The sequence below is a fragment of the Boleophthalmus pectinirostris genome, unplaced genomic scaffold, assembly GCF_026225935.1.
Source record: "Boleophthalmus pectinirostris isolate CB_2022bp ecotype Guang Dong unplaced genomic scaffold, ASM2622593v1 HiC_scaffold_23, whole genome shotgun sequence".
In the NCBI taxonomy this organism is placed as follows: domain Eukaryota; kingdom Metazoa; phylum Chordata; class Actinopteri; order Gobiiformes; family Gobiidae; genus Boleophthalmus; species Boleophthalmus pectinirostris.
The window spans coordinates 15,417,608-15,489,696 of NW_026571207.1; the positions used below are offsets into that span (position 1 = coordinate 15,417,608).

The window sequence follows — 72,089 nt, forward strand, 5'->3', positions numbered from 1 at the left end:
TACTTTTCAAGTTAGCAACTCCCTTTTATCTTTAGTTCAGTAGAGATGGGCGATTCCAGGGCTGTAATTATCCAAATGATTTGAGAGAACTAAATATGCAGAATCTGTGTGATAAACATGAAACAAAATGCAACTCCAGGTTTTGCGTAATTTAAGATGCTGTGATGTGGTGGTATTAAGTATGCAGCTACTTTTACTTGGCATACATATAAAAAGGTTGTCATTCAATAAATGTAGTTTGGGAGTAAGTGTGCAGGCTTTGACTCACTTTCTGTGTACATATGTTGTCCCAGTAGCTTACCATAACAATAAAACCAAACTGATATGTAAAGAGGACAGATCAGGAGTTCAGGCTGGCTTCCTCACACCTCCTCCTGTGTCTGTACTCTCTCCTAAGCCCACCTTCCTCATTACCTTTAACACAAAGTCTGCTGCACCCTGATTGGCCAAGAGCACATTAAGGTGTCGAGTGGGACCAGCCCTGTTGTGTCTGTGTGCTGCTGGGCCTTTCTGTTAGACCACTGACTGCTATGCATCTACTGTAGACCTGCTCCATTTCTCTGTATGGTCCCAGAGCAGCAGAACTCACCATGAACAGCAAGAAGAACGCAGAAGAAACACCACGGTCATCGTCACCAGATTCACTGAGGGTAAGTTCTACTTAACAACTATTAGAACATATGCACTTTTAAAGCAAAGAAATATAGATAGAAAATAAAGAAATGCATCTAGCAAATTTAAACTTTGATAGGTATTTGGGAGTTGTGAAAAAGATAATCAAATAGTTTCTTAATAGTAGTAGTAGCAAATAGTAATGCTTTCACAAAAGAAAATGATTGCATGTACTTTATTCATTAACATCCTATGTTCCTGCTGCGGAATCACTGCTTTCTTCTGTTAGAATAAATCACAGTGTAGGCCTGTGTACACATGTGTGCACATTTAATGTTTGACCACAAAGCGGAGGCTCTATGATTTGCCATGCATGTCCTGTTACACATTTATAACAGTCAGTCACTCAGATATTCTCTGTCATATTTAGTAGCACTCTCACATGTCAGGAGGTGAACCATTAGAAAACCACTGTTCCTGACAGACTGTTAAATGTATTTTAATGAAACACTTATTATGAGTCTCACCATCCAATGCCTTTTGACATCGGTGTCATTAGTAGTGAATGATCCCTGTGTGATGATCCTGTCTGGTTGTGATGGTCTTCTTATGAGACCCCAGCTCTGACTCACATTAATGTTTGACAGTTTGTGGTTTGTGCTCTTGAAATGACCTCAGATCATAACTTTATTAATGCTGCATGTTGTATGAGTTTGGGTGTGATTCAGTTATGCAGTGGTCACTGGTTAACATATTATGATAGAATTGCCTAACATTCCATTGAATATTCTAGCATTGAGGCAATATTATTTATTGTTTATTGTTAATTGGATAAATATAATCCCTTTAAAGAGGCACAAAGTAAGTTTGTATGGTCTGAAACCTTGTTTTTCCTGTATTGTCCCACAAGATGGCATAAACTTTGGATTCTCTATGGAGTGTTTTTTGGCAACAATGTCTGGAACTGAATAAATGCCATAACATGGAACACTGTACATAGGGCAATAATAGTTTCATGAAACAAGCAGGTGATCGCCTCTCCACCAAAAATCTTCATGGTGCACCTTTAACGGTCTGTGTACGGTGCTCTGCTGCCACCTGCTGGAAGACTGCTGAAAAGGGAATAACTTAGTGAGACAACAGGCCAGACAAAGATTAGCTAGTTTGTTGCATTGGTAACTAGCACACATAAACACTGCAGTCTGGAGCTCCTCCACCCACCATCAAACCCCACGTTGTCCCTCACATAAAAGTGACCGGGCTCCCAAGGTGCACTCTCTCATTTATATACACACTGACTTTAATGTCAATTAAGGGAAGCTTGTAAAGTTTTACAAGCTTGTAACATGTAGAATAGTAAAAGCTCAGACATAAAATTGTAATTACATCCTGTGAAAGAATTCAGGTGAAATCTACACTGTCTTAAACAGAGATTCAAGTCAGAACACTTTCCTTTGTCTAGCGCCTTTTTCAACACTTTTCTCCAAGTCATTTCAGCATTTTATATTCCTCATGATGGTGATGCGCTGGTCACAGGTGGAACCAAGACTGTCTGCTTAGAAGACAAGCACTCTGTCACTTAAGTCACTGCGATCCCTATTCTGCTTTGAAGTAAACATTTGAATGCAATTACTCACAACCAAAACATCTGCAGGTTTCACTCAAGATTATGGAGCTTTTCTTTATAATGCCACGACAGTTCATTATTGAGAATCTGTTGTAAAGATTAAACCAATGAAGCTGCTTAAATAAATCATAAGCAGAAGTAATTTCACTTATTCATTTCTGTGACCTGCAGTGATAGCTTGAGTGTAGCTTGTAGCACATAAAACACCAGTACAGGAGCTTCACGCTGTTTATGTAAACACGTGTGAAGAGCTGCTGTGACAGACATGTCCCAAATATAGATCAGAAATACTGCCGACCTTTGCTCCCATGAGCACGCAGAGCACTCTCAATATACTTGTAGTAAAATATTTTACAGTAATTGGTACAATAATACAACATGTGCAACTATTTTAGGACTACAATATGTGTACAGCTAGCCTGACTGAATGTTGGTAACACTATTGTTTTGATTTTCAAATAAACAAGTCACATCTGTAACAGATTTATATACAGATATTGCTTTAGTTGACTGCATAACGCACATTCTGTTCTAAGTCTCCCACTGAATATGAGACTTTAAATGATAAACTTCATATATTTTTTTCATGCTGAATGCCAGTACTTTGGAAACCTGACAGCCAAAAAGCTCTGACAATATTTTTATTTATTTTTTTGGCAAAATGCAGGATACATTTTATATGCTTTCCACAGTTTATATAATTTGAAATTGCAACAAACTTGAGCACAGTCCTATTTCGGTGGAGACAAGATCTGTGATGTAACATCTTAGTGCCCTCTTTGCATTAAAGTGTTCAAATAAAACCAATATCAGCCAACTTCCCCATGTCCTCTTCAAATCAGAAACTCAGACTCACGACAGTTTTGCAAAAACAGTTAAAAAGTCACTTTCACATCACGTAAAATCCAATTATGTTTTTAAATAATTTTGTTTTTCTTGCCTATGTGAAGCGCTATAGTGCTATATAAAACTCATGTATTATTAAATACAACAATAACAAACATACTGCCAGTCAAAAGTTTGGACATACCCTCTCGTTCAATGTTTTTTTTTTTTCCTTCATGTTTACTAATTTCTACATTTTTATGAAAGACATCAGATATATGAAGCAAAGTTATATGAAATCATGTAGTAAAAAAGAAAAAGTGAAATAACTCTACTAAATAAAAAAAAAAAAAAAAAAAAAATATATATATATATATATATATATATATATATATATATATATATATATATATATATATATATATATATATATATATATATATATATTCTTCTATATAAAAAACAAAAGACACCAGACACCTCTTGATTTGTAAACAAACAGTGAATGAGATGTAACTGGTAGTGTATATTGCTCTGTTTCTGAAAAACAAAAACCTGCTGACTAAGGAAAAAAATTCTGTAATTTTTTAATATTTAAGATTAATCAAAGCCAGATTTAACGTAATGAATAATTTCAAAGTACAACTGCAATATGTTGGTTTATATCCTTTTAGCCTTTTTAAACTAGCTATGATACATTTGACTGAAGTTTACACACACATGGCATATCTGAAAAAAATTGTTCCTAGGCACAGGGACCCAGCAGACACAGCCCTCCTCCTTTGCCTCCCCTCCACCTCTCCAGAGCACATGTGCGGCTAGAGGAGGTGTTTTTACCTCTAAGTGTGAGTGTGTCCGATTACACGAGGCTCTGATCACTTCTCTGGGCATCTGTGAGGATGGGTTGATCTTTGGGAAGTGTCTCACCTAAAAATGGACGACATGGAAGTTAAGAAGGAGCTCCATTTTGTCCCATGTGGTGAGTTTCTCAGGGTTGGGTAGGTTATGGTGAAATGTTACAGGTGACTTTTAGGCCAAAGTTGTTTTTGTCTTGAAGTTGAAGCATTTGTAACCAGTTTGTAATAGAGATCTTTAAAGGTCCTATATTATGCAAAATGGATTCTTGTGAGGTTCTAGCCATGTTAGAATGTTGCTGTTCCACCTTGTGATGTCATATAATGGTCATTTTCAAGTTAACAGCTCCTTTTACCTCAAGGCTGAAATCATCCAAATGATTCCAGTGAAAGTGCATGGAGTTCAGAAACACAGTGGAACACTTCCTGTATTACCACATGACATCACAAGGTGCAACAGTGTTTTCTTGTCTCAGCCTAAATAAGCAGGTTTGTGTGTTAAACATTTGTGAATGAAACAAAACAAAACTCCATGTATGTTTTTGATGAGGAAACAACATTATAACATAAATCTGAAAATAGCGTAATATGGGCCCTTTAAAGCAAAAATCACATGCAAATCAGAAGTTGTGTTCCAAATATGTAAAAATATATAGATATACTACAAATGGTGGCAAGCTGTGCTATTGTTTTACAAAATTGCCTTTAGATTAATTTTCCCTGGTGGTTTTGCTATGGTTTTAATAGTGCATGATAGACCTTACCAACAACATTTACAGCTATGGGGCAAAACGGATTAAACAGACTTTGAAATTTGCAGGTCAAAGATTAAGGAGATTACTCACAAGAAAAATGTCCATTGTTTTAATCTGGTGCTGCAGTTAGTCTATTCTTTTGCTCAGTTAACTTTTCATGAAAATTAAACTTACAGAAAATAATGATGATACGATATACGCCCATGGCACAACTGAGAAGAAACAATGGCTATTAAAAGAGTAGTGTGCATGCTTGGTTACTGTTGGCCCACTGATTGTACATGGAAGGACAAACATGCAGTTTATCTTGAGTCTGAGGTGTTGAAGTGGAATGAGCTGCAGTTCCTATTCCTGCAGTTTGCTTTGTTTAAATATATCGGTGTGTAAATGGACATATAGAATACACACAGAACAGGTACAGTCCCTGCAGTGGGGGAGGGGTCTTCACAAAATTTGTAATGTGCATTTTAAAGGTCCCATATGACACTGTTTTCTATCTGTTTTGTTTCATTCACACATGTTTAACACACAAATCTTGCATATTTAAGGTGGGTTCTTCATGAGGTGTCATGTGGTAGTAGAGGAGGTGCTCCACTGTGTTTCTAAACTCCATACACTTTCACTAGAAATCATTTGGATAATTTCAGCACTGGTATTTTTAATCTCTACTGAACAAAAGGTAAATGGAAGTTAACTTTAAAACTCCTGCTTCTCAACCTCACAAGGTGGAATGGAGCATTCTGAACTTTGAAGACGGAGACAGACAAATAATAAAGGGTAACTCAAACATGTGTGAATTAAACAAAACAATGTAGGTATGGTTTTTCAGAAGGCTTAAACACCCAAAAGTCAGTTTTGTGAAATATTTAATAACAAGGTAATCATAAGGTTATATTCAGAGCATAACCTAGAATTTCAAGCTTCACCCCTGCACACATCAGTTAATAAATGTAGGTATCTGTTCTGTTAGTTTTTACATTGTTGTACTTCAGTTCTAAAAGTACATGCCTGTTTTGTCACGACTGCTGCATGACCTTTTAAGTAGAAAACTCTGCAGATAAAGAGTTGTGCTTTTGTCCAGACTCAACAAGGATTTTGGATGTACTTTCTACCAAGGACAAACTCTGAGATTGTCTGGTTAAGGACCTGTAAGAACAAGACAAACACAAAAGAGCATGCTATAGTAAAAATAAATGTTTTTCCTTTCAAGTCTGAATCTAACTGTAATGTTGACTGTCAAAAATGCATTGCGTATTCTACTCTTATTTCCTACTCTTACAAGCCACAACTGCCCTGGAGTCACCAAATAGAGGCTGACAATCTATCTGATCCATCAGCCTCTCCAGCTACCAATCAATAGCTCATAAACCACAGTCATACAGGGTAGGTGAAATTGCAATAATAATCCCAATAAGACAACATTAGAAAAAAAAAATCATGGCTGCACTATGAGAAAATCTGCAGATGCCTGACTTGACCGAATGTGTGTTTATTGATTTACTCTGCCAATCAGAATGCTCATGTTTTTGTTAATCTATTTGAGCAGACACCTAACAATTCATGCAAGATGGATGAAGTGGGTGAAGTTAGACACAACTTTCTCAAGCTGGAATCCATCCTGCACATTTAAGACACTGAAATATGGATTCCTATTCTCTCAACTCAACTCAACCTTATTTCCAGAGCCCTTTAAAAACAACACAGTTGAATAAAATGCTGTACACAAATTAGATAGATAGATAGATTAGGATACACAGCAAAGAGTGACAAATACAGTGACAGGTAAATAGTCAACCCTCAAACTGAGTTTAAAAGCCAAGGAGACAAAGTGAGGAGGGACTTAAAAACAGGCAGTGAGTTCAGCCTGATATGCAGAGGGGGCTGATTCCACAACCTTGGAGCAGCCACTGCAAAAGCACCTCCTCTCTGCTTACGCCTGGTTCTTGGGACCTTGAGTCCTTGAGAGCACGTGAGGGGGTGTGAGGTATAAGCTGGTCAGACAGATACTGAGGGACCATACCATGAAGCCATTTAAAAGCAAATAAAAGAATTTTAAAGTCAATGCAAAAGTGCAGAAGGAGCCAGTGAAGAGGCTGAAGGATGGAGGATATGTGGTCAAATTTACCAGTGTCCAGTGTGAAGTGAGTTACACTAATCTAAACGAGAGGAAATAAAAGCATGGATTAAAATTTTAAAAGTTGTGATGAGATAAAATCGGTTTCACTTTGGTCAGTTGCCTCAACTTAAAGAATCTGGTCTTCACCACAGAGTTCATTTGGGCATCATGTTTAAAACCACAGTCCATTTTCTTGCCTAAATTTTTCAATACTGGGCTCACAACCTGGGATAAGGAGCCCAACTCTGTTGGAGCAACCACAGCGGCGTCACTGGAAAAGAACAACACTACCTCTGTTTTTTTTTTTTAATTGAAGTGCAGGAAGTAAGAAGCCATCTGTGCCTTGACTTCATCCAAACACTCCACAAGAGAATTAGACTGGTTTAGTGGCATGTACAACTAGCAGTCATCTGCATAAAAATGAAATATTATCTTGTGTTTTTGGCGAATTGACCCAAGAGGCAGCAGATAAACTGAAAAAAGTAAAGGCCCGAGAACTGACCCTTTGGGCACTCTACAGGATAGAGGGGCCAGGGAGGACATGACACCACCAACTTAAACCGTGAAACTTCTGTTAGCCAAATAAGACCTGAACCAGGATAAGACCCTACCCCTAATGAGACAGTAAAATCTGGTGGTCCACCATATTGAAGGCCGCGGTTAGATCCAAAAACACCAGAGTGTTTCTAACATCCGAGGCCAGATGAATGTCACTAAAAACTCTTAAGAAACTTGACTGTGTACTGTGTCCACTTTTATAACCTGATTGGAAAATCTCTGTGACAGCATTTTCATTTAAACAAGAGGTCATTTGTATATACAGTTGTTTTTCCAGTACTTTTGACAGCAGAGGGAGCTTAGACATTGGCCGGTAGTTGGTGAACTTAGAGCAGTCGAGGTTGGGTTTCTATAACAAGGGTTGTACTACTGTATGTTTAAAACTTGAGGACACAACTCCACTGGTCAAGCTTCCATTTAATATAAAAAAAGACACGTGGTGCCAATGTGGGAAAAATGTAGTCTAATACAAGAATCACAGTCATTTCAGAATTTGTTTGTAGAACTGACCCATAATGTCAAGATTAAGAGATATTTTTGAAACCAGTACGAACATGACATCATGATAAAAAGGAAAAATGACCAAAAAAAGAGCTGGGAAGGCGTGGGAATGCAGTGTCTTATCTAACTAGAGATAGACCGGGCTGCCCAGGGCTATGATCCACTCGTGCTGGTACATGAGCGCTTAGCCAAACATCACACACAGCTGGACTTTTATTTATGTTGTAACAAAGTCAGCTTCTCAGTGTGTCAGGGGTCTTTGCTAATGCAGTTACATTTCAACCCTCATAACTGTGATTTATGAAGACAAGTCAGATGTAAGGGTTGGTTACGGAAGCCCTGAGAAAGAAATAAAAAAACAAAAACAAAACTGGCACATCATTTGGGCTGTACTTTTGAAGTTCAAAATATTTTTTGCTTGTAAGTCAAAAATAAATCACTTTTGCACATTTATTGATAAGTACAGCGTGACTACCAGGTTAATACTCAAGCTAGACCATCTGTATTTAAGACAACAAGGAAAGCATATTTTTTCTAAAAAGAATACAAAAAAAAAACAAAAAAAAAACTTTTTTTTTTTTTTTACCTTTAAGCTCAGACTAGAGAGAAAAAATATTAGACATAAGACAATAAAACTCAAATAATGTGTTATTGTTTTTTTTTTTTTTTTTTTTTTTTTTTCGGTTGTGGCTCAAGGCTTCTGTAGCAGGTTCTGTAGTGAGGCCATAGTGACAAAAAAAACCCCAAAAAAACAGTGCGACAACAGTGCAGAAATATCACTTTACATAATTTGTTTTGAAAGATTACTCTGCAAGTTTGTTCTTTCTGCAAATATATATTATCAAATTTTCACCTCTAGTCAGATGTAAATATGCACTAACAAATGCTGACATCCGAAACATATAAGTCAAAACCCATACAGTCATAAAGCTGTCAGCGTGTACAGGAGGAGCAGCTGCAGGTTCAGTGTGTGTCAGCATTTGGTTTGGGGGGCTACTGTTGCATAGAGCAAAGCATACAGGGTCAAACACATGGACTCTGCCTGGTGTCTTTGGTATATTCACATTTTACATGTTGTTTACTGTGCGAAACCTTTCCAAAAGCATTCAAAGATCCTAGTTCTAATCTTTCCAATTTAACAGCTTCTCTTCTTCTTCAAACCATTACAACTTTTTTCAACGCACACGATGTCAACCTAAAGATGCCATATTCAGGGGTGCTTAGAGGAAATGGTCAGGGGGGGCAAAAGCCTCTTCTGAAATCTGATTGACTGTTCCAGGGGTGCTCAGAGCGTATATTTGGGTTAAATAATTTCTTGTTTAATTATGCAGTAAATACTTGAGGTGCAATGCTGATAGTGGGAACCATCTCTGTCCAATGTGGCAAAGTCAACCCTAAAATTTTTCTCTTCTCTCTTCAGATAATCCATCTACTGGGAGGTCAAGGAATGGATATGTTTTTCAAGAAATGGGTGCAGCTCAAATCCATTATTTTACATAGTTTTACAATCCATACTTCTCAAACAATAAGAATAATACAACAAATTTCAACATGTGTTGATTCTATGTTGTTCTGTATGTCTGTATTTTTTAAAGATAATTAAATAGATAAATACGTTAATGGTTAATTTCCCACTGAGTTATATAGACCCCTACCTTCCATTTGATATTCTGCAACCTATTTTAGATCATCATAAACACCACTGACATGAAGCCGCTCTCATGTGGTTTATTTCTGCCGCCTGTGAGCACTGGCCATCCCTCTGCGGGTGTGTGGACAGGTTCATTAGCAGTGTAAATAATGAGGCGGATGATCTGTGAGTCAGTGAAGGCAGCGTGGGTAATCTCCACTCTGAGCTTTCACATGACGACTTCAGGTTCATTCTTCATTTCACGGTGCTCCTTCTGCGCTCATAAAAACCACAACACAGGCGCCATATTTATCTTCTATACAATGAAGGAATTTACAAGGGGGTGCTATTGTTATATTGCACATGTATATGAGGCTGCTGTGTTTTTATTTGCCCACAGTCTCCCTCTTCAACAGATGGTACAGGGTGGTTTTTAGTGCCCCTTTCTGGACATATTGTTCATGTGGTGACCGGGGCATGTTTTCCATCAGTACAGTACAGGTTGGCAGAGAGCAGTGACGCAGGTTGTTGGTACAGTAAGAACTATTAGAAATTTCCATAAATTTCCATTGAATTATTGACAGGAACTGGATTCTTGTGATATTTGTGAGTTTGCAGAAGCCAAAGCCCAAGCGTACAAATGAACCAAAACAAACATGGCAACAGCAACAACCTCTTTTAGAATCAATACGAACTATTTTGTTGGTGAAAAATGAGTAGAAGGTAAGCTCTTAGTGCTTTTGTGGACAGGGAAGATTTCTGTGCTTTTCTCTCAAATGGATGTAACAAAAGTAACATTTTTTGACTAGTTCCACTGTTCGGCAAATCAGATTGCCATGACACTCCATATTTTCCCATCACTTTCAGATTGATAAATGCGTAGAACTCAATTCAGAGTGTTACACATATCAATCTGATGTGAGGCAAGTTAAGCTGGAGCATGAAATGGGGAGAGAGAGGGTAGAGACATTCAGCAGACAGATATGGCAGGGAGATGAACCCGTGATGCAGACGTGCCCACAACCACAATTGTTCAACTCCTTAAAGCTGGGGTACTTAAGTTTTTAAGAGTGCATTTAAACAGTTATAGGTCCCACAAAGCTTTTGATATGTCACTATTCATATGCAAGAATTATTTAGCCACTATCACAGGTTTGGAACAGTTTTTCAGACAGAAGTTGAAGCACAATGGATGGTCATATATACTGACACACATGACAGGTCTGTAATAAATTCAAAATAAATAAATTAGGTGGTGACAGCATCTACCCATCTGATATTTGTCACAAGCATTTTCGGGGAGGAAAAATTATTCTCTTTAGTTTTAAACCACTACACCAACATGAGAAGAACTTTAAACCACTGATGGTTAAGAGTTAACCAGTAGGATAGTTTGAGGCAGCTAAGTGTATGAATTGTGACTGAATTTTAACATGAAAAAGTGACATTATCTTTGTTGCAAAATAGAATAGCCATATTTGAAAGACTAACTTTCTTATGTCCACAGAACTCAAGGATGGGGAGAAGGAAGAAACAAACATTTATGAAATCCCAGTTAGTACTACAGGTACATCTATGCAGATACAACTCACAACAATGTGTTCATCTGTGAAATCTGGTTAAAATTATACTCAACTATCTTGCTGTTTAAGTGTCCATATAAATGTGCTTTTACTTACAGCCACTGAAGGGCCCGGATTTGGACTTTTAAATACAACCAGAAAGGTAACACCTTTCCACAGCCATAGATATCTATTCACTAGCAGTCCTTTTTTCCTCCAAATAATCCTCCAAATTTTCTTCTTGTAACCCTCAGTATGTGAAGCCAATGAACTTCCAGGAGGAGGTACGAGCTCATAGAGACCTGGACAGCTTTCTGGCCCAGGCTAGCATCGTCTTGGATGAGAAGGCTGCCACTCTGGACGAGGTGCTGAGGAGAATGTTGACGAATCTGGTTCAAGAGGGACATGGGAGCTGTGACACTGAAGAGGTCATGAACACACTGTTCACAGACGCAGGGGGACAGGACTGTGATGGTAGGTTTCAAATCATATGTTTTGTAGGTGTCATTAGCTACTATGTCATCAACGAATCAGAAATCTCCATTTCCAAACCTCAAAAAATGACTTCGAGCATGGAGCTCAACGGTCCTGCTCTGGTTTCAGAACTAAATTCTATCTCTGAAATAAATTTTCCATAAATTTTTCTAATAGACTTTTTAGAAAATTCAAATATCAGGGTTCATAGACATTGTGGAGTGTAACCAGCTATGTCGTAACTGATATACATAACATAATTGCTTTAAGTCCAAAGTTTAAGTTTCAGAAACAGATTTGAAATACAATTATAGATCTTGTGACCATTAGTTAACACATAGCTGATTAAACCCGAGCAAGCTTTCAGACATTAAATATTGTTATCTGAAAGTCTATGGGGAATGAACAAAATGTAATGTGCACAATGATGGAGATATTGTTGCTACTAGGCACGTAGAAGTGTAAACAAAAAGGGAGGAAAACTAATAGGATTACTGATTGGATGATTCTTTTGTCCTTGCACTTGTTGGTGTTTCATTTAAGTGTACAGAAAGTCACTTTTCTGATGATGGGCTTTGCCTGGAATGATATAGGATGGCATTAAACATATCTATCTCCATGGAAACCACAGTGGAGCTCCATTATGCTATGATGCACAATTTATGAAATGTAATGTGCACAATGATGGAAATGTTGTTGCTTTGCCCTGCTCTGCCTTTTTGAGTTACAAAAACATCTGTAATTTCATAAATGCAAGATAGAGAATATTAACACCAACATTCCAGACAAAGTAATAACATCACCATGAGACAAGCAAGTTACACTTCACCAGAAAAGTTACATAGTGCAAGTTTTAAGAGTACTTTCATATAAAGTTAAGTTTATTCCTTGTTTTTTCAGTGCACCTTCTAACAGAGACCATTCAAGGAGTAACGGCTAATTCTACTGGGGTTCACTATCAGCAATCATGGCTTTGTATACTGTAAGTATATTTCCACCATTTACACAGTTTTCCATAAAAAGTACCTTGTGATTTATACTGGACACATGTCAGCTCTACAGTGAGGACTCTGCAGCGGCGCCATGTCTGTGTCACTCGTTTAGAGCGACCTCAGAACTGGGGAGTGAACTGCTGCGAGGCGCGATATGTCATACTAATCCTCGCTCCTCCCAGAACGGTAAGCAGAGGTGGATACAGTACTTAAAAAATACAGTACAGATACAGGATCAAAAACATGAATTAAGTAAAAGTTGTCTGCGTAATCCCTCAGTCGTCCAGATAGGATCCAAAGCATAAGAGAAGTTTAAGTCTGTCAGCTGAAATTTTTGATCAAAAGCAGAAGTGTCACATACAAAAATATTTGTTTTAGTAAGAGTGGTGAAGTATTCCTTAAAAATGTTCGGTTATGAGACTATAGTAATAACTAGTAATCCTGATTTTTGGTCATTGGATGCAACCATCATAGTTTGTATTTACTATGTGTATTTTTTGGCTCAAAACTGAAAAGCTTTAGGCAGAATATCATCATGAAAAACTGAACATGCTAAAATACTTTGTACTTTACGCTCCAGTTCAAAAATGTAGTGAAATAAAAGTAATCAACTATCAACTGTACATATACCTCTACTCTACTGTACTTTTATTTTTGTACTTTGCAACTTTCTACCACTGACGGTAAGGTTCACAGATGTCCCTATAGCCTCAAATTTGTCTGCAGTCTTACATCCATTTTAACATTTTTTAACTTCTCACAGAAAAGCACCAAGACAGCCATTGAGCTCGGTAGAACGTTCGCGACAATGTTCTCGGACATCTCCTTCAGACAGAAGCTTTTGGAGGCCAGAACACAGGACGAGTTCAAACAGGAGCTGGTCCTCCAACGACAGCAACTCTCCATGGTGACAGAGAAGCCAGTGATCGAGGAAGTGGTGGACTCGGACCCCCGCAGGGCCAAAGATCTACAGGTGGGAACCAAGAATCACTCTGATATAAGAACCATAACATAAAGACAGTATAGTGCAGGGTTGCATAATACATCAAAATTAAATTAAAATTGCAATTTGAGATGGCACAAGTATCAAATCACAAAGACTGCATTTATTTAGGTAATAGAATATCCACTGTAAAACAAAATATGCTAAATTTTTATTCAAAGTGCACATATTACGCAAACTGTCGTACTGAATTCACTTTGGGGTCAAGAAAGTATCTATCTCTCTCTCTTCAAATACTGATGTTGATGATGTTACTGCATCCATGTTTGCTTAATCAGCTTTCTTTGAGCACTCAAAAATGCTCAGTTTACATTTTGCCCAAATCGTTGCATCATAGATAAAAAAAACAAAACAAAAAACAGGAGAAGTTCAGTGTTTTAAGTCTTAAGCATTAAGTTTTAAGTTTTAAGCATTGTATTAGTTTAGCAGTTCATATTTCGGTCTTCTATCAAATGTTAAAGCTCATAGAATTCTTTACAATGTGCAGTCTGAACAAAATCCTACTTTTTACGCATTTAATAACAAATCTAACTTGTCAAAGTAGCATACAAGACACAGAAGAAATAGCTTCTGGTGTTGAAATTCGGTAAGTACCTAGTCTCAAAGGGTTTTGAGTCATACATATACATACCAACATAACATATAGGAAGTAGCGAAGCATGTAAAACTGGCCTTTATAATCATTAATCAGCTCACATATGGAGACCGCCTCATGTTTTCCCACTCCACCCAGGCATATAAAGATGTGGTGCCATAAAATAAATCAGGTAAAGCAGCAGCTGGGATACAAACCCACAGACAGGCTAAGTCCACCTTGTTTGGAGTTATTATTAAGTACTTCATTGTGTACAGAAGATGTGCTCTTTACAAATGACTAAACAAGCCTGAGGGGGTAACCATCGGCCCCAGAATTCACACAAGATTTTAATGGGTTTCGGCTAGGTAGTGTTACATAATTCAAATATCATACCATGTACAAGCCAATTACAAATGACAAATATGGTAACTACAACCCTCTTATTGATTACAGCTATTTGCTAATCCAGGCACCTAGTAGTGTAAACAAGTAGGAAGGAAAAAAGATAATTAGAACTAGATAAAATTACTGGTTGGATGATTCTTTTGTTCTCGCTTTTATCAGTGTTTCCTTTAAAGGTACAGTATGTAACTTATCCAATGGTGGGTCTGACAGATATGTTATTGGTTTGTCTGGAATGTTACAGTATGGAGTTAAATCTATCTATCTCCATGGAGACCAACAAGTGGCATGACCAAGTAACAGGTCAGATCTGTGAAGAGGTGACCGCACTTACAATAACAATGCATGTATTTTTCAGCAATAAAAGTATTTTCAGCTGAATAAGTGCAAGATACAAAATGTTTATGCCATAGTGTGGAACATTCCACACAAGCATTAATATTTTCATTAACATAGTGGCGTAGCCTGATTCATCAGCTGGTTTCACTTTGTAGAAACTGTCTGACCTCGTAGTGTTAGAATTTGTTCGCTCGACGGTAGGCAGGGACTTTTTTTCACTTAACCAATTGCTGCTATTGGGTCGTTACGTATGTGATGCACCGCTAAGAGGGCAGATTTGTTACGACCCAGCTCGTTTGGGGTGAGGGAAGTAACAAAAATAAAACCAAATGTAAGTAATGTTTAATTAACAGGAATGTAAAGGTAAATTAACAAAAACTAAAAAAACAAAACAACTAAAGAGAACAGAGCTAAACTGGTATATCAAGCTTTTCCCAAATCCCGTAGGAAGAAGGGCAATAACGTCTTTCCCCTTGATGAAATTCACCAAACATTCTCTTTGTTCCAGCTTTAAATCCTTGATCACAGGAATCATTGACAACACAGAATGTATGGCTCTTCGCTGATTGGCTGGTGCCCGATCATCGCACTTATGGGATTTTTGCGAACCATTCAGTGTATTCCGATTCCTGACCTAGTCGCTGAAGAGAAATTAAGTGGGGGCACTAGGAGGTGCCAGCCTGGGTACGAGTGGTGTGCCTTCCAGTAGAAAAGTTACATAGTGCACCTTTAAGCTAGCCATTTAAAAATCAAACATTTTAATCAGTCTTAATCATCAGTCATGTTGTGGTTGGATTTTTTTTTATACTGATGGATAAAATTGCTTTCACATAGTTACATGCTGGTATGTTCTTCACTTACAATTATCTTTCAAATTTAATTCATTTTATTTAACAGCCCCTTTCATATCACTCAAGGACATGTTACAAAGGCTCAAAAGACATAAAAAACAAGATGTAAAATAAAATAATAAAGAAAATGAATAGTGAAATCAAAGAAAAAAAGCTATCTTGAACAGGTGGGTTTTCAGTCTGGATCTGAACATGGCTAGAGCGTCTATGTAATGTAATATATTTTGAAGTAGTCTTTTTTGCACTAGAGGGATATTGGCTGAAATCTGTCTTTTCTCCTCAGTGCATGGACTTCTTCAAAGCCGGCAAAGGTGTTTATGAAGATCTCCGCCGCAGACTCCCACTCTACCCGTCAGACTTCACAGATGGTACACTTTCTAATATTATTCTAGCCTCATAATTTAAACAAAAAGGGATTTATTAGTATGTTTTATTTATTTATTATTCATCATCAATAGGAATTACTGGAAATGACCGCTCACTACTCAAGTACACCACCACAGCTATTTTCCTCTACATTGCTATTCTGCTCCCAAACATCGCATTTGGCTCTTTGAATGATGAAAGTACAAGAGGTGAAATTGGTAAGTCTTTGTTTAAGTTTATTTTATAATTTAATTAGTTATTACAAGTTTGATTCATGCGTAAGTCCTGTCTCTTTCACAGATGTTCAGAAGACAATAGTTGGCCAGAGCATTGGTGGAGTTATATACGCGCTGTTTGCAGGCTCTCCTCTTGTCATCCCACTAACTACAGCTCCGCTTGCTATCTTCATTAGTGGTATGTACTTCCCGAGGTGACAGCTGTATATGCAAATACATTTATCACATTCACAGATTCACAGATCCAATTAAAATCACTTATAAGGGAGTTAATTGCAATCAGTGCTATATATGTAAAATATAGGAACCATCACTTCATCACCTTTGAATGTGTCAACTACTTTTAATTCATCGCTTTTTATATTATCAATCATTATCTGAACACTAGGTTTTAAAAGTACAAGTGAAAAATTATATATTATACGGTAAAGGCATGTTAAAAGTCCACTATGTGCAATCTGCCAACTCCATAGAGATGTTATTGCTTTATTACCATGGAATCAAGTAGAATGATGTCCTTTTTCCTGTGTAATTATCATATTTACTTGCATGGCACCTTTTCCACCATATTACGTTGTTATTGATGTTGCCAGATATAGGAACACGGTGTATTAAAATGTATAAAATGTGAATAGAGGAGTCCTTACAGTTGATGTTGTGTTTGTCAGTGATCCGTGGCATCTGTGACGACTACAACCTGGACTTTGATGCCTTCTACGCCTGCATTGGTTTATGGAACAGTCTCTTCCTTATCCTCGGGGGCCTATTCAATGTCAGTCTGCTGATGAAGCTCTTCAAACGGTAAATATTTATGCCTCCAATAAACAATCATCTTTTCCAAGACTATGTAAAAGGACACATATAATGCCAGTTTGACTTTTATCAGCTTGTAACAATGTTATATTGTTGTCCCCTCATCAAATACATCACTGGGTTATATTTTGCTTCATTAATTTGTGTCATTAACCCATTAATTCAAAATTTTCTTCTCAGAGCACTCAAAATTGCTCAGTTTGCATTTTGCCTAGATTGTTGCGTCATAAGTTAAAATATAAACTTCTCCTATGCAGTTTTTAAGCCTATCTTCAGACTAATTTTGTATGCAAATTGTGTTCACAACGAACACACTGCTCTATCAAGTGGCCTTAGGGCTTCAATTGTTTATTTTACTATTGCTCATTCCTGTTGCCGACAGCAGAGGGCGCTCCAATGCCTTAATGCTTAACTGGAAACGGAGGTGTAGTTTATGAAGTGTGACATTATTTTAAACTTTAACATTTTGAAAAACCTGTTTTAAAAGGCATTAAAGCCACAAAGCGCAATATGTGATCTTTAATATTGCTGCAGTAAACTCAATGTATCTGTTAGAACAGTGTGCACAGAGCTGATAAGCAGACACCGGCCTGTTTTGAATGTTTGCATGGGACCAAAATCCTCCCCACTATTCAAACACAGTCTGGTGCTCACTATCAGTTTGCCTTGAACACAATTTTGTCTGCAGTTCTGTTGCAAAATATGTTGATAAAAATGTGAATGGCTTCTCTATGGCTCTGTTATTCCCGTTATCTTGCAGCTCCACAGAAGAAGTCATTGCTCTGTTCATCTCCATAGCATTTGTCGGCGACGCGGTGAAAGGCACAGTCAAAAGTGAGTCACACAACACTGCACACGGTTTGGATGCTTCGACGGACAAGTCAAAGAATCTTGTAGATAAACGAGCTACTTGATAAACACCTTAGTACAAAATATGTTGCATCTGTGTAACATGGAACTATATTGCTTTAGCTGTTGTGATGATAAAAAAGTATAAACTGCTGTTATGCCAGTACTATCAGGAAATTAAATGCAACACCGTATTTGATACTACTATAAAAACACTCTTTTAACTTAAAGGCCTGTATTACACTATTTTCTGATTCATGTTTTAATGTTGTTTCCTTGTCAAACACATACCTGGAGTTACACACGTTTAACACACGAATTCTCCATTATATTTAGTTCTTCTCTCAAACAGAAAACACTCTGTTCCACCTTGTGATGTCATGTGTTAATACAAGATGTGCTCTACTGTGTTTTTAAATGCCAGACTCCTTTACTAGAATCATTTGGATGATTTTTGCCCTGGAACTACCAATCTCTACTGAACAAAAAGTCAACTGTAAAGCCAAAAGGTGGAACAGGGCATTTTAAGCTTTGGAAATGTAGACAGAATATTAATAAAGGGTTACTCAGATGGGTTTGAATGAACCACCAAAAGTTCACATCAGTCAATTTTGTATATTATAGGAGCTTTGACATAAGATGCATATACTGCTCTGTGTGAACTCCAATCTTATCACATAATCAGTATAAAATTTAAAAAATAAAAGTGAAATTTAAATGTTTCTTTGATTTCACTATATCTAAAATAGATGACATTTCAAAAGGGACAGTAGTTTTGATAAATTTTAAGGGGCACTATGTAACCTTTCTGAGGTTTGCCAGGTTTGCTTTGCCAGGATGACATCTTGACAACTTGTGATTCTTAGATTTAAAAGAAAAAGTGGGAGTAGTAATGTGAAGTTGCCTCTGCACAGATATCTGTTGTTATCTGCTTGTCACCATGGAAATACCTTAGATACATTTAAGGCCATACAGTATTAGCCTGATTCATCAGCCAGTTTCACTTCGTAGAAACCGTCTGACCTTGCAGCGTTGGAATTTGTTCACTTGATGGTAGGAAGGTACTTTTTTTATTTAACCAATCTATCTATCTATTTGGTCGTGACGTATGTAATGCACCGCTAACGGGGCTAACTGGCATATTAAGTTTTTCCTAAATCCCGTAGAAAGAAGGGCAATAACGTTTTTCCCCTTGATAAAATTCACCAAACATTCTCTTTGTTGTGGCTTTAAATCCTCGATCTCTGGAAACGTTGTCAATACAGAATATATCACTGTTCACTGATTGGCTGGTGCCTGAACTTGCACTTCCGGTGTTTTTGCAAACTGTCTAGTGCATTCTGATTCCTGACCTAGTCGCTGGAGACAAATGAAATTGAGAGGAGGCACTACGTGGCGCCAGCCTGGCAAATACAGTATAGCTTCTTCTGGGATTATTGTCAAAGGCAATAACTCTTATGAATACAAGGGGTGTCAAATTAAGTCTTCAAGCTGAGTTACTTAAAAAAATAGAGAACCATGTATTGATTTTGCATTTGTTTTTCTCTTTTTAAAGTTTTTGAACACTACTACTATGGACCTACCCTTGCTACCTCCAACAGTACAGTGGTGCTCCAGCAGATTAATGAGATTCTGGAGCGGGCAAACAACCACACCTCCACCAATGGCACTGGGTCAGAGACTGGACACTCAAACCTCCTCCTCCTGCCTGAGTCTCTTATCGTGTGCACCAGGGAGAGACCCATCCTATGTCTGCTGCTCATGCTCGGGACACTGTGGCTGGGATATGCTCTCTACCTCATCAAGAGAAGGTCAGATTTCCTCATGGCTTTCAGTTTCCTGTTAATGCCGCCATGTTGAGGACTTTTGCTCATTCAAACGATAGCTAGGATAAAGTATAAAGTGGTTAACGCCCATTCATGTTTGAGCACATTTTGGATGGACTGCCACGATAAAATACTACCACTACTTCTACTACTACTGCTACTTCTACTACTACCACTACTGCTGCTACTACTACTGCCACTACTACCACTAATAATACCAGTACTACTACCATCACCACTACTCCTACTGCTACTACTACCACTATTACCACCACTAATGCTACCACTGCCACTACAACTACTACTACTACTACCACTACTACTACTACTACTACTACTACTACTACTACTACTGCTACTACTACTACTACTACTACCACTGCTACTACTACCACCACTGCCACTACCACTACTACCACTGCCACTACAACTACTACTATTACCACCACTATACTACTACTACTACTACTACTACTATTACACCTACTACTACTACTACTACTAGTACTACTACTAATACTACTACTACTACCACCACACTACCACTATCACTACTACTACTAATATTAAATACATTCGATTTTTTTTTTTTTAAATACTGCAATATTTCCCAACTCTATTTATAACTCCTTATTGCTATGGCAGCAACTTTTTATCACATTAAAACCCAAGGATATGGGAAAATTGTGAAATTTGTGAAGTTGTGTTCCACTACTAACACTTCCACTATTTTTATCTTCACAAGTTAGTTAGCGTCATAGTTACATCACCTCTGTGCTACACCCTCCAGGTTGCTAATGTAATACACCACTATATTTATGTAAGATCCAGCAGCCTGGCAAATTCAAATTATTCTTAACTATAAATGACAGCATCTTTCATCAGAACTGCTCTTTCTCAAAGTCATTATATGTATGTCTCTTCTCCCACAGCCCGTATCTGAATGCCAAAGTGCGGGAAGTGGTGTCGGACTGTGCTTTGCCCGTATCAGTCGTCATTTTCTCATTCATTGGGTCCTACCTGTTTATCGATATTCAGCGTAAGTATACAGCTATGAAATAAAACCTGTTGCTGGTGGTCACATCATTCAATAGGCCAAAATGATTGAATACAGCTGCGGGCAGCTAAAATGAATATTGTTAAAATGCAGATTGTTGTAATGCAGTGAGTTCAAGGACCTGTTCATATGTGTAAAATCTCCCAGTCGTCCAGGTAGAATCCATGGCAAAGGAGAAATTCAATATGGCAACTGGACAAATGTTTATTTAGGTTGAAAATGTTTCGCAGCTCATCCAAGCAGCTTCTTCAGTTCTGGTCAAAATGCTGGTCGACACTGCCTTAACTCTGCCTGCAGGGAAGAGACAATGAAACTACTCTGAAACTACCACCCTACTTGTTTACATGTTCATAATAACAAAGGTTTGATCAATTGACAAATAAAATTTCTCCTTTGCCATCGACCTATACATAAGTACAATTTTATTAATAGATAAAATATGCCCCCTCCATCTGGAAAACCACCAATGACAAAAGATAATGTTGAAATGACAAATGGTAACATGTTAATAGGTTGGGTTCAAACTGTCAAAATGCAGACGGGTTGGTTTTGTGTATGTTTAGTATCTATTATTGGCACTATTTATTTAGTTTTTCACTATAATATTAAAAGCAGATTCACAGACTTATCAGTTTAAAACTCTTAAAAGGCACATGATTAAAATAGGCCCAAATGCTAAAATAAAGGTTAAAATGGATTTTTGCTTTTGAAAATCATATTGAACCTCCTATTGAGTTATACTGTATATAGGCCCCTGCCCTCCATCTTAAAAGATAAAATCATTGGCACTATTTACACTTCATTTATTTTCTCTTTGATTTCAGTTCCTCAGTTTAGCGTCCACAATGGTCCAGTTTTCAACTTCCCTCCCTTTGACAGGCTGAGTGGCATGACAACATTAAGTGCAGTAGGGCTTGGGTTCTTACTCGCTCTGCTCATCTTCATCGATCAGAACATCGTCATCTCACTCACACATGTACCTGAACACAAGTAAGACCAACTTTTCTGTACTATATGTCTATATACAAGCACATGAAAGATAAAGACACAATAATAATACATAATGTCTCTTTTGAACACACATTACATTACATTATTCATTCACTCTTTGTACTTGTTGGAGGTAAGCAACCTAGCTGCTCTGGGACTGCCTAACATAATTGTGACTGGCAATCTGCTTCAAAACTATAACCACCAATCATTCATTCACACAGAGTAAAAACAGTTTCAGAGTTTGGTAACTGGTCTCAAACATCTGAAAATATCTACTCCTAACCTAAAAAAAAAAAACTTTGTTACTATGGACACTGAACACGCCTGGATGATTCTTGGAAGGATTACATAAAAATCCACAGTCATGCGCACACATAACATTCTTACATAGCCAAGGTGGGTGAATTGTTTTGCCCAAGGGCACGACAACAGCACTGTGATGAGTTGGTATGGTAAAAAATATGTAGCCTATAAAACTGGCCTTCAGTAACAATTTTCTAGACATAAAACACATTTTAAATAACTGGCATTTATCACAACAAACTCACACAATTCTTCCTGATAAGTGTTAAAAATCTGCTCCAAATCACATGCTTTCATGGACAGAAAATTGACTGTACAAATTTCCATTAAAAAGACATAAAATGTTCATTGACACTTAGAGATAACTGAATCAGATCAATTAAAATGATCTGTACTGCATAATCCTACTACAGCTAAACTAATTTGACACCTACTATCTTCATCATCATACAACATATTAACATGATTTCTGACTGCAATGAACACTAGAGCTGCGTTCAGTGGAATAAAGTTGAGATGTGCGTGTGTCCGTGTCAGGCTGCTAAAGGGCACCACATTCCACTGGGACTTAGTGCTGACCGGCCTCATCAACATCCTCATGTCCTGTCTGGGGTTGCCATGGATGCACGCCGCTTTCCCACACTCGTCTCTGCACGCCCGTCAGCTGGCCAAAATGGAGCAGCATGTGGAGAACGGACATGTCTACTCTACGTAAGTCACAGTTAAAGGTAAATCATGTAACTTTTCCAGTGGAGGGCCCGTCAAACACTTTTCTACATGAACATATTTATTATTTTGTCTGGAATGTTTCACAGTATAGTATTAAACCTTTCTTATCTTCATGGAGACCAAAACAGATCAAGTTACAGGTCAGATCTGTGAAGAGCTGACCCTGCTCACAGTCAGAATGCCAGTTTTTCTAGGTATTTTTGAGCTATAAAGCCACCTGTAATTGAACAATGTAAGACAGAGCTGTTTAATGTCATACTGTGGAACATTCCAGGCATAGTAGTGACATATCCATAAAAACAAGCAGGCGATGGACCCCCAAACAACAGGTTACATAATGCACCTTTAAGGCTCATTCACAGAGACTAATAGGGGCTTTAAATAAACAAAATGAACAAAATAAGAAGTAGTAATGACTTGTTTTAGAGTATTCATTATCAAATGGGGAGACATTGGGACAGGGATTTTGGGGGGGAGAGGTAGTATTGAATGTTCACGTTTCAATATTGCCTCAAATACTATAAACACACTTATATACAATACTTTACAAAGATGTGAGTCTGGTCACGGGTTGTATCTCCATGGTTGTGCTCAGATGGGTGTGATTGACAGGTGCATTAGCCAATCAGAGACACGCATGGTCCGTCTGTATCAAAACAAATATGGCTGCTTACAAGGAAATCGAAAATGGAAGAAAATATCACAAGGGACTGAACGTTCTTGAGTTTGTAAAAGATTTTTACCAGTGAGTTCCCTTGTTTCATGTGTTACTGAAATAAACAAATCTGATTGGACGGTACTGTATGAATCTGGCTTGAGGCGCGGCGAAGGGAGTGGTGATTAGATTGAGATCTCTCTATAAAAAATACAGAGATGTCATTCTGGTCTGGCCAGGCAAACCAATAACTTGAAAACTCGCAAAATCACCAATAACATCATCATTGTTGGTATATAGTTACTATCAGTCAGTTGTCCAGGTAGGCTCTATAACAAAAGACAAAATCAATTTTATTTTGGTTTATTTTATTTTTTATTTTTTTGAGTGAAAACTTTTTGCAGCTTGTCCAAGTGGCTTCTTCAGTTATGGTCAGATTTCTGATGTATGCTGCTTTATATCTGCCTGAAGTGAGGTGCCAACTACACCCATCCAATAGTTTACAGTTTCTCTTTGTTACCTAGGTCTACTGAACAACACTAAGAATTGAAGAAGCCACATGGATGAGCTGCAAATCTTCAGTCAAAAAAACAACAACTTTTGTCCAGAAACATTTTCAGACAAAAAAAACCCAAAACAAAAAAAAAAAATAAATAAATAAATAAAAAGAATACAATTTTTCTTTTGCTACAGCTGAAAGAGTCCAGCGCCTGGTTGTGTTCATGGAAATATACTAGGGAGACTGCTTTCCCTGGAATGTACCACAGTATGGCATTAAACTTGCTTAGAATTTAATTAAAGGTTTGTTTGTTTGTTTTTTACATTAAAACAATACCCTGAAAAATATGCTGTAAGCTTGTCCACCTCTCCAAAAATCTGACCTGTAAACTGTAATCTTTAATATCATACTGTGAAAAATTCAAGGCAAAGCAACAACATCTGGTGGCAAACCCTCCACCAGGAAAGTTTCAGTGCACCTTTAAGGATGAATATCAGTATCGTAAACTGTCCTGACATGAAGTAGCTAACTGTGCGTGTCTTTGAACGAGGTTAAAATCTGCATTGTGTTACTGTGTATTCCCCTCAGCATCGTAAGTGTGAAGGAGACTCGGCTAACGGCGCTGGTAGCAAACATCCTGATCGGCGTGTCTGCCTTCATGCTGCCCGTTCCCCTGCAGTGGATCCCCAAGCCTGTGCTCTACGGCCTCTTCCTCTACATCGCTGCCACTTCTCTTGATGGGAACCAGATGGTGGACCGCATGGCTCTACTGCTGAAGGAGCAGGTGGGCCAAAGACTATGCACTCTTTCACCTTGAAGCTTTGTCTTGAAACTTCCAAAAAAAAAAAAAAAAAAAAAGTTGCTATTTTACCAATCATTTGAAAGTGGATTGAAAATAATTCTCAACCTCGGGTGCAGCTGTGGCCGTCTTAAAATTATTAAAACTGATTTAGTGGAGTTATTCTAGTTTGAGCCTGGTTAAGATCTTATTTAGACCAGGTAAAAAGAACAGAAATGATATCAGTATAACACACATTTCCTTTAAATATTTGGGAATTTAAGAAATAAATCCTTGCTCACTGAAATAGGGAACATATTTTAAGAGGTTTTCAAAGGTTTTTTCAAAATGTTACTGGGATAATACATGTGGTAAATATTTATCATAGTTTTAAATCCATCAAGCGGCAGTTAGTAGAACGTAATTATTAACTAGTGTGCAATTTAGACAAATTTTAGCCCTTGGTAACTTTACGGTTGCTAAGTAACAGCCATCTCTTATATCAGTGGCCTGTGTTCTATCAGGAAGTCAGATTTAGATTCAGACAACTTTATTAATCCCACCAGAGGCAATTAGTTTGAGCAATAAAAAAAAACACACACACACACACAGGGACAAACAAACATTCAACACATGGAGAGAGTCTGAACAAAGAGGCAAAGAGACAATAAAAAGACTTCAAATACCTATAGATTTTTGAATGGGTGACAACATAGTGACGGCCACTCATTGAAGCGAGATTTCAGTGAATGTGTAGTCTTTAACGTCTGTCTATTCTCTTTTGCGTCCAGACGTCGTACCCTCCCACTCACTACATCCGCCGTGTCCCTCAGAGGAAAGTGCACTATTTCACCGGGGTGCAGATGGTTCAGCTCGTGATCCTGTGCGCGTTTGGCATGTACCCTTTGCCCTATATGAAGATGGTATTTCCTCTCCTCATGATCCTGCTCGTTCCTGTCAGGTGAGCAGCGGCCTGTAGGGGGCACCATTGCACTGTGGATACAAAAGTGGTTCATTGACAATATTCACTGCAGCCAACTAGTATTATTTTTACACTTAATATGTGTTTAGTTTATCTTCTGACAAATGTATTGGAATTTGTTATTGTATTTTCTCGCAGGACAAGTCTCCTTCCGAAATTAATTGACGCCAAATACCTGGATATCATGGACGCCCAGCACATGTAGACAAAAGTGAAGAAGTTTGGGATGTCTCTGATCCTGTTGCTGACTGAGGAAAAAAAAGGACTGCAGTTTTACTATGTGAAGAGACTGTTTGGTCGATCATCATCTACCAGTGCAACATTCCTGTGTTTTTATTACTATATTTTCGCACAAGAATTTCCCAAATTACGACATAACATTTTGAATATTTTTTACATATTGTTAAGTCTAGAGGTCTTCAAGGTGCACTGTGTAACTTTTCTGGTAGAGGGTCCACCACCTGCTTGTCTCCATGGCGATGTGATTGTTTTTACCTGGAATGTTCTGAGGTACAGTATTAAACTAATTTATTTTGCATTTATTCCATTACAGGTGTGTTTATTACTTTACTGCTCTTACGATATACTGAGATGCCTCTCCATAGATCTGACCTGTAATTTGGCCTAGTTTTATTTCTGCTTACCTGAATTGAGATAGAGTTTAATGCTTCACTGTGGAACATTCCAGGCAAAGCAATGACAGCTCCATGGAGACGGGCAGTTGGCATACCCTCCACAATAAAAGCTTCACAGTGCACCTTTAATTTGTAATTAGTCAGGGCAAGAAATTTAACCACGTATTACGGACACTTTTAATAAACATGTATTTTTGCAACACAGATGGTGAAACAATCTGTTGTAAATAAAAAAGTCTTTTATTCTACTTTTCTTATTTAAATTTTTTTTCATTGTTTAAAAGAATTTTAAGGCTGAAATGGAACAGAGAACACCGATAGATGGCAGTAGAACTGTATTTGTTATCTGTTGACATGCTCTCACTAAAATAATGCATAATTTCAAGGAGAGATCAACCTGTTATAAGAGGAAAGGTTGGGTCCGTAAGATTAATGCAAAAATCTTGAATATCGGTACAGAGTCTAGAGAATGTCATAAAATTATAGACACATGAAAAGAAAGACAGAAGAAATTTATTATGCCACAACTAGAAAACAAACCCAACTTGCCATGAAGCCTTCAATATTCTTGAAAGTTCCATGTAGGCTCAGCTTGACACAACCACATCATTCCGCTCTAGGTAAAGATAGAGCTGTGAGAGATGAGGATGAGGGAGGAAGACCAGAAGACCAGACAGGCATGAGCTGGATTCATTTGGGCAGGTGACGCTGCAGGGCCAGAGGGGGCACAGCATATGTCACATATAAAACATTCAAATTATGAGAATTTCACGTTCAAAACACATAAGGCTAAAATAAAATTAAAAAAAAAAAAAGATCCACATATTGACCACTACAGAGTGCTAACTACATTTAAACAGTAAGGTAAATATGTAACGCTGCACTTTATACTGTGTTATGTGAGCAACCCCATGGAAGAACTTAGATGAGATCATTTCTTGTGTTACAGTATACTGCCCTCTAGTGGCAAACCTCAATACTAGAAATCATGTGCAACAAAATGAACCTTGGCTTGAATGAAGTAAAGCAAAGTCTCCTGTGCCCACAAGAATGAATGAACCATTTTTGGCTGATGCTTTTCCCATTACTGCCCTGACTGAACCTGGGTCTCACCTCGGAGCCATCCTGAGGCACAGTGGAGCAGGTACAAATCACCTGGGACGTGGGTAATGTGTGACCATCACTGGCTGAGCTCAATGAACAGACTTGTGTTTTCAGGGGAACTTACATTGTCTCTGATAAAAATGTTTTTTTTCTCGAGAGATTTGTGCCCCGTGTTTTAAGCAATTGATACTTTGCAGTGACATTACCCTGGAGGTGTTCTTCGTGCATCTCTGTTGGTGGGATTTTTAGATGGTTAAATTTAAGAAAACTCAAGAAAAAAAATAGATTTCAAAAGCCTGTGATCAATATGAGTTTTGATGTTTGATATGTGTGTTTGATTTTCAACAAAAAGGTGAGCGTGACTAACTGAACAACTGTTGCTATGCCAGTGCTTGTTAGGTTGTAACTATAATGTTATTTGAGAGGGATTTGTTAAAAATCTGTTAACAAATCAGCCCAACTATATCACTTCTTTCTGGTCTGATTGTGTCTGATCCACAGACAGAGCAGTGTCTTTAGTTAGCATCACATCCTCAGGGAATGTTGATGGCTGCAAAGTATGGATTATTTATTTTTGTAGAGCAACCAAATGGACACTTCAAACACTTTTAACCATCACATGGACTTACAATGTTTAATAAGTTAAAATGTTACAGTGCCCTGCTTTAAAAATCTAAATCTAAATTCATGACTATGCATATTTAAGTAGTTAACTTGTAATTCTATGATTCAGGTATAAATAGTGTATATGATACATTTAGTAGGAATAAAGGTTAGGGCTAAATGTAAAATTTTTGGATCATTTAATGACACATCATAAATCATAATAATAAACATTCTCCAGTACATTTGAAAGATTAACAATAATAATACTATTACTCCAGTACATTGTTAAAAATGCTCAAAGTTATTTTTTGAAGGATATTTCCAGATGTTTAGTCCAATTTAAAGCCAAAGAACTGTTCCATCTGTGTTTTGAGTGCCATTACAGACTCACAATCATAGACTGTATAAAAGAAGTGGAGTGTGAAGTCACCCATAGTGTTCAGTGCCACACAAATGGCTCTATGTTATGAATAGGATGTTTTTAATGGACAAAATTGCGAAAAAAAAATGTCGAGGCTCACAGCAGCAGTTACAGAGTGAGGGGCGACAAGATCCAAATGTAAGTCAATTGGAGCCAGGGTCAGAAGGAGCTGGAAGAGCCTCCTGGCGAACTTCCTATTTGGCACACGGTGGCTAGTGCGTTAGTTATGTCCATTTATATATTTGGTCTGTACTCACGATAAACAATGTTCGCCCCCTGCAGGTAGTGGGTATTAAGTCAATGATTAGACTGTTAGTCATGACTTGACTTTAAATTATTTTAGGGCTCATTAACAAAACCTGCACTTATATAATTTCTTAATTGACTTCAATTGTAGGGATATTGTATTCTTGTTTCCACTGTACACATTCAAACCAAAAAAGCTGCTTTTTACTACATTTATACTACAGCAGAACAGGATAAGAGCTGGGGTGGTTCAAGGCTGTCTGATCTAATTGGTCAAATTTCAGCCAAAAAGCAGGTTCACATCTGGGAAAAATATGGAGGTTTGAGGCAATTATTTTAGTATTTTGTGCCAGAGTTTAGCTTTTTAAAAATGTGTGCAAATTTGAGAAGAACAACAAGTCATATTTCAAATTAAATAATGACTGTTTTATGATGAAATGGTTTGTGATCTAAACCACAGAGAAAAACGGAAATTCTCTTTGTATTGTGTATAGATCCAAAATAGGCTTCATTACTTCTCCCAGTGCTCTTGGTTTTCCTTTTGGTTATGATAGATGTTCATTGACTTTGACTTGTGGAGAGGTGGTCTAATGAATGGTTTAGTGTAGAGCAAATGGAAGGGAAATTATGATGTTTTTCAGCGACAGATCTGACATTTTGCTCCAAAAACATGCTGATCTTAAGACTTTGTGACAGGCTTTAATCAGACCACACTCTCCCATCCACCTCAGTGCCTCAGAAGGCATTTTATTTTAATATATCTGAATTTTTAAAAAATGTGTGTTTTTCTCCTTTGAAGTTAGACTCTGACATTAATTGGGGTGTTGCATAAAATGGTAATCAATCAGTTTTAGCTTTCCTTTGAAAGTCAAGAGATTCTGGTTTTGGATGTCATTCTTCTTTTTGTTTTTTTTTAAAATGAAAAGAATAATCTGTTGTAATAGTTGCTGAAATGAAGTGCTCACAGTTTTACTGCCTGAGCCATATTTGGAAATCCAAGCACAATGATAACTCTACCAACCAAAGAGCCAATCAGGAGTGTGCATATTGAAGGTAATACATACTTAGCAATGCTGACAAACTAACGCTAGCAGACGCAATCTCTCAGAAAGAAGGTGCCTGATTGGACTGTTATTAATGTTATCAATTAAATATAACTTTCAGACAAAATGATTAAATAAAAACACGCTCATATAGAGTTGGTTAATACATTTTAAGACTAAACTGTCCTTTTAAACATCCAGCTCCACCTACAATCTACGGGACAAAGACTAAAAGTTTCAGCTTTAACTATATGTACTCTTTGTTTTCACTTCAGTTCAAATACTCAATAACAACTTTTGGATCATGAACAATACCTGTACTATACCTGTACTTGTCACTGTGCACACACAGGTCCCACTTGTTTACTACCTGTGCTTGTACTTGTATTCGTGTCTGTTGGACCACCACCTGTGTCGGTATTTGAACTTATACACAGTTCTGTGTAGTACTTGTACTTGTGGAGACAGTAACACTCCACAGATGATGGAGTCCACACTGAGGTCTGGAGACCTGATCCAGGCCTCCTAGAGCCTGCTGGGCTCAGGGGTGTACAGAGACATCACCCTCTGCCTTAGGCTCACACCAATCAGACGGTGGTGCTCAAAAAAGACCCAAATGCCCTGGAAGCATGTTTTCGATAGGTCGGTCCTCACATTACAATAATGTTTCATATTTAGTCTGTTTTCACATCTACTCTATCTATGAGGACACACTCATATGGCCAGTACAAATCTGCTCACTCATAATCAGATCACTCATAATCAGATAACCCAGTGAACAGATCAGATTTTTGGTGTGTGTTTACAGCACAAAATCAACACAAACACCTGGTGACTGTGGTTAATGGGACATAAGACATCTCCTTTAATTGAACTTAGTGAATGGCTGATATTTTGTCCCCACAGCCGAAGAAGCTCCAGGCCCTGTCTGCACACTGCTCACACTACGTCCACATGGTGTGCTGGCTCTGCTCCAGAGTCTTCTGGATGATTCTGTCATGAATTTGAGAAGCTGAACATCAACCTGGCCCAGTTTCTCACCTAGAGGCCCTTTAAGACTCTGAGGCTCAGAGAGATCTGACCAATCATCTGCCAGGTACTGACACATGCCCCTGAACCACACTTTGACAATATAATATTGAATGTTATCATCAATGATATTGTACTAACTTGTGTTGTGTGTAACATGTGTTTGCAGATGGCCCAAGCTCTCCTCTTCCTTCAGCATGTAGGCATTATGCACTGTGACGTGAAACCAGAGAACATCATGATGGTGTATCATGTGGATCAGCTGCTGTCATCAAACTCATCGACTTTGGCCTGGCGTGTTCAGTGAGAGAGACCGAGCAGAGAGATGACAGCCAGACAGGTATGACAGTACCTGGTACTGTGCTACTTTACTCAAGTACTTATACAACTACACACAGTGTAGTTTAACATACCTCTATGGTACAAGACTGTTACTACACAAAGAATGTACTTTGGTATTCAAATACATGTACAGATTAGTAAAGTGGCCACACACAGAGTCAGAAGAAGTCCTATAATGTAGTAGAGGTGTGATCTCACTATAATTAAATATTTTAGGCTAATCATGAAAAATCATTTGTGAGTATGGGTGAATTATATTTTACTTACCTTTTCCATATAGACTATAACACACATGCACCCCCACACATACAGTTCTCTGCTGTGCAAGTTTTACAAGAGTAGTTTGGAGAGTAGTAGAGATGGCTTTCACTGCTTAGTACATTAGTTCACTTAGAGCCTTGGGTGTGTATAACTTCACATTAATTAGTAGTAGCCTTCACAGGAGACCATGAGAGGCCTGACAGCCTTAATTAAGACCACACAAGATCGAAACATGCATTTAGTTTGAAGTTGCAAAGACTACACAGGATTTGTTAATAGAACATGAGGAGAAATCTATGCAATAAAAAGTCTGAGATATGTTGACAGAATGTATGTTTAAGATGGTGAAATGTAGCGTCAGTTCTTATAGGTTTTTTGTGTGTGACCTCCAAATGGTCTGGACAAGAAGAGCCACGGGCGGCAGCCATTTCAACACAAACTGCAACCACCAAGCAAAATCTCTTTGGGTCCACATAACAAGCGTTTTAGTATTGCACACCAGCAGTATTTCTCTACAGCATATAAATGAGATTACATGAGTCAAAAATGTATGGAAGAAAGGGAGCGAAATGGGATTCTAATACGACATAGCTCTCAGTAAGGTGCAGTCCTGGGATGAAGTGAATAGAAAATATAGCTGTAAATGATTGACAGCATGTCTGCCTGTTCAATTTGATTAACATTTTCAACTTTTATTTCACAGGTTCAGTTTGCCACCACACTTGTACACAAGCTGCTGATCCTGGTCCAAATTTAGAAAATCAAAAAAAAAAAAAAAAAAAGTTTTCATTTTTAAAAGGGCACTTTCCACATAGTGCATTTAATTTACCTCAGTGGAGACAAGCAGCTGACTTCACTGGGTAAAGTTACAGGTCAGTATGGTAGAGCAGCACTGTGAATGAGGGGTTAGTTCTTTCAAATCACAGCAAAAAGATTCCAGATTTCATCCCCGGGCCAGTTGGGCCTTTCTGTGTGCAGTTTGCATGTTTCTCCCTTTGGATAGGTTTCCTCCAGCTAAGGTAGTTCTGATGAAGCTTAGCAACAAGCTCTGAAGGCCAGTCCCTGGGAGCATCACTGCACTTTTGTTTTTAGGGTGTTTCTTTATTTTACATTGTCTAACAACCTGTGATAAGATTTATTTACATTATAGTTAGATTGTAGTCAACTTTTTTGATCCAATAACATGAAAGTTTAGTTTTTTGTGTGTTTTTTGTCCCATGGGTGAATTTTCACAATCCATACATGACAAGTTCAAATATGCATAGTTTTGTAAGAGCTCTTAAGGCTTGGACCTTCAGTCTCCTGTCTTGTTGTATTCACATTGAGATGCAGACAAAGTTGCTGACATGAAACTGTCTTCATGCATTTATGGATACATGGGGCTCTACATCAGTGTTATGTGTGGCTCTAGATATTGGACAGGACCAGACTATAATGAGTTTACAAGGGATTTTAATGGCCGCCTTCATTCAGCAGAGACCCTTCCTCATTCACTATGAGACAAGGACAGATGGAGCCTCTCTCTGCTCAGGCTTCCACCAATCTGTCTGTGTTTGATTGTGTTTTACTGTGGGCTGCGGGACGCTTCATGTGAGTTGTATGTGCCATGCACTAATGTTATATTCACATTTCTTGCTTAATTTAACTTTTGTTTATTCTAAACCTCAATGTTTAATGAATTAATTCATCCAAAAATTGGCTTCATGATCAGAAGCATGTTTAAAAGGGAATTAAATCTACACAAATGCATCATGTGTTTTGCAAAGTAATGCTTAAAACCCTCATCTTTGATGTTTACATTACTGACAACAGTGGGAATTAACAAAAAAAAAAAAAAAAAATAATAATAATAAAGCCAGTGTCCCAAGAAGAATCTCTCGATTTGGTGGGATAAATGCTCAAAAAAAGTCTGCTGATGGACTTACACGACCTACACGTCACAATCCACAAAGAATTAAACAAAGTGATTTCTGAGGCTAACAGCAAGACAAAGTTGTGAAAAGGATTAATGAAACAAGCATGGAAGAAGCTATACTCAACTCCAGGTATGTTTTTGATGATTCAGTGCTGAAGTTAAGACCTGGTTGAAAGCTCAGAAAAGTCTTTTAAAGGTGTCCTTTTATATTAGTACTTTAATATTCTTCAAATGCAGCCCTTTTGCAATTAACTATAGGCCCTTTTCACAGAGCTGCTTGGCTAATTCAGGTTCTTTCAAAAATTTCTATTCTCACCTACTTATTCATTCTCTGTGGGGAATTAGCTGAGTCTCGCTAAAATAAATCAATACCAAAATATCAGGCAGCAAACAGCAAGGAGGAAACTTAGGTGTTTATAAAAGAAGGTATTTGTGTCTTAAAACTAATCCTGAAATAAAAATGGATAGTTGAAGTTAGAATAGTGTTACAATCTATATCATCTTGCATTCAAACACAATCGAAGTGCCATTAGATGTATTTTTATAAGGTTTTCTATATTCTATTTTGAGATTTAGATTAGATTAGAATGAGTGGTGGAAGATGAACTTAATTTTGTTACTTATGTAAAAGTACAGTACAGAGCAAGTAAAGCAACACAAAAAAAAAAAAAAAAATTGTAGTTTTTTTTTAATTTTTTTATTATTATTTTTAATACAGTTCATGTTTGGTTCAGCACAGCAAACACTGAAACTGATAGTTGTCCTTGTTTGAATAGTTTCCTTGTTATTTGAATATTTTGTTTGCTCAAACTATGAACTTGTTAAAAATAAACCCCTCAGCCTTTTCAGAAGGTCTCAAAGTATTAAAAAAAAAAAAAAAAAAAAGTCCTGTTCCAAAACGTAGTGGGGTAGAAAGTACAGATACCCTCTCTCAAATATAGTGAAGTAAAAGTAAAACATTATCAACCTTAAAATGTACTCAAGTAAACAGATACCTAAAATGTATACTTAAGTCCAGAACTTCATTACCTTCCACCACTGATTAGCCTTAGCTTTGAGACACAAATACCTACTTTTTGTGAACCCATTGCAACCATGGAATATATTTTAGAATCTTATTAAACCAGCCTAATCAACACTGTTTTCTACCATCTGTTTTAAGCAAGTACCAGTCTGATTCTTGAGGTTATTGGTACAAACTCCTCTGCATTAACATTCAACTCAAACAATTCCATGGCAAAATGATTACAGAATTTCCCAGTCGTTCTGTCAGCTCAGTGCCTAAGCTGTACCTTGTTTACCAGCGCTACCTCCTGCCATGACTTCAAATGAACTGTGCTGTTGCTTCTATGTGAACAGAATCTTTATCTCTCACCCGTTTCACCTGCCCCCTATCTCCACTCACTGCTCTGCACTTGCCATTATTCCAAAATGTTATACATGTAGCATTAAAAAATGTCAGACAGCCAACAATAAAAACCTGTACATGAAAATCCACTGCTTGGTACTGTTGTAGTTGTTTTGTTAAATTTACCTGAACCTTTATTTTATTTTAAGTTGTTTTTGGTCCATATTGTGGTTTGTGTTATAGTTTATTATTATCAAAAAGCATCATCATCTTTTTCTTCTGAAAAGTTACATAGTGCACCTTTAAAGCCAGAGATCGCAAGTTCTATTTCAGGAGTATTTCAAGTTTTTCAAATTGGCTGCATTTATTGCACTGAAAAAAAATTAAATAAAAAAAAAAAAAAACAGGTGAGCGGGCCACAAAGCTCAAACTCTCCACAGGCCTGACTGTTTGGGGCCTTTTCCTGCTTGTTTCAGTGGAAATGTTATTCCTTTGGCTATAATCTAAAACAGTATGGGATATGGCATAACTATCTCCATGGAGTATGTTTTGAAGTATAGCTTTAACTTTCTATTTCCATCTGCAGGTGACATGCCATCTCCTGAAAGTTACACACTGTAGCATTAAGATGCTAATCATTTTATAATCAATATTGTTTTCTATCTGTTTTAAAGAGTACATAAAGTGCTATTTTCTGATCTATGTTATTATATTGTTTCTTCATCAAAAACATACCTGGAGTTGTGTTTTGTTTCATTCACACATGTTGACCCTGCATATTAAGGCTGATTTCTTTTCTTAGTGAAAACACTCAGTTTCACCTTTTGATGTCATGTAATAATACAGGACATACTCCACTATGTTTTTAAACTCCATCCACCTTCACTAAAATCATTTGGATAATTTCAGCCCTGGAACTGGCCAACTCTACTTAATAAAACGTAAAAGGTAGCTCTTAACTTGAAAACTACCACTTCATGACATCACGAGGTGGAACAGAGCATTTTGACCTTATATAGACAGACAAATAATAAAGTGTTACTCAAACATATGAGAATGAAAGAAAACACAACTCCAGGCATGTTTTGATGAGGTAGCAACATTATAACATGGCTTAAAGCTCAGAAGAGTCCATTTTGTGTAATACGGGACATTTAAGCAAGTAGCAATCTGATTCTTGAGGCGATCGGTATAAACTCCTCTGCATTAACATTCCACTCAGACAATTCCATGGCAAAATGATTACAGAATTTCCCAGTCGTTCTGTCAGCTCAGTGCCTAAGCTGTACCTTGTTTACCAGCGCTACCTCCTGCCATGACTTCAAATTGACTGTGTTGTTGCTTCTATGTGAACAGAATCCTTATCTCTCACCCGTGCTGTGGTGGAATGCATGAATACCAATGGCTGTTTTCATGTGTGCTGCTGGAGTCTGGAGTCTTGTTTGCCTGTCTCTGTGCCGTCTATAGCGCAATTCACAGTCAAACATCAAACTCTGTGATCTACTCCTCTTCAGTCTCAGCATCAGCCCGTCCTCTCCACATCTGAACGTGTCACCTTCCATCTGTCACCGTTCACACTCACAATTTCAGTCTCAGGTGTTCCAAAAGAAATGGGTAAAGTTCACCTTCAGTTGCGTTTTTTGATCCTGTATTGGTTAGTTAAAATGGTAATCAGGGACACACGATACGATACTGGTATCAAATATCAGCGCAGACCCATGAAAATTTGCAAGATCGAGTATCGGCTCCAAAATGGTACTTAAGATATTCTGGCTGGGGCTATGAACTGATGTAATAAGACTATTTGCTGATCATAGTTAGTCCAGAAAGTCTCATAATATTTGACCTTTGAATATAGAAAGTTGTTCTTTAGTTACTTGAGAGGTAAATAAGAGCTACACAACACATTTTGCCCTAATATTTCTTGTTTTTAGGAAAATAGTTCAGTGAGTCTGAAGGCATCTCCTTAGATCTCCTGAGTTGACTAGAGGGGCTCTGCATGTGCTCCAAAACTGTGGCTCTGTGCCCTTGTGTCCATTCTAAACGTCTTTGGTGGTGCACAGGAAGAGGTAGCAGACAACTGGTTACGCTTTATATGTTGTGTTTACACACACACACTTGTTATTTAATAGTAACAACAACGAGGATGGGATTCAAACCCACACGTGCAGAGCACAATGGACTAGCAGTCCATTGCCTTAACCACTCGGCCACCTCGTCCACTTTTTCAGCAATCGTAATAGAAACTGCTGTCTCACAGGATGTCACATTGCCCCTGAAAGGAATTATAGGCTGCCCACAGCTTTTACAGTGCTCGTTTTGTCCGAAACCTGAAAAAGCACATCCTTCGAGCCGGTTTTGAACCAGCGACCTAAGGATTTCAATTTTCCTCTCTACAGTCCTCCGCTCTACCAACTGAGCTATCAAAGGTGCAAGCACAGTGTTGCCAAGTTTGACTGTAGCAGATTTGGGTCAGTCTGTCTTAATCGCTATGTGTGTAAAATTCCTCAGTCGTCCATGTAGACTCCGTGGCAAAAGGAGAAATTCAATTTCTCAACTGGACAGAAGTTTACTTGGTCGAATACGTTTTGCAGCTCATCCAAGCTGCTTTTTCAGTTCTGGTCAAAATGTTGGTGGAATCTTCCTTATATCTGCCTGAAGGAATGAGCTAACTACAATGAAACTACTCTGAAACTGACACACCTACTTGTTTACAGTTTCTGTTAGTTAGGCCTACTGAATTGCACTGAGTGTGGGGTCTTCTTAGCGTAATCATACAGGGCCATAATGGAGCTTTCACACCCCTGGACCTGACTGGGTGGGGTTCGGACACAAATACCTTTCAGACCTTTCGGTCTCAGATTCGATCACTGCTCTGTCGGACGAGGGCCGGTCTATCCTCCAGTCCTCACACAGCAGTACGCTGAAGCTGGGAGGTCCTTGTAGGGAGACTTGCCATTTAGCAGTCCATCACCTTAACCACTCGGTCACCTCATCCACTTTTCAAGAACTTGTAATAAAAACTGCCGTCTCACAGGATGTTACATTACCCCCGAAAGGAATTATCCCTTTGCCCACTGATTTTACAGTGCTCTTTTTGTCCGAAACCTGAAAAAAGCATGTCCTTCGAGCCGGATTTGAACCAGCGACCTAAGGATTTCAATGTCTCACTCTACAGTCCTCCGCTCTACCAACTGAGCTATCGAAGGTGAGAGGACTGTGCACTGTTGCCAAGTCTGACTCAAGCAAAGAGGCAAATTCAGTTGAGTTCACCGGGCAGTCTGAGGCCTGACAAATGTGAATGTTGTATTCTTTTTCAAGAAATATAAATATCGTCTTGGGAAACCCACAAGGGGTATCTGAATTTGAACCAGAGACCTCTTGATCTGCAGTCAAATGCTCTACCACTGAGCTATACTCCCAGCGACAGGGTCTGTCAGTTTGGCATTGGACTGAAACGATGAATCGCGTGTTCAGTTGGCAATTGATTGGGAAGAGGCGTTTATGCCACACTGGTACAGGACAGGAAATTAAGCTGAAGAGCGAGTGGGTTCGAAGCCGAAGTCCGACGGGTCAGGTTCAAACAAATATTTAGTACTTGTGTTCGGACTCAAATATCTTAATGCCTATCGGTCTGACGAGGGCCGGTCTTCGATGATAGTTTATAGTCACCTGCACTGGTGTCTGTTGATATCAAATACTGACAGATACTTAAAGCCATGGTATCAGAATCAATATTGGAACTGAAAAAGCTGGATCAGTGCATCTTAATACATATTATCTACCAATAAAACATAAAATGCAAAAATAAAAAGGTCCTATATTACATAAAATTGATTCCTGTAAGCTTTCAGTCATGTTATAATGTTGATACCTCATCAAAAAGATACCTGGAGTTGTGTTTTGTTTCATTCTAACATGTTTCAGTCGTCCTTCATTATTAGATTGTCTACATCTCCAAAGCTCAAAATGCTCTGTTCCACTTTGTGATGTCATGTAGCAGTAGTTTTCAAGTTAACAGCTACATGACTTCACAAGGATCTCTACTTTTACTTCAGTAGAGTCACATGATTCCAGTGAAGATGGAGTTTAGAAACACAGTGTAGCACTTCCTGTATTATCACATGACATCACAAGGTGGAACAGAGTGTTTTCAGTCTGAGAGAAGAGTAGAGCCAAAATATGCAGGATTTGTGTGTTAAATGTGTAAATTAAACAAAACACAACTCCAGGTATGTTTGTGAAGAGGAAACAACATTATAACATAAATCAGAAAAGAACGTAAAGCCTTTAAAGCCACAGTAAATAGGCTAGAATTAAATAATTGCTGTTACTCTGAATGGGCTTGCTTCTCCACAGACCTGACTCTTATTTTTGGCTTGGAAGAGGGCTTTCTCCTGCTTGTTTCCATGGAAATGTTGTTCCTTTGGTATTTCACAATAGGGCATGAAAAGTATGGTTTCAATGTCAGTCAAAACGTGTTCCCTTTCAGAACTAGGATCAAGAAAAATGTATTACTAAAATTATTATTGTATTATTATTTGTGTAAATGTTTTATTGTGTGTTCCACTGGATAAGAACATATGAACACTACAAAATTCTGCCTCGTCTTTTTTCACTGTTGCCATATAAAGGCAGTATATTATGATAAACCATCTGTTTCCTCATGGGCCATAGCCTTTAATGGAAAGTCTGACATGAAACTCCTCATCTATGAAATCTGTATCATTACGTGAATTTAGAACTCTGGAACAAAGAGATATTGGCAAGAGGAGGGTGTAAATCTGGCAGGTCTCCAGATTTCCTCATCATTAGCATACTCATAAATATAGTTTGGCTGGTTCATGTATATTTGGTTAAAAAATGTATTACTGTGTACTGTGAGAATGAAGAACGTTTTGGTGTTAACTTTGTCTTCTTTTTTCATCTGCAGGTGACATGCCACCTCCAGAAAGTCAAATACTCTACCTTTAAGATGATTTATTTATTTGATACAGATAGTGCATATTAATAAACATCTGTAATTACAGTGTAAATATGCCTGATTATAGCAAAAAAAAGATAGTTTCCTGTCTGTCTGTCTGATCTGTTGTCCCTGGGCAGGTGACACAGTGATAAGTACAAAATACAATTACATAAGACCATCATCGTTTTATATCATTTTACAAATCATTTTATATTCCCTTATTGTTTCAGCCTATTTTTCCTAAAAGGCCCAAGATAACTCACAATTCAGAATGAATGTTTCTGAATCCTTTGGAGCACAGACAAGTGGCTGGACAGGCTCTGGAGTTGTGGGCTCTGCTGTCCTTTGTATTTTGTACTCTAATATTAAGTGGGAACAAGCTCTACACAGAGGAAAGTCAGATTTCAAATTTTGCCTACATTTTTGGGATGAATATATGAATAGGTATAGGAGGTGTCCCTGAGGATGACAATTCCCATGGCAAAGCTGAAACATATTAGCCCAGCTGGCATCACCTGGTGCCTCCGCTCAATTTCATTTATCTTCAGCAGCTAGGTCAGGAATTTGAATACACTAAATGGTTTGCAAGAACCCCGGAAGATGTAGACCGCACACTGGGCAATCAGCGAAGCATTGTGAAGCCATGACGTCAAACTCAAGTGCCCGTCTGAGTCCCTTTTGTGGTACAACACAACAGTAAACAAAGCGGTAGAGATGGATGTAGACGATACAAACTTTACACTTTTTATTGCACCTTTAATTCGCAAGTTCATCTCGCAGAAACAACAATGATTGTTGACAGACACATTGCTCTCTGCTTTGTTTACTGTTGTGCCAGCAATTATTTTGACACCTGCACATTACATATGTCACAAACAAATAGCAGCAGTTGGTTAAATTAAAAAAAAAAAGTACCTGCCTACCATCGAGCGAACAAATCCTAATGCTGCAAGGTCAGACGGTTTCCACAAAGTGAAACCAGCTGATGAATCAGGTTAGAAGCATATCTCACTAAACATGAGATGTAGGGCCTTGTAATTAAGCAAAAAATAAAAAATAAAATAAAATAAATAGGGTTTAGAGTAACAGACTCTTGAATGGTTGAGTCAACTGAAGACAAGTGGGTTACAGATTTCCGCTAATGTTTTATATGTCCATGAGATTGAGTTTTCCCTTTTATCAGAAGCTGGACAAACTGAATTTTATTTTTTAAAAGTACAAGGGCCCTTATCACCTCCCTCAGATAATGAACACGATAAATAACCAACTATTGACAACTCTATAAATATGCATACCTCCTTGACTATGATCTTGCAGAGAAAAGTTAATATCTCCTTTGCAAGTAGAAGCAATGACTCTCGGTCCCATTTTAAGCCCGTTATGAAACTCAGAGGCCATCCCTTTAAATTGTGTCTGCTTTATGATACAGAACCAGATGTACATTATGCGCGAAGGGGAAATTAAGGCAGTAAAGATGTTTAAAAGCTAATTAACATTGTGAATGAACTCATCAACTCCTCAGCAGCAGATCCCATGAGTTTCTGTATTAGATGGAAGGACATAGCTGATAACTTTTATAACTCCATAGACTATTTCAATTCAATTTATTTTTGTATAACCCCAAATCACAACAGCAGTTGCCTCACAGGGCTTGACAAACTTGTTGACAGAAAGTTAGGAAATCAAACAGTCATTGATTAACCAACATGCGCAGGAAACAAGCAAATGAATAACTGTCCTAGAGAGCGCCCCCTGTCTTTAGACTCCTACCATGGACAAACAGACGGTAGATGTGAATAGGACCATTTGAAAACTAAGCACATAGGATGATGCCATTGAAAAATACTTAATGTTTTGCTGTCACTGAGAATCGAGGTATGAGAAGCATTTTGAAACAGATTTGTTCAACAGGGGGTGAAAAACACAATTAAAGTACCTGTATGCATTTTTTCTCCGTGTATTTCAGCAAATCTTGTCTTGCTTCAGTACAGATATATTATACAAGCAGCTCTTGAGGTCAAAATACAGGATGTCTGCTGATAATTAAAAGTGTTTCATTGTCAGATAATCAGAAGTGTACATTAGCATGCTAGTTGTTGGTGTTTCCATCATGGAAAACTGCTCTGGAATCTGAAAGTTGTGAAAAGTGCTTAGAAAATCATTGTGGTGAATAATTAGGATGATTGGAATGTATAAAGTAAGTGAGGCATGGTGGAAGAAGTACTCAGTTATGTTGCTTCAGTAAAAGTACAAATACTAAAGCAGAAAATACTCAAACAAAAATAAAAGTATCACATGACAAAATTTACTCAAGTAAAAGTATTAAAGTATCTTAAAGAGTGTAAGTATTTCGCACATATTTCGAGATATAATAAAGCTTCAAATGTCAACTGTTGTTCAAAATATGAACATGCAAAAAATAAACCCCACTGCCTTTTCAGCAGGTTTCACTCAATAATAATAAATAAATAAATAAATAATGTTTACAGTTCAGTCCAGTTTATAAATTAAGTAGAAAGTATAGATGTCTGCTCTCAAATGTAAAAGTAAAAAGGATACTCTTTAAAAGGACAGTTCAGAATTTTGGACATAGGGCCTCATTTCCTAGTGAGCCAGAGTGTTGGAGACACGTGGAGACACTTTTTAAAATATTCCATGCGGTCCTTGTATTTGCAGAGGTCGCTAGTGCTAGGCTAGTGCATATTAATGGTTAATAGGCCAAAGCAGCCGAAGCAAATCTATTATTACACCAGACTCTTGATGTAAATGTCTGTGTTGACAGAATAATGTTTGAAATAAATGTAACCTTGCATTGTTGAGGGACTATTTTCTCATATATCAGTCCGCTACTGCCAAGCTTTCTATCAGGAAGTACAAATTGCTGCTGCTGCTCAGACATAAATCCTTCAAATGTAAGGTTGGTTTAACTTCTAAAATTACTCATTCGGCACAGACATTCACATTGACATCATGTTATAATTGTTTTGCCTTGGGTGCTTTGTGGAGTGAGTAAAACAGATATTTGTATTTTTATTTGTATTTGCAGTCCTCTGCAAATACAAGGACTGAATGGAAAATTTTAAAAAGTGTCTCCACTCGTCTCCAACACTCTGACTAACTAGGAAATGAGGTCCAATGTCCAAAATTCCAAACTGTCCCTTTAAAATCTGCTCAAGTAAAGTGCAGATGCCTAAAATGTATACTTTAGTACAGTACTATAGTAGTTTTACTTTGTTACGTTCCATCACTGAAGTTAAGTAGTTCTATTTTTCATGTTTTTAAGACAGTAAAAAAGGTACAGTGCATTTTAGACTAAGTATTAAAAGAAATCGCAAATACACACCCTTGTAAAAGCATGCAATTAAATAAGTGCAATTATATGTGTGCAAGTAATAGGCAAACCATAGAGAGTTTCAACTAATATATTAACTTTAAGCCCAATTAATTTTAATGATCTCTCAGAGGAATAATACTGCTAAACACAGCAAGATTTTAGACTCATTTTCGGCTTTTTTGTTATTATACTAACTTTATAAACACATATAAAAATCTAAGGACACATGTGAACACACATATTAAAATATGTGGACTGAGATAGGTAAAGATGATTGAAAACATGGATTCTGTGAGTAATGATTTTCAGTTTGTATCCGTTTGAACCCGCTTTGTATTTCTACAGTTCATCCAATCAGACTGCAGTCATCACTCACATCTGAACCATGACAGAGCTGGATATGACAGGCGAGGTTACACATATGATGGATGGACCAGATACAGTGGACATAGCAAAATAAATGTTCCATGGGATATGAACCATCTGTCTTACAGTGTCCATTATTCACTCTTTGAACAAGGACAGAAAGAGACTGCAATAAGAAGCAGGGTTGGGTAAATATCTAAAAAATACTCTATGCTAGAAATAAAATGTACCTCAGATGTTTAAAGGTCCTATTTTACACAAATTGGACTCTTGAGAGCTTTAAGTCATCAAAAACAAACCCGGAGTTGTGTTTTGTTTCGTTCACACATTTCTGAGTGACGCTGTTTTATTAGTCTGTCTTCATCTCCAAAGCTCAAAATGCTCTCTTCCACCTTGTGATGTCATGTCAGACAAACAAATCAAAACATAAATTATAATCATAAAATTAAAAAGAGAGAGAGATTCAATGAGAGAGAAGACTGCGGAATGAAAAATAAAAACCTTTCAGCTAAGCAGGACTGTTTTGAGCCTAGATTTAAACAGTCAAAGTAGAAGCCTGTCTCACATCTTCAGAAAAACTGTTCCTGGTTTTAGTTCAGTAGACTTTGGTAATTCCAGGGCTGAAATTATTCAAATGATTCTAGTGAAGGTGTACGTAGTTTAAAAACATAATGGAGCACTTCCTGTACTGTCTGTTTGAGAGGAGCTCATCTTAAAAATGCAGGGTTTGTGTGTTAAACATGTGAATGAAACAAAACACAAGTCCAGGTACGTTTTTCTCATTTTACAGTCTGGAATTTTGGACGTAGGACCTAATTTCCATACACCCACTGCTCTTTACTTACTTTGTTCTCTAACTTTATTTTCCTAATCAGTGATAGGCGTAGGATTTGGCAGCATCACTTGATTATTTTGGCACAAAAAAAAAAAAAAGTGCTACTCCCTATCCATTGGAGGTGGTTTCACAGCTCTTTATTGTGATGACATTTACGGCAATGTCAGCTCCCACTGGGCACTGCAGTTGTTTCTTTTATTCAGCTGTTTTAGATCAATAATGTGATTTAAAATGTGCAAATTACAACAATGATCCATGGGTGTTGTAGATTATAAAGTTAAACAATAGGCAGGCTCAAGCACAAGGCCTGTATGTGTTTTGAATGCTGTTAATAGTTTCAAATAACATAAAAAAATCTGTAAAATCTGAAAAGTGTAAAATACTAAACAATAAGTGTAATTGTAACAGCTTTCCTCATCCCTCATTGACTTCTCCTCTTGTGTATCAGCAATAGTTGTATCTGGCTGGTCTATTCCCTCTTGTGGTTCATTGGCCCTTCCACTCTGCAGCACAGTCCTCCTCTCACATTCTGTGTGAGTCATCCATCACAAACTTCTGCTGTTTCCAGTTTTCATGCAGCTCTTACAGGAGGGAGAGAAATAGCAGGATCACGGTAAAATCACAGCCACACTTTGTCTCCAGAGACGGACTGAGAACGCTTGTTGTCACGGTCCATAAATCCGTCTGACACCTCCTCCGTGTTTCTCAAAGGTAGTGAGCTTTGCAGCACATGGTCTCCAATGATTCCTTTAACTGTTTGAATAAATAAAAGGGTCTGAACCTGATTTTAATTTTGTCTGGTTGAGATAAATGAGCTTTATATTATGCAGTGTTTATACTGACTAAAGAAAACATATTACGGTATTTCCTGATCTATGTTAAAATTTAGTTTCCTCATTACAAACATACCTGGAGTTGTTTTGTTTCATTCATTCATGTTTAACACGGACCCTGCAAATTCTTCTCTCAAACAGAAAACAGTCTGTTCTACCTTGTGATGTCACTTGGTAATAAGGCAAGTGTGTCACTGTGTTTGCAAATTCCCACCACCTTCACTAGAATCATCTAGATGATTTCAGCCCTGGTATTGCCCATCTCTACTCAGTTAAAGATAAAAGGTACCTGCTAACTTGAAAATTACCACTACATGACATCCCATGGTGGAACAGAGCATTCGGAGTTTTGGAGATGTAGACAGACTAATAATAAAAGCTTACACACCTGTGTGAATGAAACGTAACACAGCTTCAGGTATGTTTTTGAGGAGGTAACAACTTTCTAACATGGCTGAAAGCTCACAAGAGTTCATTTTGTGTAATTTAAGACCTTTAAATCTGAACCAAAACAAGAATCAGCACAGAAGCAGAGTAGATGACATGAGTGAGAGCTTGGTGCACAAAAAATATATTTGGAATAGAAATTGATATATAGCTTTTTAAATGATTATTACTTGATTTTCATAATTTCAAAGGGTAAACATACTCTCACTCTCAGTTTGAATCATTTTAAACAAACCCTAGCTCTTCCCTCTGTGATTAGTTTGTAGATAAAATAAGTTCTCACACAGGCTTCTATCACACATAAATAAATAGTAAAAGAGCCAGAGTCTTTTGAACACCTCTTTGAAGTGAACAGATTTAAAAGATTCGGATCCCACAAAGGAGTCGAAAGTCCCATCACTAACTAAAAGATTTTGTGGTGGTTTTCTGTGGAGAATCCTAAGACCTTGGTCGAACCACAGCTGACCCTTCTCACCCTAGACATGGGCAGTTTAAGCCACTCCCTTCGGGCAGGAGACCACAGTCTGTTCAGAACAGGTTTCTTCCCTTCTGCTGTTGGACTCATGAACACTTTAGAACACCTGTCTCTTTATAACTCCATTTACTGTAAACTACTGTAATTAACTTACGTGCACTGAACAAAACTACAAAACTAAGTGCCATGGTAACATGTTCTTTCTTCTTCTGATTTTTCTGCCCATACTGGATATTTAGTATTTGTATCTGTCTTCTTTATCTTATTCTAATGCATGCCCTTATTTTTATTTAATCATAGTTTTTATTATTACTCTTTGTTTTATGTCACACCATAACGCAAAAGCAAGTTTGTGGATTTTATCAATTTAATTCACTGACAATTGCAATAAAACTTATTCTGACAAATTTCAAAGGTTTTACTGTTACTTTATTTGCTCATCATGAGCATGAAATACCCACAGTTAGATGAGACAGTTACTTTCATGCAGGTTTTGGCTTGGGTTTTCAGTGAGTTTCTTATACACCTGAAATTAGATTAATGATATTTTTTTATTTAAATCATACATAATTATTTGAACAACTAATTTGTCTAAATGGAAAATGCAGAAAATGTGTGATATTGCAGAAACAAACAAACAAACAAAAAAAAACATATAAAAATATAACATCTTAACCATAAATATATCCTACATTTCTTATTTAATAATCAATCATTATTTTATGGCAATTTCGTCAACTGATTCAGCTTAAAAAAGGAATAATATAGGCGTACATGTGTGTGTGAAATGCACTACAGTTGGACTAGATTTATTCAAACCCTCTGTCTGGTTGCTTCTCTCTCTCTTCTCCAGGGAATAAAACCCAGGACCTTCTGATGCTGTTCCCCTAACCACTGTGCCAACTCGCTGCTTATGTAACAAGAAATACAGGAAAACAGGAATAAAAATAAAATTCCTGAAAACCCTTTCCATCCAGTTCCTTCTGTTTTCAGTGCCACTCACGTCTGTAGCTGCAGCAAATCCTGCAGTGACTCAAATCTGTATTTTCACTGAACAAAGTGGAGCTTCTGCAGATTTGTCTCTGGCTTTATGCATTGTAATCTTGTACAGTGTGATGGAGCTGTCCTTGGTGCTGAAGCAAAATAGTAAATTGATCACATTTATATAGTGCTTTTCACCTACTTTTAGGCAAGCAACTTTACTAAGCAAGGGAAGATAAGCATTTTGTAAGAACACAGTAACAAGCACCTGTGATGGCAGAGCTAACAACAACTAGCATGCTAACACACACTAACACACACTAACACACAGCACACATATTATTTTGACCTTAAGACAATATTGGTCAAGACAGATTTTCCCCAAATACATAGGAAAAAATGGATGCAGGCCCTTAATTAATTATGATTTAGTATTATATAGGCTACTCAACAATTTTCAGTCAATTTCAGGCATCTGTCATCATAATATTTTGTACGTGGCTTTGGGCTACTCTAACAGGACCTCAATTATGTTACTATTGGAGTAGCTGCCGAGGCACACACATTATCTACCCACTGTATAGTCTCTTTTACATTTGCACACGCTGTATACTTTCTTTTACCTCTCATTTGCACATGTACATTTTGCACACATTTTGCCCCTGGATTTTGCTCTAGATTGCACTGACAAAACTAAACTAAAACTCCTGTACCCGATTTCTTTCTCATGTGTTTCTCGCTACTGTATAGAACTATTGTATAAAGAGAAATATTGTATAAAAAATGTCTGCTCTGAATTTTGAACTTCCGGTCATTACACAATGCATACTGGAAAGGATTTCCCGAAAAAGTGACCACAAACCTCCATGTTTGTTTTCCCAGTGGGATGCGTCTATAGACAAAGCCAGTCTTTTCTAGTCTTTTGAACCATATCACTTTTGTTTCTGGTTCTGATATTGTCATATTTTAGTTATGGAATTCAGACATCGTAATTGTGTGGTTGTTGGGTGTCCTAACAGCAGAAAACGGCTCGAGAAATGGGCTTTGGAAGTTTGCGAAATCCATAAATGCAAAAGGGAATCAGATCTGTGTGAATCTATGTGAAACCTCGATTCAAACCGTTTCTCTTCCCAACGGAATTGAAAAATAGTGAAAGGCGAAGGCGATTTGCAGTATTGATTCACAGGAAGGACAAAAAAGGTAACCTTTGGCTGCCTAAGAAATCATCCTGAGTTTGCAGTGAACATTTTGTATGTGGAACGCCATTAAAGCGGGATCCCGTTTGTTTTGTTAAGCAAGAGGTACAGAAGACAAGCATGCTGAGCTTGCACTTTCTTGTTCTTGAGGCTTTGCACCAACATCATGTCCTGGTCGCTTTACAGTGCCTTTCGCTTTGGAGTTGATTGTTAAATTTGTAACCAAGGTTGAGCGCTCCACATACAAAATGTTTGCTGCAAACTCAGGATGATTTCTTAGGCAGCCAGAGGTTACCTTTTTTGTCCTTCCTGTGTATCAATACTGCAAATCGCCTTCGCCTTTCACTATTTTTCAATTCCGTTGGGAAGGGAAACGGTTTGAATGGAGGTTTCACATAGATTCACACAGATCTGATTCCCTTTTGCATTTATGGAGTTCGCAAACTTTCCAAAGTCCATTTCTCGAGCCGTTTTCCGCTGTTAGGACACCCAACAACCACACAATTACGATGTCTGAATCCCATACATAAAATATGACAATATCAGATCCAGAAACAAAAGCAATATAATTCAAAAGACTAGAAAAGACTGGCTTTGTCAATAGACACATCCCACCGGGAAAACAAACATGGAGGTTTGATGCTCATTTTTTTGGAAAATCCTTCCCAGTATGCATTGCACAATGACTGGAAGTCCAAAATTCGTGATGCATGTATTGTCTGCATCTAATTTCCAGAATGCATAAGGTAAGTGAGGAATAATTTTTCAAATGATTTAGTTCAGTTTTTCATGTTTTTAAGATAGTGTGCCACTGAGTCACTTTTATAAAACTCATAAAACATCAAATAAACAATCTATTAAAATTCTAATTGACTAAAATAAAGTCTAGCCAATTATATTAGCTAATTTATATGTAGAAAACTTTAACTGATTTTAGCATGACTCGGCAAAAACCTCATAGACATAAAATTGGACAGGAAGTAGAGATGCTAACAGTGAGTTTGGCGGGCGCTATTGTGCACAGAGCCTATTATATTCGTTTTAAATAATCAGACTTGTCTTTTCTTGGAGTTAAAGTAGTCAAGTAATCAGGACGCATTGTAATGAGTTATCGAGTCAAACTGCGGGGGACAATGTTGGGTTGGGATTTAATTGACACTACAGTATTTACGAGGTCCTTTAAGATTTGTCTATCAATCACACTGGGTACTTTGAAAAAAAAAAAAAAAACTACTTAACCTTATTGTGGGCATTATTCACTCAAGGTTGATCAGATCCCTGTGCTGCTTGCAATGACAGAGCACAGTGCTGAAGTCTAACATCTGTCAGTCTAAACACTCCAATTAGTGTACCAGCTGTTACTGTGTCAATGAGCAACACAAACATGTAATTATGCCTATATGAGTGGATAATGTCATCAATACAGAACCAATGTCTTGTGCGAAACTGGAGTGTAGGAAAAAGCAGCTCCAGCCTGTGATTAGTAATTACATCTTTGATTTCTTGAGTAGAGTTATAGAGTTAGTAGATCTACAAAAGATAAGGATCACTTTAGGACAAGACTGATTTTTCACTATGTATCCCTTTATACTTCAAGAAAACAGAAGGACAATAATGGAGCTCAACCGTGACCACTTCCTCTGGTTCTGGAAGTACATTTTCCATTTATTTTCCCCATAGTTTTCTCAAAAAAATTAAATATTAAGAGCTCAAAGGCATTGAGGATCACGCTAATTAGCTACGAGGTAACTAATATCCATAACACAGCTGATTTAAGACCGAAAACACATTTAAAATACAAGATTCAGTGAAATGCTTTATAAGGTAAATATAAACAGATTTTAAACTGGGATCATTAACACATAGCTGATTATTCCCAAGCAAGCTTTCAAACTTTTACATATTACTCATCTAAGAGAAAAATCAGTGAGTAATTTTGTTCCAAAATGTGGGGGTGGGTGGTCATTGATGATTAAAAATATCCTTATACCATGGTACTTGGGATGTAACAATAACTGAAATATCACGATTTTGTATCATCAGTAGTTCTCACAATAATATCATGGATCATCAAAATGTATTGAAATGCAAGTCTATTTGCTTAAATCAAGAGTTATGGTGCAGCAATAGCTAAGAACAAAGACAAAACTACATAGACCATGATCCTTTGCTCCATTTCAGTGCAGACTACAAGAAGAAATAACAGTTCTAAGCACTTTTAAGTCTTAGTTCTTTGGATTAAGTCTTGTCAAAGGCATTTGAAGAGGAAAAAAAAAAAGCATATTAACAGTTTTGTTAAACTCCACCGAATATCTCAATTAATATCGTACCGTGAGATGTATATTAAATATGAAAATATTGTACAGAGAGATTTGGATATCGTTACATCCTAATCGTGAATCTCCCCAACATATCTTGAGCTTTCCCACGATATCGCAATAAATATCGTACCGTGAGGTTCATACCGTGACGATATCGTATTGTGAGACTTGGATATTGTTACACTCCTATATGGTACAATATTTTCACAACATTATGACAATATATTTTGCAATATTTTGGAGAATGTAACGTAAGTGTAGATATGCATTTATGCTACATTGTCCATTCTGCCTTGACAGCATTTGGAGCAAATCATTACTGTTATAATAAGATATAACAGTGTTTATTAAGAATTATTTCTCCATGGAAATGGAGCAAAGAATCATGGTCTTCTGTTCTCTTTTCTTTCTTCTGTTCTCTCTTTTAGTCGTTGCTGTAATGAACAATGCATTTAAGCAAATGAGCCTGTAATTCAATATTGTGATAGCCCATGATATTATCGTGGAACTTTCAATGGTACAATATTGCGATATTTCAGTTATTGTTACATTACTCTATTTGTCTTCAGATAAAAGCAAATGTTCAGCCAAGTTGCCAAAAAATACAAGATTAAATTATGTGTTTTCAAAATGTTTGGTTCGGTCATTGTAATTTAAAAATGTGAATCAAAAGATGATTTCTCATTATTTTTAATACAAAATCAAGATTACGGTTAAAAACAAACCTGAAATAACCTGGTCTCTTTGTGAAGTTTGTGGTCAAAGCCAAAGAGCTCACAGAACTGGCAGGGGAAAAGTAGCACATTATTAACCGATCTGGAGATAGACTTGTTGATTCTAAACAGAGAGGGACCCAAGATAACCCATGGTTCCCACTGGACTGAGAGCAGCCTGACAACAGCATTTGAAAAAGTGAAAAATAATATCCTAATAACAATAAGAACAATGTAGATTTACCACATATTATAAATGACGTAACATACAGTATATTCTCAACACAAATATGTAAAAATGGGTAGAGTTTGCATGTTGTCCCTGTGCCCCTGTGGTTTTTGCTACTGTTTACCCTCTCAACCTCAAACATGCACATTCTTTTAGGTACTCTTCACCTTGCCAGAATGATATCTTCATATTTTTTAGGGATTTTTCAGTGACACGAAAAAAAATTAAAAAATAAAATAATCTCACTTCAAATAAAAAGAGTTTAGTGTTTTGTGCAATGATTCTGCAGGAATCCACAATGTTTTCTCTGTGATTTTTTTCTTTTCTTTATTATTATTATTATTTTTCTCATAAGCAGTCATATTTGTTTATGGACAGACCATGCATAATCCACCTGTCAATCATTCACTGGTGACTAGACTGACTATACATCTTTGTAAAGTATCGGAGAAGTGTGTATTCTGGATCCCAGGCAACTCTTGACTGTGAACCTAGCACAGTCTGGAGAATACAGATTTTGATATTGAGATGCATAACAAAGGTTTTTTTGTTTTGTTTTGTTTCAGTAATTCCACAGAAAATATAGAGAAACTTTGCAGTGTAACAAATTAATAAGTTAGAGTTGCAGTACAAATAAGAGGCAATAAGACAGTGCTAATATTTTGAAATTCAACCCGAAAGTTTCCAGTTTTGTGTATTCGTCACCTGAGCCGTTTGGTCTGAGGCTATGTGGATGCAAGCCTGTGTTCTGAGGGGAATACAATTTCCTCTGTGACCTTGAACGTATCAGTGATGAAAAATTCATGGCATTAGTTTATTTCAAAGTAAAGCTCAGGGCTTCATAAAAAATTCATTTAGAGTGGAAACATTGACCTTTCGCACCTGTGATTCCAGCAGCAAACTAAAACATTTGAAATGGTCTGAAGTTTTTTAGACTCCAGTTTGAAAACACAATTTGCAGATCTGAGTGGCAAACTGACAGGATTTAAATTTTTTATTGAATATCCCTTACACAAAAACTGACTCATTTTATGAAAACAAACACCAGTAAGGTCATTAGATTTAAGACTTCACATTTATTATTAATTTAAAAAAAAAATTCATGGGTTTTCATTGTATTTATTTTGCTTGTGTATAGGGCTTTGATTGATGGATTTTGAAAATAAATCACATGCGATTTAAGTAAAATACGACGCTTAGTCTTGACACAACGGTGGTGGTGGTAATTTGGTGTTTCAGGGGCGGGGTTGGCCTAACCAAGTTAGTGTGCCAAGTTAATAAAACCCCAACCTCAGGAGAGAGATGAGGCTAGCGCTGGAGAAATCTGTCATGACAAAGCTCAAGAGCTATAGAGTCAAACCTAATCGTACTGGACTGAAGACCAAAGAGATGATGTCTATTCTTGTCAAGGTGCATGCGGAGCGAGTGAGGAAATCGAAAGAGCAGCCTGATTACTGGTTTTATCGGCAGGAAATTAGTGATACTTTAAACAACAAACTGGGACGCCTAAAGAAGAGCCACGATCAAGAAACAAAGAGCCAGCTCAAGTGTTACAGATCTTCCCTCATTCCAATAGCCTGCCTGCCTTCCAAAGCAACAAATGTGATGTCTGTATCTTCAGAGAGGCTATCCAAAACGGACGGGATGACGGGAGCATGGTCACAATGTGACTGCTTTTAGTGAGGGATCTGTATGGTTGTTATATTAACGTTTCTCTATGTTTATGTTTAATGTCTGTGTCTATGTATTTTGTCTTATCGTTCTGTGTTTCTGTTTATTAGATATGTTGTTTTGTTTTTGTATTGTTTTGTTTCGCTTGTTTGTATTTTTGCGACTTGTTGTATTCTTTGGATGATAAGGATCCCCCTCGAAAACGAGGTGACTCACCTCAAGGGGCTTTTCCTTAATAAAATAAACGTACTTTGCAAAACCCCACAGCCCGCCCCGAGAAGTCTTTGTCACTGTGACAAGACCCAGCTGAGAAGATGCCCTTCCATGTAAAAACCTACATAGACCTATTCAAGAAATTATTGTTTGGTCAAAAAAAAAAAAAAAAAAAAAAAAAGCATCAGAGCATCTGAATTTGTAGTGGATCCCTCAAGAAGAAGGTGACAATGAGTGCGTATACATGCACATCAATAACCCGGTTATGATCGGCTTTTTTGAGTATCCCGGTTTCTTGATGATGCATGTATACGCAGTAACCCGGTTTCAGTATCCCGGTTATGGCAGTATCCAGCTTAACAGAAACCGGGTTACTGTAGCTGGTTTATTTCGATAGTAACCGGGATACTTGTGGCATGTATTCACAGTATCCCGATTATTGCAACATAAAGTTGAGTGCGCATGCGTCCAAAAGACACTTTCCAGCCTTTCACCACAACAATAGCGACATAAATAAATTGACCAACATAAATAAAGTGACCAAACGAGTTAAATGACTGTAAAATTAAGAGCTGCGCTAAACCTGCACACATACAATCTGCACTCGTACGACCTGCACTCATGCGATCGCTGAAAAGCTAAAACATGAACTATCTCCTATACAACACACGCACAGAACACACTTACCACCATTAGAACCTCTTCTGTCACAAAAATAACACACATAATCCAGAGTCGTGTCATTTAGTCCAAAAGAAGCTGGTCGCATCAGCGGCACAAGGAGCGAGTTGTTTTTATCACCGCTAACAGTTTATGCTAATTAGCCAAACAGCCTTAAGTTTCGTTTCTGTAAAACGTAAACAAATATGATCACAGCTGAATTATATTATCAAACAGGCTGATGTGGCTCTATAGTGTTTATGGTTTATATGTTGTAAAGTTTAGTTTATTTATGCAGAAGATTTTAATGAAGAATCTGTTGGGTTTGATGTGTGCAGTAGATTGTGGGATATCTCGTAGCTCCTTAGCTTCTTATGCTAAAGGAGCTCACGGTTTGTATTTTTCCTGGTTTATGAAATTGATTTAAGTTAATTTTTGCGCCTGCGCATTTGTAAGATTATGTCAAGAAACCGGGATACTCCATTTGATCATGTATACGCGGATATGAGTATCCCTGTTTCTCAGTGCGCATGTATACGCAGTAACCCGAATACTGACATAACCGGGATATGGTGAATAACCGGGTTATTGATGTGCATGTATACACACTCATTGTTGTCATATGATGTAGCTGTGGACATTTATACTCTGTGTTTTTTTTTTTTGTATGAGTGTACCCCATGATGTGTTTGTGTGTTTTACTATTTTGTCTTTGTTTATTTATTTTATTTAGCATTTATTTTATTTCTTAATGTTACGCTTTATTTTATCTTATAGGTATATTCATATTTATGTTTATCCTTTCCCTGTGTCTCAGGTCAAACTCAGACAGACCAGTCCAATCAGGTTTGTTTATTTCAGTGATGCATGAGAAACAGACAAGCTCATTTATTATCTATCATTTGAAAAAAAAAAAAAAAAAAAAGAAAAAAAAAAAACTTCAAAAGCTTCAAACTTCTCTCACTTCAGATGAACAGTGCCTAGTGCATCGCTCATTGCTTCTGTAAAAGTGGGCAGTGTTTTTCAGTCCAGACACAAACACTACATATCTCTATAGTATGGGAAAAAGGGAAATGCCAGTTATTTTGTCTGGGCAATCATTTAGATCAGGGGTAGACAGATTTTTTCCATTTTTTCCATGGGGTCACATGAGAAACAGAAAATATTGTGAAGGGCCGGGCCAAAATGCTTAATTTAATTCTGCGTAATATTAATTGTGTTTCTTTATAAAAGCAGTAAATAGTATTGTTTTGATGAGACTGATAAGACTATAAGTTATGACTAAGTAATGAAAATGTGAGGTTGGCTTACAAAAAATGTAATAAAAAAAACAACACATCAGCTTTAGTCCATAGATGAGGTAAAATGCTAAAATATTTTTATTTTCTCATTCCAAACAAGCTTTAATGGGCCGGTCAGAGTCAACCAAAAGGCTGTATGTGACCAGGGAGCTGTATAATACCCAGGTTTGATTTAGACACTACATGTTGATAACAAGAACGTAGTATATACTTACTTACTCAGGCTTACTTAGTCTATATCAGACTTTTTTGGACACTTTAAAGTCCCTGCATCTGATTTTTTCACATGTATTTGAGCAAAAGTTGCCTCACTTCAGATATATTGTATAAACAGCTCTTGAGGTCAAAATAAGTCAACTGCATGCTGTCTAAAAAGAGCTTTATTGTCCAATATGTAGGAAGAGCAAGTTAGCATGCTTGTTGTTACCTGATGACAAAGCTCCACTCTGGTCTCTGAGAGTTGTGAAAAGTGCTTATAAACTAGTTGAGGTGTATAATTAGGATGCTCAGAATGCAAGGTACAACTTTGGACCACTGTAAATGTTCATGTTTTTAAAAATCATGTATAGCATCTTGGGAAATTGCTGAAAGGAGATCAATATACTCCACCATTTACCATAATGTCTGAAAGAGGTGAGAATTCATATTGAGTTAAGTCCTTCATATTGACCGGAATCTTAATTTTCTGGCCTCGTGTGACTTGTGTTATTTATGAACAGTGATAATGACTTTGAACTGCAGGTGCTTTGATTTAATTGCTACTGTTAACCTCCACGTGACCTGCCTCTGTGCTCCCTGACGTTTCTCCGGGACAGGACTGACAGGTGCTGGAGTGACCGGGAGCAGTGACAGTGTTCAGGCCTAACTCTCTGATCAAGCCTCTCCTCTTTAAAGCCTTTTTCTTTACACAAGAATAAAGACACCACTCACAGCTCCTCCTGGCTCCCATAGTTTTCCATCTCATCCATTCTCATTAATGGTTTAGTGCGGTCTGAGGAGGAGCGGGTGCAGCTGGAGGTTTGGGTTTGAACAGATTTTGTGAGGCTGGTCAGTGAATCATTAGAGAAGCCAGCAGTGATTTCTTCCCCTAAAGAGCTTATCTAAGTCACCCCATTTCGTTTTGTCAATAATCTGATTCTCAAGCAGACAAGGGCACACCGAGGAGATTTTAGACACGAATGTTGAAACTGTTTTCTTTTTTGAGGAGACATACCATGCAAAAATGAGAGCTCACTTATTCCTGCCTATGATTGCCTGTCATCCAGAACACACTCTTCTCTAATACTCTACAACAGGGGTTTTCAAATTGGGTGAATGTGAGTGTCCCTTTAGAGTAGGTAAAGACACTTGACTTTAGTCCTGGTTTAGTCCTGATTTAGTCCTGGTTTATTCATGGTTTATTCTTTGGTTTTAGTTCTGGTTTATTCTTGGTTTTAGTTCTGGTTTACACCTGATTTACACCTGGTTTAGACCTGGTTTAGACCTGATTTTAGCCCTGATTTAGTCCTAGTTTAGACCTATTTTAGTCCTGATTTTAATCTTGGTTTAGTCCTGGTTTTAGTCCTAATTTTAGTCCTGTTTTAGTCATACTTTAGTCATGGTTTACTCCTCATTTAGACCTGGTTTAGACCTGATTTTGGTCCTGGTTTAGAGCTGATTTTGGTCCTGGTTTAGTCCTGGTTTAGACCTGGTTTTAGTCCTGATTTTAGTCCTGGATTAGTCCTTGTTTAGCCATGGTTTGCTCCTGGTTTTAGGTGGTTTAGTCCTGGTTTTAGTCCTGGTTTTAGTCCTAGTTTAGAAGCGCAGTCCGTGTTGCACACAGGAGGAGCACGGCCCATGCGGCGTATACGTACTGTATATACAAGGCAAAAAATGTGACGCTCCAAACTAAGAGTAGTTTGTCAGAATGGCGACACAGTTTTGCAGCTAATACACACATGCACAATTACCAATATTAATTCTGCTGCAGATGTGTGCAGATGTGTCGTTCTTCCACAGTGGATCTTTGGTGCCCCCCAGGGAAAACCTCTGCTCTACAAATATGAGAGTCTGAGTTCAAATGGGAGTGACTGATTGGTGGATTAACCAAGCAAGGACACGCAAGGTCTAAATCAACACAAATATGGAGGCTTATGAGGAAAAAAGAAAAATGTCATATAATTAAAAAAGTTGCATAAAACTATAAATAATACTGCTGCATCTTGACATGGTGAAAAGCTGAAGAAGGACCAGCAGTAGAAAATCATTTGCACAAATTTGAACTGGAAGTCAATGGGCCTTTAACTAAAGTTCTTTCACAAATTAAACACCACTATATGTAAGATTTAGATTTCAATTCTATAAACATGACTTTATTGTGTCTCCAGATATGCACTGTAAAGCATCTTTGACTGTCCAAAAAACACCGTCTAAATCTCATCCATTATATATACAGTATATATTGATATTTGCCTTAGTTTTTCCATCCCAAAGCTATGATGGTCAGGAGAAAAGAGAGGGATGGAGGTACACGCTACAGAGCACTTAAACCCATCATAATTTGAAAGTGCTACCGCAGAATCACAAATAAGAACAAAGTGTACAGACTCTGAAATATGCAGACAGTGCTATCTGTTTCGTTCATGTTTGGCATTTTAAATGTTTACTTGGGTGACAGCCTGATGCAATAGCTTACACTGTTCATGTTGTTGAGTGAATGCAGTTGTCAAATGATGTGATAAAATTGCAGTTTGACAGTGTTAGATTTAATAAAACAGCTCTTTAATTATTTTGCTATTTCTGTCTCTGCAGTGGTGCTTTTTCCTGGGGCTATTATTTCTGAAAACAGCCTTCACATCCATATTTTGGATAAAAGCAGCAGTATTTCCACTAATTGGTTCTTTCTGTGAATGCGGCCTGAATGCCAAATCGATTTTTTTTATACGTGTGGGTCACATCTAGAAAGATACAACAGTCAGTTTAAAGGCACTTTACCTCAGTTTTACTTTCTTAAAAATATGAAAAACACAACCAAATAATTTTTCACTAACCTTATGCATTCCGAGCATGTTGAGTTTATCAGCACGCAGAGTTTTGCTGTGGAAAAGAGCTTGCTAACATGCACATCCTGATTATCATGAAGATTTCTGTTTACAATTGATTAATAATTGTGCCTGAACTGAAATGTACTGATTTGAAATGTTTAGTAAACATCGGCGTAGATGCATTGTGTTGAAAAGGGAAGAGGAGGTAGATTACATAAGATTCCTCTTCTTTCTGCTCCTTTTCATTCATTCACTGTTGATGTCTTTTTATCTTTATGAAATAAATATATAAACAAACAAATAAATAAAAATAAATTATTGGGCAATAACATGCGTATTAATTAGATCCAGACAGTACACAGCTGACTTATTTTGACCTCAAGGGCTGATTAGACAATTGCCGAGTTTTAGATGACAGCACAGCATTCTATAGGCCAAAATGACACAACATTGATTTTAGTTTTAATATAGCATGGTCTTGGGCAGAGGTGGGGACTTGCAAGTCGTGACTTGGACTTGAGTCAGACTTGAGTCACTATTTTTAGGACTTGAGACTTGACTCGATAAAATGGACTAAGACTTCATACTCAAGTTGGACTTGAAGGTCAATGACTTGGGACTTGACTCTGACTTGAGGCCTGTGACTTGAAAAGACTTGAAGCGCTTTTAAATCTGAATTCTTTCTGTTCTGTCCATAATGATTCACACTAAGATCTTGTCAAGATATTTAAAAAGGAAAAAAAAAAAAAAAAATTACATTAATTTCTACAGCTCTTATATACTCTATAAATAGTCATATATAAATATACCATGATTTTATAAGTACAATTTATCTTAAAAGTCAAATAAATTGCAAAAATCTAAGCTATATTTGGTACTTTGGTTTAAAGGCTTGAAATGACTTGAAGCTCAAAGCAGATGACTTGGACTTGACTTGGACTTATGGGCCAGTGACTCAAGACTCGACTTGGACTTGCCTGTATTTGACTTGGGACTTGACTCGAACTTGAGGTCAAAGATTTGAAACTTACTTGAGACTTGCAAAACAACGACTTGGTCTAGTCAGTAATAGACATGATTGGGCTCCATTTGAGAATTTCCCTTTCCAACCTTTCATGGTAAAATACAATATAATCATCGGAAAAACTGTCAATTGCCCCCATCTGGACGTATGACATTATCAAATCTGCAAAAAAGGTACAGGACTTTGACAGTAGTGGTGATTTTACACTAGCCAGGGTTGACAAAAAGCTAATCTTCTCGTTAGGACATACTTTCTGGACCATGTAACTCATTTGACTTCTAATGTCATTCAAGCCGTCCTGTTTTTGTGCCTTTGTTTGTCCATTCATCTGTGCTAAAACTGTAATTTTGTCCTCCTTAAAATTCAAGAGCCACTGTCTTTGCTCTCCATGTGATGTAGTGCTCTTTTGGCAGTGTTGCCGTGTTAATCATGTGTATCCATGTCACTGCCCTCATTGTAATGGAGTGCTAAGCTGCTTTTGCAACACACTGGACTTCTGAATGCTGTGTTTAACTGTGAACTGTTCCCTTCATTTTTGACTGTACTGTATGTGCAAAGGAAAGCAAATATGAGTGTTGAATGAATGTTATGAATATTATGAATGTTATGAATTTTTTTCTTCTTGCCTTGTTTTGTAGAGCCGTCAGTTTTCATTGTTTCATTCACACACGATGGTCTGTCTACATTTCATAAGCTCAAAATGCTCTTCTTGATGTCATGAGATGGTCCTTTTCAAGTTAAAAACCTTTTACCTTTTGTTCAGATTGAAAATTGCAGTGCTGAAATTATCCAAATGATTCTAGTAAAGGTGTTTGCAGTTTAAAAACATAGTGGAGCACTTCCTGTATTATTACATGACATCACAAGGTGGAACAGAGTGTTTTCTACTTGAGAGACTTGAGGGTTTGTGTGTGAATGAAACAAAACACAACTCCAGGTATGTTTCAGATGAAAAAACGTTATAACATCATAGATCATAATATGAGCCCTTTAAACTATTGTAGAAATTCTAGCTATTTTCTATTTACTATTTGCTTGTTAGTATCAAATATCCAGCGATGTCCTTGAACAATTTTGTCTTTTTGGCACAGAAGAACAGCAATAACAGATTTAACAAAAGCTGTTTCATTCTGATCTAAGGTTATCTCCTATCAAAGCATATTGGAAAGTAAACATACATTACATTCCACACACAACTGCAATCACTTGACAGCAGGAAATGTGTAAACCTGCGTTTGGTGATGACTGAAAACAGCTATTTGACATTTGGGAACAGACCGGATACTTGAGAAATAGGGAGGATATTACTTACTATTACACGGCAAGTCCCAGTATTTCAAAGGCCAGAACCATAACTGTCAATTTACAATTTGTTGGACAGATAAAGAAATGGACTCAAAATTGCTCTATTTTTGTGAAGTTTTCTGTCAGTCTTTCCCTGGTTAGACCTACTATGAAGTGTAAAATTGGTATTGGGAGGAAATTTGAAGGAGAATTCTCATTGCTCTAACTTCTTAAAAGTGGTTTGAAGTTTTAAGGTGACCAAATAAATAAATTTAAAAAAAGTATAACTGGATAATTCAGAAGTGATAATTCTATTGCTTCTGGGTGTCCAAGATATGTATAATGTTGTTGCCTCATCAAAAACATACCTGAATTTGTGTTTTATTTCATTCACACACATTTCACTAACCTTTTATTATTAGTATGTACATCTCCAAATCTCAGAATGCACCTTGTGATGTAATGAAGTGGTAGTTTACAAGTTAACAGCTCATTTTTAACTTCAGTTCAGTAGAGATTGGCAATTCCAGTTCTGAAATCATCCAAAGAATTCTAGTGGAAGTGTATGGAGTTTAAAAACACAGTGGAGCACTTCCTGTATGACATCACAGGGTGGAACTGAGTATTTTCTGTTTGAGAGAAGAACTCTGCCTAAATTTGCAGGATTTGTTTGTTAAACATTTGTGAATGAAACAAAACTTCAGATATGTTTTTGATGAGGAAACATTATAAACATAAAATAGTTGGATAGAAAATAGAGTAAATGGGCCCTTTAAATGTGACCAAATAAGTATTACCAGAACTGGACAATAAAAAGCTATAAGTTCCATCATTTGTGGGGCTACAACAATTAATTGGAATAGTCATGATTAATGGACTACTATTACTATTTTATATACGTGTGTGTGTGTGTGTGTGTATGTTTTAATTTAAGTGTTTTCGGGATCATAAACAGACTATACCTACATCCTTTTGTTAGGAAAATCACACATACAGCACTAGTATAACATCAGTAAGGGATCAGAAACAACAGGCAATACTGTGTGTGTGTTTTTTTAATGCAAAAAGACTGCAGAAAACTCTACCGCTAGCGCTATTGTTATCTGCAGCCCTAATTTGTGTAAAGCAGTAAATAGCCTCTAAACAACGCGAAGACTTGACTAATGAAAACTGTAAGAGTTTAGTTAATGGTGTGTACTACTATGACCGTGTTAAACTCACATTAACTGAAGCTGGTTGTGTCTGTTAGCTTAATTAGCTGCAAAAGGTTTCTATCTGTGACTATTGTGCACGACACAGCCCAATGTGTGATTACTCAAAGTACAGAGAATCCCAGAGAATGAATATGCATTTTACAAGTTTCCGACTATTAATTTCAAGCGATTACTGTTTGTCTTGGAAGTGCTATACTTTGTAAAGACACGGTAATTAGCTGCTAAGAAGAAAGACTGAAGTATAGAATTCATCCTCTATAGAAATCAAGAGGGACTGGAAAAAAATGGCCGTTACCATGGAAATCTGGCAGTAGTGGAAGACACTCATAGAAATATATGAGCTAAACAATGCTCAAAACTAAACGAAAGCGTGCTGGAACTGCCTGCTGGGTCACTGCTGGAAAATGCATTTATTATTCTGTTTATTGTCAAAACACAGTTAAATGATTGTTAAAGGGCCTGTACACGATTTTTTCTCCCATGTATTTAAAGGGCCCACTGCACTATGTTTCCTCACTAAATACATACACGGAGTTGTGTTTTGTTTCATTCACACATAACACACAAATACTGCATATTTAGTTCTTCTCTCAAACTGAAAACACTTGTGATTTCTTGTGATAATACGGAAAGTGATCCACTGTGTTTTTAAACTCCTTGCTCCTTCACTAGAATAATTTGGATGATTTCAACCCAGGAATTGCCTGAAATTGTCTTTATTAAACAGAAAGTTAAACTGCATCTTTAAAGTTTATACACCTTCACTAGAATCAGTTGGATAATTTCAGCCCTGGATTTATCGATCTCTACTGAACTAAAGGTAAAAAGTAGATGTTAACTGGAAAACTACTGCTTCGTGACATCACAAGGTAGAGCAGAGCATTTCGAGCTTTGGAGATTTAGACAGACTAATAAAGGGTCACTCATGCATTTGTGAATGAAACAAAACACAACTGCAGATATGTTTTTGAGGAGGTAACATTATAACATTTTTTAAAGCTCTCAAGAGTCAGTGTTGTGTAATGTATGATCTAAGCAAAGTTTGTCTTGCCCCAATACAGATATTTTACATAAAAAGCTCTTCAGGATTAAATATTTATTTAAATATAAAATGTTAGTTGTTGTTAGCTTTACCTGCACGGCAAAACTCCACACTGGTTTATGAGAGCTGTGAAAAGTGATTAGAGACACCGTGAATAGGGTTTAGGGAATGCAAAAAAAACAAAAAAAAAATCCATATTGATCGATGCGGATGCCGATTCGATTTGATCTTTTTCCATCTTAATTGACAGGCCCTCTGTTGACCTGTCGATTAAAATGGCCTTTATTGGCTTTTCATCAACCAAAGTAGAGATCGCAATCTGTCAATCTTTTTATTTTTAGCACAGCCCTAACTGTGACTGATGTTCGGAATAACTTTGGACTACTGCAAACCGTTTAAAATGAGCTAAGACAGTAAAAAGCATTTTAACATTCTGAAATCTCCATTGGTTGAGGCTAACTCAGTCCAAGCCCATAGAGACTCTAATCTGGTCCATAGCCAGTACACGATGGTGCCACTAAATGATGAAGCTTTTTGAGATGTGGTGCACTTCGTTTCACACCCCCTTACTCTTTCTCAGTGAGGAGAATATATATACACTCATATTGTATTGCACTTGCATGTCTATTGAAAAGTAAACTAGGCATGTCCACCTCCAGGGATAGGGCTGGTTTGGAATGAAAATCGCAGCTCCCTTGGGTGCATTCTATGAATGGACTTGAAAATGCTAATCTAATCTGAATATTTTCCACATCATTACAGTGAGAAGAAAGAAAATGCCCTATAGTCAGTGACTCAGAGCCTCCCACTGATCCAGAGCTATAGTAGCAAACATGAGGCTTGTCAGGTCGAGGTTATTTGGTTCTCTCCGAGTCAGGGACAGCCATTTTCTGCACCGAAAGAGCCGGAGGATTTTAGAATATTCAAAGAGACGGGTGAGTTTTGGTCATAACTGTCCGACTCTGTAATGGAGAGGACTTTTGAAAGCTCTTATGGTGTGTTTTAATCTGTCGTTGTTGCCCATCTTGGGATGTGTCAGGTTCTGCAGTCTCTAGCTCTTCTGATGTAAACACTTTTGACAGAACAACTTGAGCCTACGTTCACATCTTGGTTGGTTACTGGATCTGTTTTTTTTGTTGTTGTTTTTTTTGCTTGTTTGTTTTTCTCAGAGGTTTTCATTTTGTCTTTATCATTTTAAACGAGTGATTGGCACTATGGACTTTTAAAACTGAATCTTTTCAAAGGAACTGTATGTAGCCTAGTTGGTTGCAGGTGCTGAGGTTTAGGTAGTGGCCATTCAGATCAGAGAGCAGCATTTTAGATTTAGGCCAGCTGGATTTCAACAATGAAACTGGCAACCCAAATTAATCTTCTTGAATTATCATCTTGAGAACCAAAATACCCAATTTATAACATACGTACATGGATCAATGGGACCCGCTGTCCAATATTTTTGTACTTAAGGATAAATCAGTATTAGAATTGTCAGTGAAAGTGAAATCAGTGAAAGCTTTATTTGATTTGAACATATTTACATTGTATCTAGGGACACAGATTGTCATGTTTATGGAATTTAAAATCCAAATCTTACATACAGTTTCTTTAAGATGGAGTTATTAACTGTACTTATCATCCCTCTAATCTAAAGTATTTAAAAATATGTAAAACACATTCAGGTTGTACACTCATAAGCACAGCAAACACACCGTCATGGCCTGCATCTGTCAGCAGGAGCTCATTAGTTAATCCAGTATCACACTTGTGTATCTGGTGCCGAAGGAAACAACATCATGTTTCCATGGAGCTGATGCAACAGTCTTGTGTAACTATGCAATAACTTTGAGTGCACCCACTGTGATATCTGGAGAGTGACTGTATGTTTTCAGTGTCAGCTGATGAGAGACTTATGAGAGACCGCAAGAACTCATACACATCTAAACAACACTGGTCTTTTATCATTTTTTACTGTCTCATGTCCACACTATCCACTGACTGAGAGTAAGTTCACTTTAACCATTTATAATTGGTGAGTGGAATTATTTTTCTGACTGTGCTATATAAATGTTCTCCAAAGTGACCCGTACTCTAACGGTACGGGTCATTGGGCTCATGACTAACCTCCATTCATACCTTTTCCTTCCTGATTTGAAGGACTTTGTGGAGGACTTTTCCTTTTTAAAAGACTTATTTTGATTTGACTAGCTATAATAACAGAGGAGCATTGCTATAGCTTCAAACCCCATGAACAGTATGTTGCAGAAATCACAAAGAATCAAACTACTACATTTACAAGCTTGACAAGCACTGTAAAGGGACATTCAATCAGTCACTTCACCGAGTTGCTATGACCACAGCTCACCTCCATCCATCTCACCATGAACAAGGCAAGGTTTTTTTTTTTTTTTTTTTTTTTTTTTCACATGTGTCACTGAAATAAAATAAGAAGCTCATTGGTCACCCATCATTTAGAAAAGCATCTAATTTCTCTCACCTTAGAGCTTCACTCATTTGCAATGCTTTTCAGTCTCCTGTGATGTCTTTCCTTTTTTTTTTTTTTTTTTTTTCTCATAATCAGCCTTTTTTGTTTTGATACAGACAGACGTGCATGTCCCTGATTGGCTAATCCACCTGTCAATTAGAGCCCGACCGTTATATCGGTTGGCCGATATTATCGGCTGATATGGGCAACTTTAGGCCTTGCTGATAGGGGCCGATATTTCACGTGGGCATGTTATACCTCGTTATAAAGCTTAGACTCTCTACATTCTGTTCATTTAATCCAATTTACAGACAGATAAATGTCCTAATATGTGGCTCCACATCAGTATTTATCTACGGAGTCATTTGTCTGTGTGTGTCCGTACTGTCCCTGAACACACCACAGAGTCGCGTCACTCACATGTGTTTGTTTACACCTGCAGACACAGATCCAAACACTGAGATTATATTCTTTTTACGGACAATCGGTTTGAGTCTGGATTAAAAGGACATTTATTAGTGCAGAATTGTAATGTGAGGAGGAGCCTGTATGAGCGGAGAGTGTTGGAAATATGTCGACTCTGAAGCTAGTTTTTGTCATTTGTTATGGGTTAGCTGCTGTAGCTCCCGCACATAAACAGACTGTTTTCTATTGGTCTGTTCTAAAGTGACTATATTGGCCGTATATTTGCTACTGGACCTGCATTGATATGTAAATGAGCTGTGAATAGACGTGTGAATTATGACATTTGCGCATATAATTAATTACCGCGGCGCGCACGTATTTACGGCTAAAGGCTAATAGCGCTACTTTCTTTACTAGTTATGGGTCCGTCGCGAACGAAATGACTCTTAGAACCGGCTCTTTGAAGGGAACGACGGGAGCCTGATCCTTACTGGGAGCCGTGTTTTCTCTTTTTCTCACTTTTTTCTCTTCACGCCGTGTGATTCGTGGTTTGACAGCGGCAGCGGCTCAAAACGAAACTTTGAGAAATTTGCGTGTACGTAGGATTAAAAAAAAAAATAAATAAAAAAACGAGCATATTTGACTGTAGTTTAGCATAAAATAAATAAGTCCTGGTTTAGTCCTTTTTCAGTCCTGGTTTAGACCTGGTTCAGTCCTGATTCAGTCCTGCTTTAGACGTGCTTTAGTCCTGCTTGCAACAAAACAATCTGAAGAGCCACTTGGGAGCCAAAAGAACCAGCAGCTTTTAGTGAGCTGAGCCAAAAGAGCCGGATCTCTAAAAAGAACTGGAATACCCATCACTAGTGTCTAGAATGTGATGCAAAAATGCCATTAAGCCAACCTACTGTCTGTAAATATGATGTAAAGAGGTAGAATAACAATAAATGTTGCCTAAATAAACCCAATTTAAAATCCACCAGAGCCAAACCTAAGTTTTTTAAACAATTCAACATTTACAGTGAATTTTTACATCACTAAATATATTGGCAATTATATCGGCTATCGGCAGCGCCAACTCATTATATCGGTTTCACATCGGCCACAGCAAAATCCATATCGGTCGGGCTCTACTGTCAATCATGCCCATCTGAACTCAGGGAGATGAATGTGTGACCAGGCATCTTCGTGAAATATTGGAAAAGTCTGGATTCTGGACAGATTCTGGACAGCAGCTCAGTTGGTAGAGCATTTGTTCACTGATCCGAAGGTTAGCGGTTTGAATCCCATTGGTGAGTGGTCAGATCTACAGGCCCACAGGCTGACTGGTGCGATTCCAGCTCCCACAGATGGATGCTGTCGTTGTGTCCTTGGGCAAGACACTTAACCTACTTTGCCCCCAGTGCCTGCGTACACTGGTGTATGAATGTGTGTGTGAATGGATGAGTGGTTCATTGTTGTAAAGTGCTTTGAGTGCCAATTACCGGGATTCAAACAGTATTTTCGCTGGTATTGAAATATAGGTAATTCCTTACAGCTGTGAATAATGACTTCTTCCAGTACTTCCTGAGCTCATCATAACAACAGACTGAGTAAATATCTGGTGTGTGTGACAAATTTGTGATGGTATAAAAATAAAAAATAGCATAGAGAATAGAGACAGTTTCTTTCCAGGTCTTTTTCTGATGAGTGTGTCCTCCCCCATTGCACTCACAATAACGCAGTAACAGCTCAGACAGCTCTCAGTGATGGCTCGTAGACTAGCTCGTTCTTCTGTTCCCTCTGGCTCCTCTCCTTGACTTTCCTCTGTTCTTCATCTCTGTACTGTATATTCCACAGTATCTTCTTAAGTAGATTTAACTGTCTGTCTGTCTGTCTGTCTGTAAATCTTCAAGGTATCTAGGCCAAGTTTACAAGACAATAATAGTGCCAGGTTTTACAGTCACTTGTGTCAAATCAATTTGTGATGATCATTTGTATTGTGATGATACTGTATGAGCCATAAACTGTTGTAAACAGATTGTATGCATTCACTCATCCATCTGTTCATCACCCCATATGCAGTTTCTAAAATTAAAGTGTGTATAGATTTCAGAAAAAATATGTAACTTTACTGGTAGAGGGTCCACCATCTGCTTCATTTAAATGTCATTTTTTCCCCCGGAATCTTCTACAGTATGGCATTTAATTGGACTGTCTCGGTGGAGACAAGCAGGCTACAACACCGGGCCAAGTTACAGGTGAGATCTGTGGAGAAGTGGGCCTGCTCACAGTAAGAATATATGTGTTTGCAGTAGTTTTGAGAAACAGAATCACCTGTGAATGAATATGTACAGGATATATTTGTTTAATGCTATACTGTGGGACATCTCAAGCAAAGCAATGAATCATTATAAGACAAGCAGATGGTGAACCCTCCTCCAGAAAATGTGCGCAATGTATCTTTAAAGAGCATAGGTTTTATTCTTGTGGTTTGAATTCACTTTTAAAATAATGTGAACACTTGGAAAACGCACTATAAACTACATCTATGTTTCCAAGCCCGAATGAATGCTATTCTAAGAGGCCCATGAGATAGTTGTAAACACAGTTTGACCACAGAATGAGTCAGATGTTGGTTTATGCATTTCAAAAACTGTGCAGAAGTTCATATTTTTACCTGTGATGCACCAATCTGGGCAAAATGCAAACAGAGCATTTTTGAGTGCTCAGAGAAAGAACTTTACAACTTTAATGGATTCATGAAGCAAGTCAAAATGAAGCAAAATGCAACTCCAGGTATGTTTTTTATGAGGGAACAACACAAAATTTAAACCTTATGTGTCTTTATATGTCTCTCAGCTGGTTTGGGCTGGAGGAAGTGTGAATGAAAAAGGAAAGTCTGGTCCTCCCTATTCAAACTGCTGTCTCCACAACCCAGCCCCAGACAAAGTGAAAGAAGACGGATGGATGTGTCCTATAATGTGGAATTCATTTACTGTATGTGGTTTAAAGGGGAGACTATAGGCTACCGATTCAGTGCACAACCAGGGGAACCGATTCCTACCCTTTAAAATCAAATGCGCATGTCTGGCTCTTGCTTTTATCTTTGCCTGAGGAGCAGTGAAGTTTAAGGCCTGCAAATAACAGCACATGAGGAGCCACTTCATATTGATGGCCATCCTGTTCCATCTGCATTTCCATCCATCCACATTTCCTCGTATTGCCACAGTTCCATTTTGCAGCCTTGAAGACCTTGGATGCACTATATTGAAACATATTTTTATAGTATTTCTATGGAAAATTGGTACTGTCACTTTCTCTATATTCTATAATCATTTCTTCATGTGCGTTATCATGCTAGTTGTTATGAAAAGCTTTTAGAAATGCTTATTGACATTTCAGTAAATAATTAGGATCCTCCGAATGCATTTGTAATGTGAGGAATAACTTATAACTTATAAATAAATTGCTTCTGTTTATTCACATTTTTAACACTGTCAAAATCTGGTTCAGTACCTTCTAATAATTAGCCTTAATAAAGAATGAACTAAGACTTAATTATCCACTTACCTGAGAGGTTGGGGTTAAGGAATTCATTAAACAGGAACTTGGCCTTGTTTGTTCATATGAATTAAGCCACTGATCAGGTTTTATTAAGGCTTTTAAAAGGGTAGTTATGATAATATTTTTATGAAAAATGTGAAAATGTTTGTTTCAAGACAGGATATTTGTAGATGGTTTTGCTGTGTTTACTACTCCATTTATTCCTAAAAAAAATATCCATCAAACTGTAATATTCTCATGAGAAAAGTATGCCCTCATTTTTAGATTTAGGCGAATCTTTTTAGAACAGATGTTTTAATTTGCATAAAACCTTCTTCTATCCATCTGGTATCAAATACAAACAGGATTCAAATCACATCAGCTTCACCTTTGTGCTTAGCATGTCCCTGTTCCAGATCTAATTCTCCACATATACGTGCAATAACATTTTAGTGTTTTTCCTGCTTAGAAAAAAATTGTTTATTAGAGCCAGAGCACATCTGTGAGGGGGCGAGTCAGTGCCTCGTCTGCCTCACACTAGTGCTGACAGAAGACCACGGGAATGAATACACAAGAAACTATTGTCAAACATTCAAATAGAAACATTTCTCTACGATGTGAGAGGAAAAATGCTGATCAAATGTCAGGCCAGGGTTGATATGCAGCCCTCCTACTGATGCATGCCTTTCCGTTGCTGCAAGGGCCCTTTATCACTGCTTACAGTTTTTATTTTATATTTGATAGTAGACATCATATCATTGGCCAAAACAGAAGCACTGTTGACAGAGTTACAGCAAAAAGGCTCATTGTTCAATGCCCCAACAGAGGAAATTATTAAAGATAATTTATATAGTTTTGCTTATTCAAGTGCACAGTACAATATAATATTTTATTTTTGATTTTGAAACTACATTAAATAGGCATCTGTTCACATCTAGGTAAAAGTGGACAAAAGGACGACTGAATACATGCAATTTTCTTCTTTGCTCAGCACCACTGTTCTTGCAGACTTTCTCCAGCCTGTGAGTGAATGAGAGGTCAGCATATACAAGGATGATACAATACCAGTGCAACAAACCCCAGAAAGAGAGACAGCTTTTTAAATTACAGACTATTGTATCTGCGGGTCGAACCAGGACATGCTGCCAGTCATCATTTGCTTTTCTTATACTTTCCCTTATTGTATTTTTTTTTTTTTCATTTTACATTATAAACATGCTGACAAAATTAGACTTAAAGATCCTGGACTAAATAATTTCCCTTATATTTGAGCAAAATGTTTTGCCCCGGCACAGATGCATTATCCAGATGTCAAAATCAAAATAAGCAAGCTGTGTACTGCATCTAATAAGAAAGCACTGTACTGTTTAATAATCAGGAAGTGTATTAGCATGCTAGTTGTTGTTAGCTTTTATCACTGCAAAACTGCACTGGTCTTACAAACTCACAGAAATTAATAATGTTTTGAATGCATAAAGTAAGTGAGAAATAACTTTGATCTACTGTATACTGTTTCAAATGAAATAGAAAACCAGGTACAGTGCCTTTATCCTCACGTCAGTGAACACAGGAGACTATTAGCTTCACATATCAGCTCTTTCTCTAGTTCTATAGTGCCACTGGTTTTTATGATGAGTGACCACCAATCGCCACTGACAGCTGGTCCATAATGAGCTACGGGGCGCAGTCCTCCCTATCGATCATGCAAATTTCCAAAACAATTTCACATTAAAATCTGAGATTGTTTGAACATTAGTATTTAAATCATAAATGTTGACTATAAATAACATAAATCACACACACACACACAAAAATAGCCTAATTTGTTAGTTTCTTCCTTTTCAGTCTCAAAGCAACTGAGCTGCTTGGGGCGATTGCTCGGGGAGATCAGTCTAGAGAGAAATCTGACCAATCAGATCCTCATGTCTGTGTGTCCAGCACATTTGAGTGACATGTGTAGGGCGATCAGGTCTACAGCCCATAACCCGAACCCCATAGTGACTCTGTTATTACGGTGCAGCAGCAACTCGCCCTGTAAACACTTGTGGACCATCCCCCAAATCCCCACACTCAGCCCCACAGTCACAGGAAGAAGACAAACTCCACAGGACACAGGGACAGTCCCACATCACACCTGACACCAGGTGAAAGGAATATGGGCACAAGAAGAGGTTTGATTGAGTACAAGAGTTTGATGACCTTTTAATGTAAAAGGCTGGCAAAGTTTAGCATTGCTGTTGTAGCATAGTTTGCAAGCATATCTGATTCCCTGTTTATTAAACACGCCAGGACAGTCTGCAATGGCTTTAAATGAACTGGGACATGACGTTATGACAGAGGAAGTCTGGATTACACTCACACAGATGTGTTTGGACAACAGTATGAAGCTAAAGCTGCAGAGACTCCCATTCATTCAATACAGCAACACCAAAACTGGGTGTTGTGTTTACATCACCAGCTGCCACTGCCAGTCACTGACCCATGGACTGTTGCTTGCTGGCCACATGGAGAGCAGGCAGTGATGAGAAACTGGCTCACACATAAATAGAGATATGTACATCTCCATCCAGCCATTCATCCATTTTCTTCCACTTTATCTGGGGCTGGGTTTACGGGGCAGCAGTCAAAGCTCGGGAGCCCAGACCTTCCTCACCCCAGACACTTCCTCCAGTTCCTCTGGCGATCCTCCCAAGATCCCCAGCCACTCTGTGGAGGAAACTCATTTCGACTGCTTGTGTCTGCTATCTTGTCCTTTGTGTCACTACTCAAAGCTCATGACCATAGGTGAGGGTAGGAATGTAGACTGTTAGGTAAATCGAGAGAGTTGCCTTTGGAATCAGC

At 37.6% G+C, this 72,089-nt stretch overlaps 1 protein-coding gene and 4 non-coding genes across 5 annotated transcripts; 1 reads left to right on the plus strand and 4 right to left on the minus strand.

Annotated features, from left to right (window-relative positions):
• The first annotated feature begins 3,932 nt into the window (after window positions 1-3,932).
• Window positions 3,933-26,248, plus strand: LOC110159053 (solute carrier family 4 member 11-like). Its single transcript, XM_055159363.1, has 20 exons — window positions 3,933-4,043; window positions 9,269-9,319; window positions 10,986-11,045; window positions 11,160-11,203; window positions 11,295-11,514; window positions 12,415-12,496; window positions 12,569-12,692; window positions 13,270-13,479; window positions 15,962-16,046; window positions 16,137-16,262; window positions 16,345-16,458; window positions 16,949-17,081; window positions 17,854-17,927; window positions 19,498-19,753; window positions 20,701-20,807; window positions 21,650-21,815; window positions 22,659-22,832; window positions 24,593-24,788; window positions 25,574-25,743; window positions 25,903-26,248. The coding sequence occupies exons 1-20, from the start codon at window positions 3,998-4,000 to the stop codon at window positions 25,967-25,969; spliced, it is 2,505 nt and encodes an 834-aa protein (XP_055015338.1). The 5' UTR covers window positions 3,933-3,997; the 3' UTR covers window positions 25,970-26,248.
• Window positions 26,249-36,852: 10,604 nt separating this feature from the next.
• Window positions 36,853-36,934, minus strand: trnas-gcu (transfer RNA serine (anticodon GCU)). The gene has a single exon. It is a non-coding gene; the product is annotated as a tRNA-Ser (tRNA).
• Window positions 36,935-37,057: 123 nt separating this feature from the next.
• On the minus strand, window positions 37,058-37,144 carry trnay-gua (transfer RNA tyrosine (anticodon GUA)). Its single transcript is given in 2 exon segments — window positions 37,058-37,093; window positions 37,108-37,144. It is a non-coding gene; the product is annotated as a tRNA-Tyr (tRNA).
• A 692-nt stretch (window positions 37,145-37,836) lies between these two features.
• Window positions 37,837-37,923, minus strand: trnay-gua (transfer RNA tyrosine (anticodon GUA)). The gene is given in 2 exon segments: window positions 37,837-37,872; window positions 37,887-37,923. It is a non-coding gene; the product is annotated as a tRNA-Tyr (tRNA).
• A 141-nt stretch (window positions 37,924-38,064) lies between these two features.
• Window positions 38,065-38,136, minus strand: trnac-gca (transfer RNA cysteine (anticodon GCA)). The gene has a single exon. It is a non-coding gene; the product is annotated as a tRNA-Cys (tRNA).
• Window positions 38,137-72,089: the final 33,953 nt, after the last annotated feature.

Excerpts from the sequence above, each read along its gene's own strand:
- LOC110159053 (XM_055159363.1), top strand. The coding sequence starts at position 3,998 with ATGGACGACATGGAAGTTAAGAAGGAGCTCCATTTTGTCCCATGTG. Across the intron at positions 16,047-16,136 it reads CCCGTCAGACTTCACAGATG|GAATTACTGGAAATGACCGC; the intron begins GTACACTTTCTA and ends CATCATCAATAG. Across the intron at positions 20,808-21,649 it reads CCTGTTTATCGATATTCAGC|TTCCTCAGTTTAGCGTCCAC; the intron begins GTAAGTATACAG and ends CTTTGATTTCAG.